Source organism: Nicotiana tabacum, chromosome 6 (assembly GCF_000715075.1).
Source record: "Nicotiana tabacum cultivar K326 chromosome 6, ASM71507v2, whole genome shotgun sequence".
NCBI classification, from domain to species: Eukaryota; Viridiplantae; Streptophyta; class Magnoliopsida; order Solanales; family Solanaceae; genus Nicotiana; species Nicotiana tabacum.
Window position 1 is genome coordinate 97,079,015 of NC_134085.1, and position 72,089 is coordinate 97,151,103.

Here is a 72,089-nt window from a genome sequence, read left to right on the forward strand (position 1 = left end):
AACTATTGTTTGAAATTTGTAACTTATTTAAATTTTTAAATAATATTTTTGAGTTTGTATACTTGCATTGTTTTATTTTTTAAAGTAATTCTTAATATAAATATCCACACATGATCTCTAATTTATTTATACTATTTTTTATTTAAATTGTTTTATCTATAGACTTTAGTTATGTGGCCTTATCCACATGCATACTATTTCTTATTATACTTCAGTAAAATTTTCTTATCTCAAATTTAAATAAGTTTTATCCCTTTTCTTTTGTATGATGAAATTTTTTATTTTTTTCTCTATTTGTTCCTCAATTTTTCTATTATATTATTCAATACTTGATATTATTATATTGTCATGTGGCTCAATTTCTTATCATATTTCTTTATAGACAAAATCTTATCTCAAATGTTTACAACAATGATTCTGCTATCATTTATTTCTACATAATATTTCTAAAATAAAAAAATCTGAAATGGAAGAAAAGGGATCATGTGGTTAGTAATTCTAAAATAGAAATTCTTATTTTTAGAAAGTTTTGGAATCTATTTACAATGAAAATAGAAGTCAATATTAGTTGATTTATACCTTTAAGTTAAATTTGATCAAATCTGTTTTGCCTTAATTTTTATTAAATTTTGTAAATATTTTTATATTTTGTCCGAGTGGTTAAGATTTGTTCTTCTTAAGTTAAATTTATTTAATTATATAAGAAATATATATTTACTTATAAAATATCCATTTGACCGATTTATCAATATTAATATAACTTTATTATTCTTGTTATTAAAATTATTTTATTGATTATTTAATTTTTTTTACATTACATATAATTTGTATATTTTATGTAAGATCTTATTTTGTTGTTTGATTTTTTTTAAATTTTTAATGTCAATAAATCTTTAATATCTTAAGTAAATTTTAGTTTTATTTTATATTTTAACTTACTCCAAAGTATAAATAGTCCTATGTTATCTCAATTTACATATTTCTATATTTTTTATTTTTTTCTACTATAGTTTTTAAATTAACTTTTTACCTCCATATTTCTAGCTAATATAGAAGAAAATCTATGAGTAGATCATTATATGATCTAAATATAGTAGATATGGATATAAATATACATATAAATAGAAATAGAAATAATAGATTAAATTTGTCTAAGATCTATCTAGATTATGTATAAGATTCATTCAACTACTTCCATTAATTATGTTTCCATTTATACTTTGTAATTATAGATATTGACTTAAGATTGCCAAGTGGCTTCATTTTAGCTTGCCACTTGGCTTAACCACAATGCATACTACTCTCCTTTACAAATATCAAATTAGAATTTGAGTTATTGGAATTACCTTAAAATTTAAAACTTCCAGATAACATGTTTCTTTTTATTTATATTTTTATTTTATATTTGTGACAATCTAACTCCTTGATTTAGTATTTGTATTTTATTTTGTGGTCAATATTAAATAATACTAAATATATCACATTTGTGATATGTCTTGCTTGAGCATATTATTTAACAAAATTCTTACTATCACTTTATGTTTCACCGCAAATTCGAATAAGTTTTATCCTACTACATTTTCACCCAAAACAACTCTCTCTTTAATATTTGCTTATAGTTATTGCATTATCTTTTACTTAATAATGTTATATTCATGTGATATTTTATTAGCTTACCAATTGACTTGATATCTTGCTTATTACCCTTTTGATAAACATATATAAATATAAAAATTTTTATTCCTAAAATTTAATTTAATTTTGTACTTTTATCCTCTTACTTGGAACTCTATTTTCATTTAAATCTTTCAATAGTATTTTTAAGTATTATTTAATTATTTAATATACTTATACTTAATTAATTCAAAGTATAAATATTCTCACACTATCTCTATTTTCCTCTTTATACATCCTCTTCCCTACTATAAATTTTTAATTAGTTTTTTACCTTAATATTTTACCAATAGACAAAATATATAATATCACATTTTATTTTACGTTATAACTTTGAATTAGTTTAAAATATTAATAGATAATTTTTTTATTATTATATTTTAAATCTATAAAGAATTTCCTTATAATTATTTTTTGTATCACGTGTAATTAAATTTTCTTTCTCTTTTAACGTTAGGATACAAATAGACTTTAATTTTCGTTCATAAAATTACCCACACGAGATATTTATTTTGTATTTCCTTAGTTTTAATTTATTATCTATTTTTAGTTTTTTATCTAGTAAAACTTTAATTTTGTAGTCCTATCCATAGTTTGAGCGTTTCACCATAATTTTAATCTAAATCTCAAGTTCAAATCGTCTTTCCTTTCTATTTCTAATATTAAATATTTTTAAATTGTTGATTATTGCTATTAAGTTACCTAATATATAGTGTTTTATTTTCTTATGTGGCTTTCATTAACATGTCTCTTTATTTTATATCATAATCTATTTATATTCTTTAATATTATTATATAAATCGATGTATGATTTTTTAATCTTGAAATAAATATTTATTTTATTTAAAATTAATACCCAAAATTATCAAATTGTTTAAATTTATTAATAATATTTTTAAGCATTATATATTTACTTTATTTTATTTTTTAAACTAATTCTTAGTATAAATAACCTCACATTATCACTAATTTATTAATATTTTGATTTTTTAAAATTTTTTAATCTATTAAACTTCAGTTATGTGACCTTATCCACATCATGGCCATTTTTTATCATACTTAAAAAAAATTATATCAAATTTAAATAAGTTTTATCCTTTTTTATTCTTTATGATAGAAATTTTAATTTTTTTCTCTGTTTGTTTCTCATTTTGCTATTGTATATTCAATACTTAATATTATTAACATTGTCATATGCTTTTTATAGTTTACTTGAATTTAATATCCACTTTTATCACATTCATTTTAATATAATACAAATAATAAATAAAAATTATTTCAATAGTAACTTTGACTCTATTGCTCATATTCTTAAATATGAATTTTCTTATCATATTAAAAAAAAAAGTCCCATCTCAAATTCAAATATATCTTATTCTTCTATTTTCTCCATTGGACCACATTTCCAAAAATTATCTTATACTTTCAAACTTAACCTAGCAATACTCAATTCAAATATTAATCATAAAAACTCTAATTGTTGCAATAATATTTTCACTATTATTTTAAGAAATATTTATTTATGTATAAAATATTTATTGTCCGAATTGTCAACATTAATATAACCTCATTATATATATTACTATTTAATTATATATAAAATTAACGAAATTTTAATTAATTCTTTCTTAAAAAAAGATACTTATCATAATTGAATTATACACAAAATTTAATTAAAGATACCTATAGTAATGTATATTGTTCACAAATAAGGTCAGATACAAAACTTGTACTAAATAAAAAATTATTATTCCAACTTAAAATTAATGTGTAAGATACAAAATAAAAATTTAATTAATTCTTTCTCAAAAAAGATACCTACCATAACTGAATTATACACAAAATTTTAATTAAAGATACCTACAGTAACGTATATTGCACCCAAATAAGGTCAGATACAAAGTTTGTACTAAATAAAGAATTACTATTTCAACTTAAAATTAATGTGTAAGATACAAAATGAAAATTTAATTGATTATTTCTCAAAAAAAGATACCTACCATAATTGAATTATGAATAAAATTTTAATTAAAGATACCTATAGTAATGTATATTGTACCAAAATAAGGTCAGTTACAAAGCCTGATCAATTAATTAAAATTCGTCCCTACCATAATTTATTTCGTCCCTACCATAATTATACCAAAAAAATGTTAACTAAATTATACTACTAATAGAGATTTGTATCATAATTAAAAAATAATTCTGATAGAACTACTACTTCCATTAATTATGCTTCCATTTATAATTCAAATTTTTAATATTGTTTTAAAATTGTCAAGTTATTTTTTTTTTAGCTTGCCACTTGACTTAACCTCATGTTTCACTACTCTCCTTTTAATATAATATAGATATAGATTATTATTATACTATTAAAAAAGTCATCACCAACTACCAAATTTATCGATAACAAGTCAAATTTGATGCATTAATTGTGTGTGTGTGTGAGAGAGATTATGTCTATCATAATTTGTTAGCTGTATGGAATTTAGATGAGGGCAAGGGTAACAATAAAAGCATTCAATTATTGTTACAACTTACAACAAACAGAAGGAGAGTATTGAATAATTTACAAGGATTGTAGTATAGAAGTAGGTAGTTGGGAGAGAAAATCATACCACGTCGTAATAAATAGTAACATAAATTTGCAAGATAATAAATGTTTCATTGTGCAAATCAATTCCTTTTTTTGGAAGATAATGAATGTTGATTGTGCATTTTAATTCCTTTTTTCTCTATCTTGTTAAGTTGTTACGCAAATTGTTGGTATTACTATGTTTAAAATCAGAAAATCAGAGAAGTAAACAAACGTTAGTTCAATAAACAAAACGTAAAATAATTTTGAGCTCACTGAATGCACAGTATGTCCTTAAGGAATTTAATCCCCTCACTGTTGCTCAAAGTATACAGATTAATTCCTCCCAGGATAGAACGGAATAACTATTCTGTGATAGAGGCACTTCAAATCACAGAAGTTCAGCGAACTCATCAAACGGAGCAAATCACACTTGACACTTATATTTATTTGAAAAATAATGCAACAATATAAAAAGAGGGGAGAAGTTTTCAGATTTTCCTTCTATTAAAAATGAGGCCAAGCCTCTCAATTTATAGACAATGAAAGGGTGAGATGAAGAGGTACAACCCAAGCTCTTCCATTTTTCATTCACACCCCTTAATAAAAACGCAACAATCCCCCACATGAATGGGGAATGGACATATGTGAAAAATAAGCATGAAAATATTGTGTGATTCGCAAGTAAGGATTAATCGCATCTAGATAAGTAGGTTTCCCTTTGAAATTTCCGTAGTGAACTTATGTCGAATATACTCGGTCAATCGGTAGATTTGATATCTTTGAATCGTCGAGCTTTGGTGTATACCTAGACAATCATAAGTCACACAATTAATCCTTAACCGTCTTTGGTTCTCACGGTTGTGTTCGTTTCAGCCATGAACACCGCCTGATTTCATGAATGCTTAGAGAATGGACATTTACTTTTATTCCCCTTAAAGCGGCTTACACTTCACACTCACATAGGTGATTTCTAAATGTGTAATCTTATAGACACACTATCTAGTCATATCTTGCCAGATTTAGCAAATCATTAAAAAACTTTAAGCTTTATTGACTCATCAAAAAGCCTTAATGCTTTACCTTGATTTTTGAACATTGTCTTCATTACGAGAATGGGTTGAGTTATTTGACAATGTTAAACCGTCATTCATAACTTTGTTTGATCTCCTTGAACCTAGATCTTGGGATCTCCATTCTGCTAGGTAGAGTTACCGCCATGATGACTTGTCCTAGGCCTTAGCCCCATTCCTTTCGATGATCTTTCAATTGCCTCTCTAGATAGACCTTTTGAAAGTGGATCCGACACGTTATCTCTTGACTTTACATAAGCAATCGTGAAAAAACCACTAAAGAGTAGTTGTCTAACGATATTGTGTCTCCGTCGAATGTGACGAGATTTTCCGTTATACATAACGCTCCATGCCCTGCCTATTACCGCTTGACTATCACAATGTATACATATAGGTGCCAAAGGTTTGGGCCAAAATGGAATATCTTCCAAGAAATTCCGGAGCCATTCAGTTTCTTCACTGGCCTTGTCTATGACTATAAACTCAGCCTCCACTGTATATTGGTCAATGCACATTTGTTTGGACGATTTTCAAGACATCGCTCCTCCACCGACTATTTAGAATCGGTTGAACCGGTGATCTAATTTGCATCACTATACCCCTTTATTATCTCGGAATACTTATTGTAGTGCAAAGCATAATTTGGAGTATATTTCAAATACTTCAAAACTCGTTTCATTGTCATGAAAGTTCAATGCAAACTTCCTTATGTTGTAGACTAATACGTCTCGACTTTCGATTGCATATCAAATTATTGATTATACTTAATATAGTAATAGTATATTATAATAACAGCTGGAATGATTGGCATCAGTTGTGGCCACAACCTTTTAATATATAACACATTTAGCAATCATTCCGTCATTTTCACGTATTTGTATGCTATTTATTCATACGGCTATATGATATGCAAATTATAGCACCTTTATTCTTAAAACAAATCCAACTTAGAATGGATTTTGGTCATGTTCATCGGTTGGTTCACCTCATTATAGACCAATGTATTAATACATTTGTTCATGAACGGTCATGTTTATACAAAACATGTAAACTCACTTTTCATGAAAAGTCACAGCCTTCCAGGTGACACCCTTTTATAAAAGAGCTAAACATATAAATGTTCAAGAAAGAACAAATTATTTCTGGAAAAGCACGTAAACAACTTTCGAATTTGTAGTTTCATCACTAGTCATCACTAAGACTGAACAAGTAATGAATTCACTAACTATCATATCAATATCCACTAAGGATTGGTGGGTTTCAAAAATTATATCATTTAGACATTACGTCTAACATTGGCTTTTGCCATGCAAAAGCTGAAAGCCCCTACATTTTAAATATTTCATCAACATATCATCCACATATAATCAAATAATGACTATATGATTTGAAGTATTCTTAACGTAGACACATTTGTTTACACTCATTAATTTTGAAACCATTTGACAATATTATTGGGTCAAATCTCGCATGTCATTGTTTGAATGTTTGTTTTGATTCGTTAAGTGACTTAGCAAGTCGACACACCTTCTTTTCTTTTCCAGGAACCACGAACCCTTCAGGTTGTTCTATATAAATTTCTTCCTCCAAATCTCCATTTAAGAAGGTTGTCTTTAAGTCCATCTGATGGATTTTAAGGCCATACACGACGGCTAATACTATTAACACCTGAGTAGATGCAATCCTCATTACCGGCGAGTATTTATCAAAATAATCATGACCTTCTCATTGTTTAAATCATTTGACAACTAATCTTTCCTTATATTTGTCAATAGTACCATCAGCTTTCATTTCCCTTATGAAAATCCACTTACAACGCAAAGGTTTATTTCCTGGAAGAAGATCAACCCATTCTCAAGTATGATTACTTAATATGGATTCTATCTCACTATTGACTACCTCTTTGCAATATTGTGCTTCCGAGGAAGACAATGTTTCTTTAAACGTTTGAGGCTAATTTTCCAACAAAATTTTCAGAAAATCTGGTCCAAAGGAAGTAGATATCCTTTGACGTTTACTACATCTTGGATTTTTCTAATACAACGTACTTTCCTTTACTTCTTCTCGAGTTCGCTTAGATATTTCACTAGACGACTCACATTCCTTTTTATACGGATAAATATTCTCAAAGAATTCAGCATTATCTGATTCGATTACCGTATTAATATGAATGTCGAGATTTTTTTATTTATGAATCAGAAAACGATATGCCTTACTATTTGTTACATATCTTATGAAAACGGAATCAACAGTTTTCGATCCGATTTTTATCCTTTTGGGTTTAAGAAATTGCACTTTACCCAAATACCCCCCCACACTTGAAAATATTTCAAGTAGGGTTTTCTTCCTTTCATTCATTTTTCATATGAATGGATTGTGTTTTGCTATGGGGAATGCAATTGAGTATTCAGTTAGCGGTAAGAATAGCTTCTCCCCACAAGATCTGGGGTAAACCAGAACTTACAACAAGGAATTTTATCATCTCCTTTAACGTTTTACTCTTTCTTTCCGCAATTCCATTAGATTGCGCTAAGTAAGGGGCAATTGTTTGGTGAATAATGCCATATTCCAAACATATTCTTCAAACGCCGCCTCTATTACTTTGTAGAGTCAACCACAAGAACTGTTGTTTGTGTCATAACAGAGCCAGAATAAATGGTGAAATTTTTAATCTTCAAACCAATCTGACACAATCAGAATTAATAAACGGTGAAGTTTTTAATCTTCTAACCGAGTAATACCTGATATCGGATCTAATAAATGGTGAAGTTTTTAATCTTCAAACCGAGTATATGTGACACAATCAAATTTAATAAATGATGAAGTTTTTAATCTTCAAATCGAATAATAAATTAGAGTAGAAAATCACTAAGATTTTAATCTCCAAAACGAGTATAAAGTCACTTAGACTTTAATTTCCGACAAATGAGTAGAAAGTCACGAAGACTTTAATCTCAACGAATGAGTAAAAAATCATGCAGATTTTGATCTCGAAGCAGGAGTAGAAAAATCACGAAGATTTTAATTCCCTTTCCAAATGGTTTTTCAACTAAACCATTATAACACTTTAAACATCTTGATCTCTTTCTCTAATCAAACACATATTCATCTTTATATATATTATATTCATGATCCCAAGAATACTTCAAGTATTACTGTAAGACTAATTCATGTCTTACAACCTTGAAAATAACCATCTACATATATTTATGCATGTTATCAAATTCTATATCAACTACTCATAGTTTTTCATATAGTCAAAGGAATAATAAATTACCCGTAAATACATGTTACTCCTACTCATGCATATATTCTAAATATATAATATGAGATCATCACATAATAAGTATCTTACCCTAGCATTTGTAAAACGCATAGGGTATGAAATTAAAAATAAGCAGAGTAAGAAAATAAAACCCCGTTTTGTGCCAACTTATATATACGTTGCGGGCTGCAATCGTTACCCGCATTGACATAAGGGTTGCTAAGTTTATATAGAATCTAATAATTTCATCAAAATGAACTTTGATGATCAGGTGCACCGTTTTGTCAAATTCAAAGAGATAAATTTCTCGCATTTGAACATTGGCTAAATTTCTCCCTGTATAAATGGAATTTGGTGATCCTCATCGTATCGATAGCAACGATTGTGTCGAACACCAAAAGAAAGCCACTTCATTTTTTTTAATTGATCCAAATTTGTCATTCTTGACAGGAAGTATAACAATTTGTCGCCTACCCAATGCCTTCATATAACAATTACTGGAATATTTACACCCAGTAATTCTTTCTTTAAGGCAACTATTTGACATGCCTTCCTTCTAATTGGTAATTTCATTATGCCAAAGCAACACATGGCAGTAAATGACATCGCTATGGTAATCTTCAAACAGAACATTCTAAAGCAAGATCAATTTGCTTTTGACCGGGTGGCTAAGATCATTGCAGTCAAATTTCATGGCCATACAACATTTGATATAACTTTACCACATCATATACCAGCAAAATGCAACAAAAAGGTATACGAGAAACATCAACGCATCAATTCTTTCTTTTCTAAGACATAGGTTGTGCCGTAATTCTCAATTAATCATGCGGCCCAACCCCCACATGTGCCAGGAACTCTCGGCCTTATTTAAAAAATTCTGCTTGTTCATTAATCACAGAAAAAGATTTTCGCTCTAGTTCTCCTCTCTAACAACCATCAAAAAAATAGTTAAATTCCTTAAGATTGTTGGTATTACTGTGTTCAAAATCAGAAAATCGGAGAAGTAAACAAACATTAGTTCAATAAATAAAACGTAAAATAATTCCGAGCCCACTGAATGCACAGTGTGTCCTTAAAGAATTTAATCCCCTCACTGTTGCCCAAGGTATACAGATTAATTCCTCCTAGGATAGAACGGAATAACTATTCTGTGATAGCGGCACTTCAAATCACATAACTTTAGCGAACTCAACAAACAGAGCAAATCACACTTGACACTTATCTTTATTTGGAAAATAATGCAACAATATGAAAAGAGAGGAGAAGTTTTCAGATTTTCCATCTATTAAAAATGAGGCCAAGCCTCTAAATTTATAGACAATAAAAGGGTGAGATGAAGAGGTGCAACCCAAGAGGTACCTCTTCCATTTTCCATTCACACCCATTAATAAAAATGCAACACAAATTGCATAAAATCTAGTTGTGATGTGTTTGCCAATTTTCAAGAAACTTATTGACTTTTTTGTTAATTTATGAGTTCTCTATCTATAGCTTTTGATTTGCAAATTGGACCGTGCATGTGCATGGGCACAATCAATGCTAGTATAAAGTATGTTGTCACTCTTATGCTCTGCTCGGAAAGAGAACAAGAAGAAGAGAGTACAAGATTTTTTTCTTTCTATTGTTTGGTTAAAGAAAGAAAAGAGAACATAAAGTAAGACTGAAAGAGAATAGTTTCCCGCTAATTAAAGCGGATGTACAAAAATTGAATAACAAAACTTGGACAGAGGGGATCAAGAACACGATGTGTTTAATCTTTTTATAACTGACCCAACTTTTGAAATTATGTTTTACAATCTATATATTAAAGCAAGAAAGTTACTATATATAATTGACATTATGGTTAAGCCAAGTGGCAAGCTAATACATGTCAATAGTATATGGTGACTTTATTCTATATTTGACTATTTTAGTTAAATACAAATATAATATATATATATATATATATATATATATATATATATATATATATATATATATATATATATATATATATATATAGATAATTTTGAATTTATATATAAAGTTCTAAAATTCGAATTTAAATTAAAAATAAAATTTATCTTTTTTTATCATGTTATCATATGCAATCATGTTTGGAACTTTTGTTATTTTTTCTAATTATTTAAATACTACTTCGCCTCTAGCAAAAAAACAATTACTCTATATAACTATAAAACTCTTTCACATTTAAAATCCTATAAGTATAGTTCTTTGAAACACTGTAGCTAGATTTGAATAAAACAAAATTCTTTTAAAATAAATTTAATATATAGGGTACACGTCTATGTTTATCTAAATAACAAAAAAGCGTTTACAAAATCAAATAAAAGTTTACTTACATATATAATAAAGTAAACATACATGATGGAGAAAGAAACATCACAAAATCAGTTAACATTAAAAAAAAGTTATTTCTTTTTTTTTTCTTGAAGAATATTTGTTTGAAGAGTCAATTTGCATAAATGGACATCAAACAAATAACAAAACTTTGGCTATACAATTGCTATCATTAATTTCAATTTAGCACATTCAAGGAATTGAAGGGTAGACGCTGAAACCCCTTCATTTAGCTGTAGTCAGGCCAATATTACAAGGATATATTTGACTATTTTCATTAAAGAATATTAGTTTTGAATCATTAGATTATGTGAAAGGTTTTTTTTTCAAACTCAACAAGAGAGAAATTGGTTTCTAATTGATAGTTTCTATAACGACTTTTAAGTGTAACAAAGAGTATATATAAAGAAAAAATTGGTATGCCGTGAATTTCTTTTTTAAATGTAAACAAATTATTTTGAAAAAACTCTTTAATTTTTTTAATTCAAAGATAAGATATTTTTGAACATTAGTAGAGAGTTTTATAAGTATCTATAATAGAAATTATATCATGGATAAACTCAAGAAACCGAAATCTTATGGAATATTTACATAATATCCGGCCATATTTATTATTTACTTTTTATAGCTAATATAAATAGATATATACCGATAACACATGATTATAAATATATTATATATGGATTATACATAAATTATACATCATTCAATTTTTTAATTTAAGTGGTCGGGTAAGCACCTATTTAGGCTGATTAGATAAAGCCAAAAGAAAAATATGAAACAATTTCAACCAAAGAGTAAAAATATAATTAAAGTTCATATGTAGATAATATTTTATTAAAACTCATCCTTTTATAGTGAAATAAATTAATTTTTTGTAACAAAAAATATAATGACATAAAAAATAAGATAAAAGAAAATAAATATTGAAAAAAATGTTAGAAAGATCTAGAAACGAGAAATAAAAGATGACAACAAATTTCTTCTTATGTTTCATCTTTGTTGAATATAAAAAATTTGAAAGTTAATCTCATCGATTTCAAATTTTTTTTTTCCAACTCAAATACATAGATTATAAGATAAGGATATCTTAGAATATTTTTTTTAATTTACATTATATATCGTTTTTAAAAATCACTATTACTAACAAACTGATATGATATTCAAATTTGAATTGGAATGCAATTTGAGTAGTTTGTATTGAGGTTAAGCCAAGTAATGATATCAAAAAATAAACTACTTGACAATTTTAAGACAATATATACAATGTTTTATAATAATAATCAACTACTTTAACATTTAATGATTCAAAGAACAATATTTTTGTATACATAGGGTATTAAAAATTCAAATTTTGGGGCTAGAGATATCGATAAACTTAAAGTGGAGTCATAATGAAATAAATCCGGCCAAAGAATCATTACTAATGATAATATCTTCATTTACATCATTATAAAGATAGTCATTATTATAATATATATGAAGTTTTAGAAATTGAAAATTCAAAACAGAAATATTTTTGAAAGATATAATCATACCAAATAAGAGTTCAAATCATAGTATAAGAGTCACGTCGTAATCAAAGAATCGTTTATATCGTGTCAACCTTTGTGCTTTGCCATAAATATGAGTTATTATTTCACTTTGTGGTTATTTTTAGGTTCCAATGACACCTATGAGAATAGTGCAAAAATAAAATTAGCACTACGACAATTGGGAAAATGATAATCTTTTTTCATGTAGTGTTTCTTAATTAATATCTGACGATTATCTATAATTATTTAGAAGGTTTAAATATTAAGGTTATTTACATATAATTCAAATAACTCAGATATTTAACATGGTCAATGTTAACTATCAAAATGGAGTAAAAAAATTCACTAGCTAAAGAATTATTTATATTTTTAGATAACCAACTAAAATGAGTTTTGAATTAAGAATAATATTTTCAATTACATTATTATAAAAATAATTATTATTGAAAAATAATGTTTTAGTAACTGAAATTTTAAGAAAGAAATATTTTTTAAGAGATATCAACACACCAAATAAGAGTTCAAGTAGTAGTAAAAGAGTTAAGTCTTATCCAAAGAGTCATTCATTGTCTCAATATTTGATTGTTTTGCCATAAATATGAATTATTATTTTACTTCCTGACTATTTTTAGGATCCAATGACACCGGCAAAAATGGTATAAAAAAAATAGAAGAAATGGTTAATTTTTTTTATGTAGTTAATATCCAATGATTATCTATATTTACTGAGAAAGTGTAAATTTTAAGATTACTAAAATACAATCCAAATAGCTTAAATATTTGACATGATTAATGTTCGCGCATCCGCGCGGATAGTAATACTAGTATGTATAAGAGATACAATAAATAGAAATCTTGCCACCCAAGGTAACAAAGTGGCACAAGGTGCACTCGGTAAGGAGTCTATTTCTCCACTTGGGGACGCAAGTTTGAACCTTAGTAGTATGCAATTTTTTGAAACATTTTTAGTATGACAAGTTACACTACATTTTTAGCAATGCTAAATAATTCTATATTTAGTATCTTAACTAACTCACACTGCTAACTTAATTGTAAAACTTTTTAACTTAATCTTTGTTGACTTTTTTTCTTTTACTGGTCTTAGTGTACGTGCGTTGCACGTGTATACAACGCCAGTCAATTAAAACTTGTATACAAGAACAATTGATTATGTAAAATAGCAAATGTCATTAAAATAACAATCATTTAACAACAAAAATAAATGTGATTACATAAATGTAGTAATTAGATTTTTTTGAACTTACAAAAATAAATAATTGAGTTAAGTTAATTATAGATATTTTATTGTATAAGATAATAATATGTTAGTATATTAAAGGATCTAATCTAACTTCTCTTTCATAGGCGATATTGTTGGTCCTAAAAAACCAAATCATTTAAAACAAAAAAATGAATCTCTATCATTTAATCATTGATGCATTTACTTTAGAATAATAATAACAACTTACTAAGTAAAACATTTAATTAAAAAAACCGTGAAAACTATTTCTTAAGTTAATCAACGTATTTAATTATAAAAATCAATTTAAAATTGTAAATAGAACAAAAGATTTAAAAGAGGAAATTTATCGAAAATAAAAAATCTGAATGAAGAACATACTAACTTCAATGAACTATATACAATCAAACTTGTGAACATGTAGGCATATAATGCAAATACTAATAGTATAAAATTCAAGAACAAAATATTAATAGAAAATATAAATAAAAACAATATATACATTTAGTTAATTTCAAACATTAGTTTGAATATTAGAATTTAGAAACATAAGAAAGATCAAACTTTTTTCAGAATTGTCGAACACAGTATGCACGCTTGACAAAGCAAACCTGAAAGACAAAGTTGCATTGTAGCATAACTTACCATAATCATTGGTTTTGAGCCTACAAATAGTGATCCGGGAATAAATATAATTCATAGTCTGAATGCAATAAAGAAAGGACAAAGTTTATCCAACATATCATTAAAATTTTAATTGATTTCTAACTTCTCTATTAGGCAAAGTACAAAACATTTCATATTACAATTTTATTTAGCATGAATTTATGAATGTGAGATTAACAAGAAGAGAGAGGGAGAGATTCCTTTCCATTAACAAAGAGGAGAAATTTCAGTTATCTTTATGAATAATACCTCTTGTACAGTCTCGATTCTTGCCCAAATTCAATTTTCTACCCAAAAGACAAGTTTTTATAAATTGTAAAATTTAAGCTTGAATCTGTTGAAAAAAAGAAGAAGCTTGGATATTAATTTATTTTCTGTGTTTACACGGTACAAACAAAGATCTCAAAAGTTTAATGAAGAAAGATAAATTCCTTTAAAAAGAAAAACAAATCCTAAAAACAGAGAAGGGTATGCCTCTAGGATTCAATCACAATTCTTTTGTATCTCGTAAGTACCAAAAAGAAAAGAATTATGAACAAAAGATGTAAGAAATTACAGTCCTTAATATTATGAATTATACATAAACACATACTCCTAAACTTAAAAGGAGGTACAAGTGCTTGAGAATTTTACCAAAAAAAATTAATTCCTAAACCTAAAAGGAGGTCCAAGTGCACAAAAAGTTTACCTAAAATATTTATAAAGTATTAATAATTTTTTTACCTAACATAATTACAAAGAATTAATCTTTTTCTTATAAAGAATTAATTGGTTAGTTTTTTTTTTTTTTTAAAAAAATATTCCTAAACCTACGTCAAACCCTCAATTTTTAATAACTTATAACGAAAGGAAAAAAACTCTTAAACCTAAAAGAAACTGAAATTACTCAAAACTCTTACCTAGATTACCTAATTTTTTTTAAAGAATTAATTGTTGAAATGTGACAAACAAAAGTATCCCCAAGACGTAAAAGTGCTTCAAAGTTTATGTAAACGACTTTTTTGGAACATTTTACAAAATATTTAGATCTTTCTTTTACAAGTTTATTATGTTACATAGTTTAAATAAGGAAGAATATTATACACAAAATTTAGTTAATCCCGAATTTCTAAATATTTAGAAAAATATTAAATGACTATTACTAATATTAGAGAAATAATCAAATGACTATTTTGTCTAGTGTGAAATCTATTTTTAAATGGTAAAAAAGGCAAACGACATTTCACTAAGGCCTTTGTGCTTTTAATATAGTATAGATAGATATAGATTAATTTTTGTTGGCTTTCCTTTTTTTCCTAAAATATGACATTTTCTGGTCTTCCAAAATTTCTCCTCTTTCTTCGTCAAAATTTTAGAAATCTTCCTCTACTACCTCAGCCTCTCTCCAGTTGTAGCCTCTTATCTTTAATTTTACATGTTGTTTTGATTTAAATAACTAACAAAATACGATGGAAAATACCATGTCGAGTCTTAGTTTCGTGTCAGATACTAATTTAAAAAAGAAATCTTCTTTATGTTAGTAGAAGTTATGCTTGTAAGCTTGAGTTGATGTATGAATGAATATGAATTTTTAATATAATATTTGAAATATTATTTGTCTATTTTCTAGACAGATCAAAAGATGAATAACTCGAATTGAAGCCAAAATTTAATTAAAATGTAAATAGCAACGCGTCTAATTTCAAATATATAGATCGTGAATTCACCCAATAATTATACTTTCCATCCGCCATTGTACAGTTAAGGAAGTACTAAGAGCTATTGAGTACGTTGTGTGTAGCAAAGCTCAAATGAATAGCACGTGAAGCTAGTACATGTGAATTTGTTAGTTAGTTCAATCGGTCAGTTCTCTTTCATAATCAAAAGTGACATGCAAATAAATGTAACCTTTTCCTTTTTATTTTTATTTTTATTTTTATTTTTATTTTTATTTTTGAGTTTTAATTTCTATTTTTAGTTTATTAGACTTTGAATAGTTTAATTGATCTGATCAAGCTCAAATAGAACAAATTGCGATTAGTTACCTTGTCCAGTATTTCACCAAGTTAATTACCAAGCATAACAAAAAAGTCAACTTGCTCCGCTACCAATTATTATCAAAACTCCATAACAAAGAATTATTCTTGAGAAGCTAGCTCCAAATAATTATTACGTACAACTTAAGGAAAGGGTTCTTCCGAAAAACTAAAATTCCAATAAAAGAGAAAAACAAGTAGATATAAAAGAAAAGAGGATGGAAAAGCTGTATATTCGCATATCTATTTGGATTTCAAATAATGTTTTGTAGTAATAATAGTAATTTCCTTTTGACCAAAAGAAGAATAAACAAAACTAAAACTAAGAGGACAAAAGAAGATAAAAGTAAAAGCTACAAATTGCTTGCGTAATGTAATGCCTCCAAGTATAACGTCATTCAATATTTTATTTTTGTCATACCACATTCTTATGTCAATCTTGTATACGGTTAAAATCGGAGAGTCCGATTTTATGATCGCTATGACACCCCGTAGCTCAGAAGGCTCGAGGCACAACTCGAGGACCGACCCCGAGGGTTCCCTATGCTCGATCTTAGAGCAGCATAAATCGATGACTATCATGGACAAATGGAAAATTCCCAAGACGCGTGATCAAAGCTGACAACGCCTGCAAGAATAGTACAACTCCGTACCGGACCTTTAAGTAGTTGTACCAGCTACTTTTTTTGTAATAATTATACATGTACCTTGTTGATATTATATAAGGGGGACCCTTGCTATTTCTTGCACAAATGATATTCAATACAAGAACAAGAACATTCTCTGTTCTCTAACTTAAACATTTTCCCTTGTCTTTCCTTTGATTTGTTGCTTACTGTGAGCACGTGATTTTTGCTTCACGAGACAATCGCTCCAAAAGAAATAAAAAATAACAACAATTGATCCCGTTGTACAATTTTGGGATTTTTACATGGCACTTCGTTAATTGTTTATGACTTTTGCCCATTTTTACTTTATTAAAACAAAATACAAAAAATGTACGTGTCATGCATAATCTGAACCGTAACATGGTTGTTAAATAGAAAAGCATAGACAAGCATCTTTGCCCGTAATTTTGTTTTGTTTGATTTTTACCTGTTTTGAATTATTTTAATGTGTGCAAATAATTGTATTAGGTATTTATTTTAATTTGATTTTACTTAGTTTTGTATTTTTATAATAAAAGAAAAAAAAAGAAAAGAAAAAAAGGCCCTTCCTTTTCCGGACTTGGGCCAATTTGTTAAAATTGGCCCAAACAAACAATGCACAAAACCAGGCCTGCCCGATCCAGTCCAACCTGATACCCAGGGTGTCCAAACGATGCCGTTTTAATCCAGTTTGATCTGGGCCGTTGATCTCAGATTGATCAACGGCCAAGATCACATTTCCCATACCCACGAACAGAACCCGACCCGTTTCCACCCGGACCAACCCAAACCCTTTACCCTTGAAACAACACCGTTTCCTTCGAGCTGAAGGATCCTGGCCCTTCATCGCATCTCATCCAACGGCCAGGATCCACCCACCCACTAACTATATAACCTTCTAACCTTACCCTACCCCCCATCTGACACCCCAGCTCCCGTCTTCACCATCTTCCCCATCAAACCCTAGAGCCGCCCCTGTATCCTTCACCATGAAAACCGGCGGCACGGATGCCGGTGACCTCGCCCTTAACACCATAGAACCCCCGTGCCGTCCTGAATCCAAATCTACCAACCACACACCTCGAATCCTATCCCACCTTCTCGAATCTTCATTTGAAGATTCGAGTCGGAACCTAATCTACACCGATCTGCTTTAAATTCATACCAGACACTCCCCAGACCCCCTCGTGACCAAACCATACTTGGTTTGGTCCGAATCTGATCAGGGAAGCATGAATCCCAGATCTGAGTTTTGGAACTTTGTGATTCTTCGTCACTGGTCCATATCCGTTCAACCGAAGAGATTAAGGTCTAATGGACTTTAATCAAAGTGTTTCTCATCTGAGAAACACTTCGATTAAAGTCCGTTCAGCCTTAAGAAAGGCCTGACCAAGTCCGAGTTAAGGTTTTGATGTTTCGGGATTTGAGGTGAGTTCTCTTCTCTTCTCTTTGTTCTTTAGTCCATGTTTGTTCGAAAGGCTGTTATTGTTGTTGTGTAATGTTTGTGTCCTTGACTTTTATCAACTGTGCCTTGACCACTTTGCCTGAACCTCTGTTGTTTGATTGAGTCTTTCCATTTGTTCTGATAATGTATATGTGAGTGTTGTGCAATTAGCTGATTTTCAAAATTTGGACTGACTAATTGACTCTTCGAGTGCAATTCTGCTTAGTCAATATAATGCGAACCTTGTGTGATACTGTTAAATGTCTGATTTTTGGCTACGATTGTATGTGTTATAACTAATATAGTCGAGTCGACATGTGTCGTCAATTAGTTTCAGTTATCCGAGCAATAACAAATCGATTTGTTTCTGTTGAACATTGCCTGAAATCAATTAAGAACTAAGTTCAGTTTACTTATAATTGCTAATTTGATTTCAGAAATTTAAGGTGTAGGCTGTAATGGTAATCTGAACTGGGGGGGGGGGGGGCATGTGCACAACATGGGCATAAAGGCCCTTTTGAATTAAATAGTTTGACAGCATGTGCTGTCAGACTACCTCATGCTGCCCATATCTGCCTTTAGTTAATAAAATGGGGAAGTTTAAGCCTGCCAAGGGAATGATGTGGTTTAATATTTAAATAGCTAAAGTAGAATTGAAAAGGAGATGGGAACATGAGAGGGGTTTTCTTTTAATCGATTAGGCTGTAAAAGGAGTGAGTTGAAGGCTTATAAAAGAGAGGACCTGGAGATAAAGGAGGGGGGGAAAATACAGATAGAGATATACGAGAGAGACATAAGAGAACAGGGAGATACACAGAGATCTAAGGGAGGAGGATACACATAGATACACAGAAGATAGGAGGAAAGAAAAAAAAGAACCATCTGATATTAGGGAACACAGTAGAGGGGGGTTAAGAGATAGAAAGCATACAGTCAACAATCAGAAACTGCTTCTTCCCATTGCTGTTTGGGTTTTCATTTGTTCAATCTATTCAATCCATTCTGATTCTCTGAAGTTCCAATTGAGTCTATTAGTCAAGTGTTTTCATTGGTTCACTATTGGTTTTGGTCTGCCTGGAATTCTGATTCTACTCCACTGTGTGCTGCTGTCATTTGGCCACTCTTTCTATCGGCTATAGTTGTATTCTTGCACTCGAGCCTGTTCTGCTGTGTTGTTTGATTTGCTGCTGTTGCTTTGTTCCTGTTGCTGCTGATCTTCTCTATCTTCTTCCTTTTCTTTTGTCATATTCAACATCCAGGTACACATTTCATACTGATGTAACCATGAGAGGCATGAATTGAAAGATCTGAAGAATTGTTAAATCATTCTGCTGCTTCACTTATAGCTTTGTGAATATTGTTAAAGTTGCATAAATTATGTCATTTGTAGTCCAATGGAAAACACATTAATAAGTTTGTACTTAATTGAAAATATTCTAGCCTAAAACTGCGACATGTTTGTTGGCAGTACACGTGATGCAGTCATATAATTTATAGAATGTGCTATCATTTTGATAGAATTGTTAATTCAACTCTTCTTCCGGTTATGTTTGAATAGGTAGGGGCAAACGGCTGTAAATCCAGCCAAATATAATACAGTTTTGAATCACCAATTTCGATTTCTTTAGGCAGTTTATAGGACTAGTTTCGAATATCATTGATAGTTTTCTTTAAATAAGGAATTCTATTAACCCTGTTTAAGCAAGTTAATCTAAATTCGACTTAAAGGTGTTTATTCGGATTAAGTGTTGTATTTCGTTAGAATAAACGGATTTCTTTTGTCAAATTAAAGCATTTTTTTTCATTGAAGTACATTTTTTTTACCTTGTAAATAATTAACCGTAAAAATCCGGATTAGGCGAAAGCATATAATTAAATTAGCATGTATTTTTTTAGTTTTAGAGACAAACGTATTAGAAATGTAGCCACCTTAGGATATCCTTTCTAAAATAGAGACAAGCCTCGCCAAATAAAACGCAAAATTGCGGGGCTCTCAATAAATAACCACAATAAATTTTAGGATTCGGGATAGGCCGTTTTAGTGAATTTCATGGCCTTCCACAAAAATAATAACGCGCTAGACTCTTTAGGCGCGGCTTAATAATTTAACCTTCTTAAACACGGGTGCACATTGATGTGACCCAAATCCAAATCTCAACGGAGTCAAAATGTGTCGACGACCACGGGTGCATTGATTGTGACGTGGTTCGAGATGCATTTTCACGATGTTGCAATTCTATAAAAAAATAATAAATAATAATAAAAGCGGTTTAAACTTAATAGAAGCACGCAAGTCATAACATGTATTTAAATCAGATAATTAGCCATTATAACAATTTAAGCGACCGTGCTAGAACCACGGGATTCGAGGGTGCCTAACACCTTCCCTCGGGTCAACAGAATTCCTTACTTAGAATTTCTGGTTCGCAGACTTCACTCGGAAAAGTCGAAAATTTCCTCGATTTGGGATTCAAGATAAACCGGTGACTTGGGACACCAAAAGCCAAACCTTTCCCAAGTGGCGACTCTGAATTAAATAAATAATCCCATTTCGAATATTGTCACTTAAATTGGAAAAAACTCCCCTCGCGCATTTACCCTTCGGGGCCGGGCGCGCAAAAAGGAGGTGTGACAGCTTTGACGACTCTGCTGGGGACTAAAACCCAGAACCACTGGTTCAGGGTTCAAGAATTCGAGCTTAGAATAATTGTTATATTTGGCTTTATTATCTGATATTTATTACATGTTTTGATATAACGTGCTAAATGTTGTCTTTTACCGCTTTGATATTATCTGAACTGTATATAAACTGTGTCGAAACCCTTCTCTTCTTACCTCCGGGGAGAAGCTCGCTGGTCGAGACTCCCTATTCTGTTAGTGTCTATACCTGAAATAAGAAAGAGGTCGGACAAGTTACAAAGCCGGACGATCTCGCGGGTCCCCGGTACGTAGCCCCCTCCTCGACTCGAGTTGTCTGCTCGGGTACACAGTCTAGAACAAATGCCCAGGTTACGAACCTAGAATAACTTGACTTCATGCCGGATCCCTAGTAGGAACGCTTATCTGCATCATGTTGCATTTGACTTAGGGGACTCAACACAGGGGTTGGGTCCGTCTAGGACAGGCAACCTAAATGAAAAGACCACCCTGCTGCATCCTATTTGTTTTGCGCATTTATTTGCTTCGGTTCCGCATGCTGACCGGTTTCTAAAAAAAGAGAGGGAAAATAGCAGCGTAGGGAGATAATTACTTATTTTGAAAAAATAAAACCAATGTCCAAGTAGTGTCAAAACCTCGCCGGAATTTCTCTAAAAAAAAAAGAATAAAAACAAAATTTGTCTTCTTAGTTTGAATTTAAAAAAAATACAAATTTTCTTTTTTATCATTTCCAAAATCAAAAAGAAAAAAAGGTATTTATTTAAAAGTAAAAAAAAACGGAAATTCATAATTCAAAAAAAATGTTGTTTCTTTTGTAGTACCCCTTTTATAAATTCAGACTAATAGTCCAAATATTTCCCAAAAAATAATTAGTAATAAATATTTTCTTTAATCTTTATCTCTTTTCAAAAAAAAAATAATAAAAATACGTATTCTTGATTTTTAGGTTTATTTGGTTTTCTCTATTCACGATAGCCCGAACTACGCCGGTTTGATTCTCACCGAATGTGAGATACGTAGGCAACCCTCGTCGGGTTCAACCCCCCCATTTTTACTAAAATAGCCAAAATCAATAAATAAATAAAAAATGCGTTTCAAACTTAAAAAAAAAGAGTCGTAAATAAATCGGGTGACGCTGTCTTGTCATAAATAGCTGAATGTTCCCGAAAGGGATGCCGGAAGGCTGACTTTGCATAAATATCCACCTTTGGGTCTTGTTTAGCATTTTTATCCAGTAGACCCACACAGCCTTAAAATCTTCGTCCCCGAAGTGTTTAAAAGCCGTGTTCAAAACTTGATCTCCTCTAAAAAAAAAAATTTTGAGTCAGTTCGTTTTGTTAAAATCACCTTAATAAATGTGCAGGATGAGCACGATGCAAAATGAATATTTTTCAATAATGACCAAAATCCCTGTCAAGTTACGGCTATGGTGGAATGATCTAGGTGTTGAAGGACAAAATGAGGTTAAGAAATATCTGAAAGGTCTTGTGGGTTTATTAGAAATCCAGCCTCGGGGAGATATCATAAGAGCTTTGGTTACCTATTGGGACTCGGCGCACAATGTTTTCCATTTCTCTGATTTTGAACTCACCCCGACTTTGGAAGAAATGGCCGGATACATCGGGAATACTGAACTTCCTTTGAAGGAAAAATACTTGGTCGTCCCAAGAGTCGTCACGGTACATCGGTTCCTAGATTCATTGAAGATACCTAGAACAGTCCACAACCCGGATCTGGCAGCCGGATTTTGTACTCCATGCTTCATATATGATAGGTACGGTCATGAGGGGGATTCAATAATCCAATCAACAAACTGTGCAGCAAAGGAGTTTGTCAGAAGTGGGACAAGCACAGACGGGTAGCTTTCATGGTGATGTTCCTAGGCCTTCTGGTATTTCCAAGGAAAGACGGAAACATTGATCTGAAGATATCCGGGGTCGTCAGCACTTTACTCACACAAAGTGACAGTACTCTCGCGCCTATGGTGGTATCCGACATCTTTCGAGCTCTTACAGCTTGTAAAGCTGGGGAAATTTCTTCGAAGGTTGTAACCTGCTCCTACAAATATGGATGACCGAGCACCTCTGCCATCATTCCGAGATTTTGAGCCATGGTTCCCCAGAAAAGACCCGCATAGAAGAATCTTACACGAGAACCAAAGAGATCATTTTGCCCAAAGGAGTCCTGGCATGGACCTCGTTCTTTCAAGCTCTTACTGCCAGCCAAATACAATGGACGTTGGGATGGTTGCCTGTTGATGAGATCTTATATATGTCGGCAGCTAAAACTCATTTCTTGCTGATGGGGCTTAAGAGCATTCAACCTTACGCACCCTGCCGAGTTTTGAGACAGTTCGGAAGATGCCAGACAGTACCTCATGAGGAAGATCTTAGCGCTCAAGCAGTTGAGATAAGTCCTAACGGACAATTCCCAGAAGCAAAGATTCGCCAAATCTGGAGTGAGTGTCAATATTTGAAATCAGATACTCGCGTACGGGATCGAGCCAAAGGAGAGACGACACCAGGTTACCTTGCATGGTATAGAAGGGAATTCGAGCATGAAAGGCCGGCTAAGAGACCCCACATCCGGAATTTTACCGAATCATCACAAAGGCAGTGGGATTGGTTAGCAAAGGAAAGAGGCTATTGCGCCGAAATCAGCAGGTTAAAGCAACAAGTGGAAAGCTTGAAATATGAACACAACGTGCAAGTTGCTACCGATCTAGGAAAGCGGAACAGGTTAATTCAAGAAAATGAAATGCTCAGAGACCAGATCAAACAGATAAGGGTGGATGCGGATAAACAACCAAGGCGTCGATCAGACGAGCAGCTCATAAAAAGGCTAAAAGGTGAAATCAGGGAATGGCAAGATGGTTTGGAGGAATCTGAAAACATCATAGCAGAGCTCAGGGCACAGTGGGATGCAAGAGCAGATGAGCATCGCCGGTACCTGAATCAATTGGAAGGCAACCACGAGAAGACTGTGGCTAAAGTAAAGAGAGAGATGGCTGCACTTGAGATCAAAGCAGCTAGTCAGGACGAGGACTTCCAAATGGAGAGCAGATACTGGTACGACTCAATAGCCCAGATGAAGTTGGAAGTACGGCGACTGAAGCATCAGCATATACAAGATGCTCAAGTATTTAAGACATGCAGCGATCAGATAAAACGCCTACTCGTGGAGAAGAAGCAAACCAGAGATAGAATCAAGGCCATTGCCCATGCCATCACCAGACGATGTCTACGATGTGAGAACATGTCCAGCGTTACCGTCCTCTCAGCAGTAATGGGTTATGTCAAGCAGACTATGCACGAGCTGGAGCAACTTGAGAGGGATCTCACGCCTAGGACCGCGGCAAGGCCGAACGATGCCCCGCGGACACCAATTTTCAAAACCATAATGCATTCATAGGTCAAATCTGTATCTTAGCATCTTCCGCTTGTTTTTCCCATCCGGGTGATTTTTAGTCTATTTTTGAATCTAGGTTTATTTTCAAAGTTCGTTTTTCTTTTGCAAATGTAGTTTGTAATAGAACATTTTCAACAATAAAGAGGTTGTTTCCTTTACGATCATTTGTGTTTTTCGAACTACGTGATGATCTGATTCACGTAGGCATCGTGATACGTAGGCAATCCTCATCGGATCCGGTCGCATTTCTTTTACTGCAAAATAAAAAAATAATAGAATAAAAAAAAGAGAAAAAAAGGGGAAAACTAATAAGAGGAAAAATGCCGGAATGACGCATGCTCTCGTAGCAAACATATAGTAATCCACTTAACTGTATAGGTGCATCATGCCCAACGTGAGATTAACTATCTGTTTATTTGCTACAAATTAACCGTGCGTTTGTCATTGAGTATTTCCAGGTTTTTTTTTGAAAAGACGGTTGGTTTGGTGAAAGTCTGGCCTCGCACTCATATTTCACGAGGTCAAGGAGAGGCGTTCAACTACCTGTTGTTAAGTCTAGAAGCGGTACTCACACTTACTTCACCAGGTCAAAAGGAAGTGTGGAAATGTCTTCAGAAATTCCATTGCAAACGATCCCTGTTTCTGAGGAGAGGTCGATCTCAGCCGTCCTCACACCTGAATCCGCAACTGCAGAGGAAAATAGAATCCTACGGCTCCGCATGTTGGAAATGCTGGACGATTGGAATAATGGGAAAGAGCCGCCAAGTGTCGTCCCCGGATTCCCTGAATTATTCTCCAGGTCAAGTGGGACGTCTAATGTCCCCATAAATTATTCTGCTACCCCATTCGGGTACCCAGCCACCTCAGCTTTCTCTGCTGGATCGCCCTCTGAGCCTCATCCCCGAATGTCAGCCACCGATGCAAGCATGAACATCTTTACTGCATCGCCTTGCCCGATTACGGCATAGCCTACCACATACAAGCCAAGCTTTGACTCATCCTCCTTTACATTCCAAGCACCATCGTTCTCAATGGAACCAACCAGGTTCGCTACCAGCACTAATCCTCTACCGCCTCAGTGCGAGCTTGCACCGGGACAGGATCAGAACCCCAGAATTGCAGAACAAAATGAGATTGCCAAGAGAATGAGAAGCCTTGAACAAAGTTTGAAGAATATGCAAGGATTGAGCGGACAAAAGAGCGTCTCTTACGCCGACCTGTGCATGTTCCCTCACGTGCACCTGCCAACGGGTTTCAAGACCCCCAAGTTCGAGAAATACGATGGGCACGGTGACCCCATTGCACATCTTAAGAAATACTGCAACCAATTGCGGGGAGCCGGCGGAAAAGAAGAACTGCTAATGGCATATTTTGGGGAAAGTCTAGTAGGGATAGCTTCGGAATGGTATATGAATCAGGAAATGTCCCGATGGCATATATGGGATGATCTCGCCAGAGATTTTGTAAAACAATTCCAGTATAACATCGACATTGCGCCAGACCGAAACTCTCTGTCGAATTTAAAGAAGAAGCCTTCGGAAAGCTTTAGAGAGTATGCTATTAAGTGGCGTGAACAGGCGTCGAGAGTGAAACCTCCCATGGATGAAGTGGAAATGGTCACTACCTTTCTCCAGGCTCAAGAGTCTGACTATTTCCAAAACATGATGTCAGCCATGGGTAAGCCATTCGCGGAAGCGATCAAGATTGGAGAGATGGTGGAAAATGGTTTGAAAACAGGTAGGATTCTGAGTCAAGCAGCCATAAGGGCGACCTCCCAGGCCGTCCAAAGCGGGTCCGGAGGAACGACAAGGGGGAAGAAGAAGGAAGAAACGACTATGGCAGCCTCTGAAGCAAGGGAGTATCGTCATCCCAGGCCCCATTTTCCGGAAAGAGCCCCACAACACTACTACCCCCACTCAAATTTGGCATATGCTCATCAACCTTATATGGTCATGAATGCCCAACCTTATAACCATCCACCACAACAAGCCAACCGAGGCCCAGCTCCACCTCCCAGAAATCAGCCTCCTTACCGCAACCACTATAACCCACAACCCCCGCAGAATAACTTTCGCCCTCAGGAGCCACCTCGAAGGCGAACTTTCACGCCCATCGGTGAACAATACTCTACTTTGTTCCCGAAGCTAGTCCAGTTGGGTTTCTTACAACCAATCCCTCAAACGAGGCAAAACCCAACATCACCTTCTTACAAAGCCGGAGTCAGATGCGCCTATCATTCAGGGGCCGAGGGACATGATACAAATGACTGCTGGTCGTTGAAAAGAGTGGTCGAAAATTTGATAGAGCAAGGGAAAATAGTGCTAAGGGACGAGGAAATCCCGAGCGTAACTAACAATCCATTACCTGCTCACAATAATGGGCCGCTGATCGGAATGATTTGTGAAGACAAAGAGTTCGATTCTGCTTTGAAAGCTATAATTGCCATTGTCGACACGGGGAAGAGGCCCGAAAAGGACCAGAAACCAGAAAAGGGGGAAGAGGTCAAGGCTATAAAGAACAAGCCTGAAAAGAAGGTAGATAAGAAAGTGGTACCTGTAAAAATGAAGTTCTTTACATACCACGAGGTCGAGCTGAGAAGGCGCAGAACTTCGGGATCAAAAAGACAAAACCTATGTACGTGCCAAAAGGGGCCTATGTGGTCCGGGGGACGATTCAACCACCTCGACTGAATGAGCCAGTGGTTATCGGACGCGTGCCACAAAAGCCAATGACCAACCCGTCCACAGTGCCGTGGAATTATCAAAAGACTTTGGTAATGTACAAAGGTAAAGAGGTCATGGGAGAACTTCCAGAAAATACTTTCATCAGAAGGTATTCAAATACCCAAGAACTGAACAACGCCACACAAAGGCGCTTCCCGCCAAAGAAGCCCGTGAGTGTTGAAGAAGCGGAAGTGTTCTTCCAACAAATGAAAATGCCGGATTACGAAGTGATAGATCAGCTGCGCAAGTACCCTGAACAAGTATCCATGCTGTCATTATTGATGAGGTCGACCGAGCATCAAAAGATCCTATTGAAAACCCTGAATGAAGCATATGTACCAACTGAAACCTCGGTGGAACAACTAGAGCGAATGACAGAAATATTCTTTGCCGTCAACCAAATCTCTTTCAGCAAGAACGATTTACCCCCGGAAGGAGCGGCACACAACAAGGCTTTGCATTTAACAGTTAAATGCGAGGACTACTATGTCAAGCGGGTAATGTTGGATGGGGGATCAGGTGTTGACATTTGCCTGCTCTCCACGCTACAAAGGATGGAAATTGGGACCGGAAGAATCCGACCCAATAATGTCTGTATAGAGCTTTCGACGACATCAAGAGAGATACCATGGGAGAAATAGACCTGTTGTTGGTCATAGGACCGGTCGAATTTCGAGTAACCTTCTAGGTGATCGACATGGACACATCCTACAATTTTCTCCTTGGCAGACCTTGGATCCATGCGGCAGGAGCCGTGCCTTCCACTCTTCACCAGATGGTGAAGTTCGAGTACGAAGACCAGGAGATCGTGGTTCATGGGGAAGATGGGCATGCCATTTATCGGGACCCATCCATCCCGTACCTTGAACCGACAGAAGGGAGCGAACATACGGTCTATCAAGCTTTTGAGATTGTACGAGCGGAGCGGCACGAAGAGAGAATACCCTGCCCCCAGCCTTTCTTGTCTAACGCCTCGGTCATGGTGGCCAAAGAGATGATCCGGCATGGATTTAGGCCAGGAAAGGGACTTGGACGAACCCTTCAGGGAATAACAGAACCCATTACTTTGCCAGTCATCAAGAAACCTTTTGGACTAGGTTTCAAACCTACTCCAGCAGACGAAGAGTGGGCAAAGAAAAGGAGAAATGAGGGTTGGAAGTTACCTCAACCACTGCCGGATTTATATGCAACTTTCATCAGGCCAAGGTACGTTGAAGAAGATGATGAGGTCTTCACAGCTGAGGAAATCGAGGAGATATGTGGGGCAATGAGGGAAATGCTCTACGAGGTCCACATGGTTCAACCAGGTGAAGGCACAATCACTGCTGAGATGATGTACATGGGGCCAAACGCCAAACTCCAAAACTGGGAGGCCACGCCATTCCCGACTAGACGGAAGTCCGGGTAGACCTGTCCTGCCACCTTTCCTGTGTCACAAGTTATCTCCAGGACATAACTTGAACGTTTTCTTCTTTTTTGTTGTCTTGAATCCCTAGTTGTAAACATTGTTGTCTTCCAACTTTCCAAAGAAAAAAAAATCATCATTGCTTTCCCATTCTTTCTTTTGTTCTAATTTTTGTTATTTTGCCTTTTATCTTTCTTTTCAGTCCTAATAATGCGGCTTTAAATATGACATGCTTGCGGACTTCACGCCCAGATCACAATGAGCTATTTAACTGCGAATTAATGAACCCAGAACCAGAATATGATGCGGAAGAGGCTTTTAGGGAAATAAACCGAGAGTTGGAATATTTCGAGAATAAACCTAAGCCAAATCTGAATGACACTGAACCGGTAAATTTGGGAACCCCGGAAGAAATCCGGGAGACCAAAATAAGCATTCACACGGACAAGAAAACGCGAGAGGCGATAATTCAACTTCTTTTTGAATTTAAAGACGTGTTTGCTTGGTCATATGATGACATGCCCGGTCTAGGTGTTGATCTAGTGGTTTATAAATTGCCGATTCATCCTGATTGTCCTCCAGTTCAACAAAAGCAACGAAAGTTCAAAACTGAGGTCAGTGATAAGATTAAAGAGGAGATCACCAAACAATTGAAAACGGGAGTGATTCGGGTAGTCCAGTATACAACTTGGTTGGCAAATGTGGTTCCAGTACCGAAAAAGGACGGGAAAACTCGGGTATGTGTAGATTACCGAGATCTGAACAGAGCAAGTCCTAAAGATAATTTCCCACTGCCCAACATCCACATCCTCGTTGATAATTGCGCCAAACACGAGATACAGTCTTTTGTAGATTGTTATGCTGGGTATCATCAGGTATTGATGGATGAAGAGGACGCCGAGAAAACTGCCTTCACCACGCCTTGGGGCACCTACTGTTACCGGGTCATGCCATTTGGTTTGAAGAATGCTGGGGCTACTTACATGAGGGCCATGACTGCTATTTTCCATGACATGATGCATCAGGAAATAGAGGTGTACGTGGATGACGTGATAGTCAAGTCCAGGACGGAGGATAATCACATCCAAGACTTGAGGAAATTCTTCGAGAGGCTAAGGAAGTATGACTTGAAGCTAAACCCAGCCAAATGTGCTTTCGGAGTTCCGTCGGGCAAACTTTTGGGCTTCATCGTAAGCAGGAGAGGTATCGAGCTAGATCCAACTAAGATAAAATCCATCAGAGATCTGCCTCCCCAAGAACAAAGAAAGACGTGATGAGTCTTTTGGGCAGGTTGAACTACATCAGTCGGTTTATTGCCCAGCTGACGAGCACGTGTGAGCCCATATTCAAGCTGTTAAGGAAAGATGCGGCGATTAAATGGACAACTGAGTGTCAAGAAGCCTTTGATAAAGTCAAAGAATACCTTTCGAATCCCCCGGTCTTGGTCCCTCCAGAACCGGGAAGGCCACTTTTCTTGTATCTAACAGTCTTGGAGAACTCTTTCGGTTGCGTCCTCGGGCAACACGACGTAACCGGAAAGAAAGAGCAAGCAATCTACTACTTAAGCAAGAAATTCACCGGCTACGAGGCCAAATACACACTGTTGGAAAGGACATGTTGCGCTCTCACATGGGTTGCTCAAAAGCTGAGACATTATCTCCAAGCCCACACTACGTTCCTCATAAGCAGGTTGGATCCTTTGAAGTATATATTTCAGAAACCAATGCCTACTGGGAGACTGGCTAAATGGCAAATCTTGCTTACGGAATTCGACATAGTCTATGTCACTCGCACGACAATGAAAGCCCAGGCGTTAGCAGATCATTTGGCCGAAAATCCGGTCGATGAGGAATACCAACCATTGGATACCTACTTTCCAGATGAAGAAGTAAACACCGCAGAAGTGGTCTCGGAGGAAGCTCATGTTTGGAAGATGTTCTTTGATGGAGCCGTGAACGCCAAGGGTGTAGGGATTGGGGCAATTTTGATCTCGCCTTCTGGTCAACATTATCCCGCCACAGCTAGACTGCGTTTCTTTTGCACAAATAATACAGCTGAGTATGAAGCCTGCATTATGGGCATGCATATGGCAATCGATCAGGATGCCGAAGACTTACTGATTATGGGAGATTCTGACCTGATTATCCGACAAGCTCAAGGTGAATGGGAAACTCGGGATGTCAAACTTATCCCTTACCGACAGCATGTGGAGGACCTCAGCAAGCGCTTTACGTCAATAGAGTTCAGGTATATTCCGAGGTGCCACAATGAACTGGCAGATGCACTTGCTACTTTGGCTTCAATGCTACCCTACCCGGGCAACGCCCACGTCGATCCTTTGGAAATCCAAATCAAGGAAAGACACGGTTACTGCAGTGTAATCGAGGCGGGATCAAATACGCAGCCTTGGTACCATGACATCAAGAAATTCCTGAAGACACAAGAGTACCCCGAGCACGCTACTGGAGATCAGAAGAGGACCATTAGGCGACATGCAAGTGGTTTCTTTCTAAGCGGTGAGTTGTTATATAAAAGGACCCCGGACCTCAATCTCCTAAGATGTGTCGATATCGAGGAATCGAGAAAGATCATGCACGAAGTGCACGCAGGTGTGTGTGGACCTCATATGAACGGGTATGTCTTAGCGAAGAAAATCCTTCGAGCAGGTTATTACTGGATGACCATGGAAAAAGATTGCTTTAGCTTTGTTCGGAAGTGTCATCAGTGTCAGGTGCACGGTGATTTGATTCATGCACCTCCCACGGAGTTGCATCCCATGTCTGCACCTTGGCCATTTGTCGCATGGGGCATGGACGTCATTGGACCAATCGAACCGAAGGCTTCGAATGGACACAGGTTTATACTGGTTGCCATCGATTACTTCACCAAATGGGTAGAAGCTGTCACTCTCAAGTCGGTCACTAAGAAAGCTGTGGTGGATTTTGTACACTCAAATCTTATCTGTCGCTTCGGTATTCCTGCGACTATCATTACAGATAATGCAGCAAACTTGAACAGTCACTTGATGGGAGATGTATGCGAGCAATTCAAGATAACGCATAGGAATTCCACTCCTTATCGGCCAAAAGCCAATGGTGCTGTGGAAGCGGCAAACAAAAACATCAAGAAGATTTTGAGGAAAACGATCCAAAGTTCCCGACAGTGGCATGAGCAGTTACCTTTTGCATTATTGGGGTACCGCACTACGGTACGCACATCGGTAGGAGCGACTCCTTATCTTTTGGTTTATGGGACCGAGGCTGTAATACCGGCAGAGGTAGAAATTCCTTCGCTTCGAATCATTGTCGAAGCAGAAATCGAAGACAGCGAGTGGGTCAAGGCTCGACTGGAGCAATTGACGTTGATTGATGAAAAGCGAATGGCCGCAGTTTGTCACGGACAGTTATACCAACGAAGGATGGCCCGTGCTTACAACAAGAAAGTCCGACCCCGGAATTTCGAAGTAGGTCAGCTGGTACTGAGGCGTATTCTGCCGCATCATGAAGAAGCAAAAGGAAAGTTTGCCCCAAATTGGAAAGGCCCATACATTGTAAGGAAGATATTGCCGAGAGGAGCATTGTATTTAGGTGATATCGAAGGAAATGACCCCGACACAGCAGTAAATGCAGATGCAGTCAAGAGATACTACGTCTAGATCATACTCCAAGTAGTCCTGACACATTTGAAAATGGCGAAGGTTTTATCCCCCACCACTCCCAAACACTACCCAATCCTCTCTACAAAAAAAAAAAAAAAAAAAAAAACAAAACAAAACAAAACATTTATTGAGGCCTGAACTACGTTTGACTTGATTCCGAAAGGATACGTAGGCAGCCTCTCCCTGAGATTCAGTCACGCCAACAATAAAATCCCATTCGCCCTGAAATTGAAACTGGGGCACGTCGAGCAGTTGAGAAGTTAGTGTCGTCTACCTCTCTTTACCAAGCACAAGCTTTCAAATCAGTTACCAAATATGGTGGGAAACCAATAAGCGTCGCAAATGGAGACCAGCACACTCTGAATCGAGAAAGATAAAATGAGAGAGTCTCGTCGGTGAAAACCTTCGGGCACCACGAGGCGACGGGAGTAGAGAAACCAAAATGAGAGAGCTTGTTTTAGTAAAAAACTCACAAAGAGTGCTATCAAGCGATGACAGGAAGAGAAATGAGAGAGGTCAGCCAGCGAAAACCCGCAAAAGGGCGCTGTTGGCCGAAAAAAGAATGACTCTACCCCAAGTCTCGGCAAAGTTCCACCGGTTTGGAATCACAGATCCGTTCTGGTTCAGGGAAACGCAAGTTCATGGAAGGTCAGGCGTCCAGTCCAAAGAGCATGTCATGTCATCTAAAGCCAGCGTTATCTTCCTCAAATAAGTCTTTCTCGTCCCGAAAAGGACACTCCCTTCCTGAAATTTGTTTTCTCCTTTCTTTGTTTCTTTTCGAATCTCTTTTATGTTTTAACCCCAAGTTCAGGATACACCGGAAAGGGCAGGTGGCAGGTTTGTTTTCACGGAGTTCCGTTTCATGAAGGAAAACACCCCATTTCGTTGGTACGTCTGTCCAAACTTGATGAATCATGATGTTTGATGGCGTTCGAAGTAAAGAGGAAAAAGAGAAATTTTCCCCAGCAAGTCCGCCTTCGGACGAATCCCCACAGAGTCTCCCCTTGTACAATCCCCCACAGAGTCTCCCCAATATATATAAAAAAAATCCCCGTTGGAATTTCCCCAGCACATCCCCAGCGAGTCCCTTTGTAAAAATTCCCCAACAAGCTTACCCCAACAAATCCTAGAAAGCCCGCTTCGAAACAAATCCCCAGCATGCCCCATTGTACAAAAATCCACACAAAGAATCCACTTTGTAAATATTCCCCCATAGGGCTTCCTTTTGTACAAATCCCCGCAGAATACCTCCAATAAAATCCCCGTTGAGAACCTCCAAGCAAAACGGGACAAAAAAAAAGAAAAAAAGGGGAAAAGAAAAAAAGGGGAGAGCCTTACGAAGCAAGTCATCACAGAATCTGGAAATACAAGCATGAGCAGTCTAAAGGTTTTCGCCATTCGAATCAAATCAATGGCGGGACTTCGCAACAGAAATAGAGACGCAACAAAGCAATTGGGAACGATCAAGGTCACCGAACCGACCGTCATTTCCGAACTAACAATTGTTCTTTGTCTGAAAAGTTGAAACAGGTATAATCCAAGACAACCGTGCAAGAAGCAGGTGTCGCCCAAAGATGAAGGTACACGGGTACAAGAAACATTTTGACAATAAAGAATTCACTCAAAAGGTAAGTTCCCGCAAAACTCCCTTTTATCTTCTATTAAAACAAGAAAACTCAAAAAAAAATAGATCATGTAGTATTCTCGAACTTTATCCCCAGCCGATCAGCATTAGGGTTTTAAACCCTAAACTGAATTTTTCTTTTAGTCAGCATTAGGGTGTTAAACCCTAAACTGAACTTTTTCTATTCAGCCAGCATTAGGGTTTTAAACCCTAAACTGAGCTTTTCTATGCAATCAGCATTAGGGTTTTAAACCCTAAACTGAACTCTTTTCCTTTCAGCCAGCATTAGGGTTTTAAACCCTAAATTGAGTTTTTCCATGCAATCAGCATTAGGGTTTTAAACCCTAAACTGAATTTTTCCTTTTAGTCAGCATTAGGGTTTTAAACCCTAAACTGAACTTTTTCCATTCAGCCAGCATTAGGGTTTTAAACCCTAAACTGAGCTTTTCCATGTAATCAGCATTAGGGTTTTAAACCCTAAACTGAACTTTTTCCATGTAATCAGCATTAGGGTTTTAAACCTTAAACTGAATTTTCCTTTTAGTCAGCATTAGGGTTTTAAACCCTAAACTGAACTTTTTCCATTCAGCCAGCATTAGGGTTTTAAACCCTAAACTGAGCTTTTCCATGTAATCAGCATTAGGGTTTTAAACCCTAAATTGACTTTTCCTTTTAATCAGCATTAGGGTTTTAAACCCTAAACTAACTTTTCCTTTTAGTCAGCATTAGGGTTTTAAACCCTAAACTGAACTTTTTCCATTCAGCCAACATTAGGGTTTTAAACCCTAAACTGAGCTTTTCCATGTAATCAGCATTAGGGTTTTAAACCCTAAACTGAATCTTCCTTTTAGTCAGCATTAGGGTTTTAAACCCTAAACTGAACTTTTTCCATTCAGCCAGCATTAGAGTTTTAAACCCTAAACTGAGCTTTTCCATGCAATCAGCATTAGGGTTTTAAACCCTAAACTGACTTTTCCTTTTAGTCAGCATTAGGGTTTTAAACCCTAAACTGAACTTTTTCCATTCAGCCAGCATTAGGGTTTTAAACCCTAAACTGAGCTTTTCCATGTAATCAGCATTAGGGTTTTAAACCCTAAACTGAATCTTCCTTTTAGTTAGCATTAGGGTTTTAAACCCTAAACTGAACTTTTTCCATTCAGCCAGCATTAGGGTTTTAAACCCTAAACTGAGCTTTTCCATGCAATCAGCATTAGGGTTTTAAACCCTAAACTGAATCTTCCTTTTAGTCAGCATTAGGGTTTTAAACCCTAAACTGAACTTTTTCCATTCAGCCAGCATTAGGGTTTTAAACCCTAAACTGAGCTTTTCCATGCAATCAGCATTAGGGTTTTAAACCCTAAACTGAATTTTTCCTTTAGTCAGCATTAGGGTTTTAAACACTAAACTGAACTTTTTTCCATTCAGCCAGCATTAGGGTTTTAAACCCTAAACTGAGCTTTTCCATGCAATCAGCATTAGGGTTTTAAACCCTAAACTGAGTTTTTCCATGCAATCAGCATTAGGGTTTTAAACCCTAAACTGAATTTTTCCTTTAGTCAGCATTAGGGTTTTAAACCCTAAACTGAACTTTTCCTTTAATCAGCATTAGGGTTTTAAACCCTAAACTGAATCTTCCTTTTAGTCAGCATTAGGGTTTTAAACCCTAAACTGAACTTTTTCCATTCAGCCAGCATTAGGGTTTTAAACCCTAAACTGAGCTTTTCCATGCAATCAGCATTAGGGTTTTAAACCCTAAACTGAATTTTTCCTTTAGTCAGCATTAGGGTTTTAAACCCTAAACTGAACTTTTTTCCATTCAGCCAGCATTAGGGTTTTAAACCCTAAACTGAGCTTTTCCATGCAATCAACATTAGGGTTTTAAACCCTAAACTGAATTTTCCCTTCAGTCAGCATTAGGGTTTTAAACCCTAAACTGAACTTTTCCTTTAGTCAGCATTAGGGTTTTAAACCCTAAACTGAACTTTTCCTTTAGTCAGCATTAGGGTTTTAAACCCTAAACTGAACTTTTTCCTTTAATCAGCATTAGGGTTTTAAACCCTAAACTGAACTTTTTTCCATTCAGCCAGCATTAGGGTTTTAAACCCTAAACTGAGCTTTTCTATGCAATCAGCATTAGGGTTTTAAACCCTAAACTGAACTCTTTTCCTTTCAGCCAGCATTAGGGTTTTAAGCCCTAAACTGAGTTTTTCCATGCAATCAGCATTAGGGTTTTAAACCCTAAACTGAATTTTTCCTTTAGTCAGCATTAGGGTTTAAACCCTAAACTGAACTTTTTTCCATTCAGCCAGCATTAGGGTTTTAAACCCTAAACTGAGATTTTCCATGCAATCAGCATTAGGGTTTTAAACCCTAAACTGAATTTTTCCTTTAGTCAGCATTAGGGTTTTAAACCCTAAACTGAACTTTTTTCCATTCAGCCAGCATTAGGGTTTTAAACCCTAAACTGAGATTTTCCATGCAATCAGCATTAGGGTTTTAAACCCTAAACTGAATTTTTCCTTTAGTCAGCATTAGGGTTTTAAACCCTAAACTGAACTTTTTTCCATTCAGCCTGCATTAGGGTTTTAAACCCTAAACTGAGCTTTTCCATGCAATCAGCATTAGGGTTTTAAACCCTAAACTGAACTCTTTTGCTTTCAGCCAGCATTGGGGTTTTAAACCCTAAACAGAGCTTTTCCATGCAATCAGCATTAGGGTTTTGAAACCTTAAACTGAATTTTTCCTTTGTTCGGCTTTAGGGTTTTAAACCCCAAGCTTAACCTTTCCCCGGCTAGTCGGTATTAGGGCTCCAACCCTGAACTGAACATTTTTATCTTCCTTCATCAATTTTATGAACTTCCTAGCGAATAATTAACGAAATTTTCCTAGTGAAACTGGGGCTGAAAATTTCGTTCGTTTGTTTGTTTTCTCCCGCAGGTCTAACCTCGAGCCACATGGATCGAAATGACCCACGAGATGAGTCCCGGTTCGGAATCAACGAAGAAAAAGAAGAAAAAAGAGAGAAGATGTCCCGAGATATCGGAGTAAATGGAAGGCAAATTGACTCCAATATTTGGTTAAGGTCCTGAACCCTGCCAATCGCGTCTCACTCAGTATCCCAGAGATTAAACAAGTCGCCGCAACTCGCAAGCATCAAGATTCAGATCGGAGTCTACAAGCAGAATCAGCTAAGACCTAAGATCAAGTCGTAAAAGAATCATAGATAGGAATCTTGTAACTAGCAGTTGACATGCATATAAGTAGTTAGTTCAGTTTCCAATTTTTGTTTGGTTGTAATAAGGCGGTCAGTGACGCAGCAGTGACAACAGCAACAGCAGTAGCAGCAAGCATTGCAATCCCATGGTAGTCCCAGCTACCAAAACTTCTCGAACTACATTGACCTGATTCCTGTTTAGCCCAGGATATGTAGGAAATCTTTGAAGCAAGATTCGGTCAGATCTTTCAAAAAATGTGTTTCACACGGAGTAGTCCAAAGGCAAAAATCGCTCATACACGCTCACTTTATCTTTGCACGGAAACTCTTCGTGTTTCCGAACAAAGAGGGGCAGCTGTGAGCACGTGATTTTTGCTTCACGAGACAATCGCTCCAAAAGAAATAAAAAATAACAACAATTGATCCCGTTGTACAATTTTGGGATTTTTACATGGCACTTCGTTAATTGTTTATGACTTTGGCCCATTTTTACTTTATTAAAACAAAATACAAAAAATGTACGTGTCATGCATAATCTGAACCGTAACATGGTTGTTAAATAGAAAAGCATAGACAGGCATTTTTGCCCGTGATTTTGTTTTATTTGATTTTTACCTGTTTTGAATTATTTTAATGTGTGTGCAAATAATTGTATTAGGTGTTTATTTTAATTTGATTTTACTTAGTTTTGTATTTTTATAATAAAAGAAAAAAAAAGAAAAAAAGGCCCTTCCTTTTCCGGACTTGGGCCAATTTGTTAAAATTGGCCCAAACAAACAATGCACAAAACTAGGCCTGCCCGGTCCAGTCCAACCTGATACCCAGGGTGTCCAAACGACGCCGTTTTAATCCAGTTTGATCTGGGCCGTTGATCTCAGATTGATCAAAGTCCAAGATTACATTTCCCATACCCACGAACAGAACCCGACCCGTTTCCACCCGGACCAACCCAAACCCTTTACCCTTGAAACGACACCGTTTCCTTCGAGCTGAAGGATCCTGGTCCTTCATCGCATCTCATCCAACGGCCAGGATCCACCCACCCACTAACTATATAACCTTCTAACCTTACCCTACCCCCCATCTGACACCCCAGCTCCCGTCTTCACCATCTTCCCCATCAAACCCTAGAGCCGCCCCTGTATCCTTCACCATGAAAATCGGCGGCACGGACGCCGGTGACCTCGCCCTTAACACCATAGAACCCCCGTGCCGTCCTGAATCCAAATCTACCAACCACACACCTCGAATCCTATCCCACCTTCTCGAATCTTCATTTGAAGATTCGAGTCGGAACCTAATCTACACCGATCTGCTTTAAATTCATACCAGACACTCCCCAGACCCCCTCGTGACCAAACCATACTTGGTTTGGTCCGAATCTGATCAGGGAAGCATGAATCCCAGATCTGAGTTTTGGAACTTTGTGATTCTTCGTCACTGGTCCATATCCGTTCAACCGAAGAGATTAAGGTCTAATGGACTTTAATCAAAGTGTTTCTCATCTGAGAAACACTTCTATTAAAGTCCGTTCAGCCTTAAGAAAGGCCTGACCAAGTCCGAGTTAAGGTTTTGATGTTTCGGGATTTGAGGTGAGTTCTCTTCTCTTCTCTTTGTTCTTTAGTCCATGTTTGTTCGAAAGGCTGTTATTGTTGTTGTGTAATGTTGTGTCCTTGACTTTTATCAACTGTGCCTTGACCACTTTGCCTGAACCTCTGTTGTTTGATTGAGTCTTTCCATTTGTTCTGATAATGTGTATGTGAGTGTTGTGCAATTAGCTGATTTTCAAAATTTGGACTGACTAATTGACTCTTCGAGTGCAATTCTGCTTAGTCAATATAATGCGAACCTTGTGTGATACTGTTAAATGTCTGATTTTTGGCTACGATTGTATGTGTTATAACTAATATAGTCGAGTCGACATGTGTCGTCAATTAGTTTCAGTTATCCGAGCAATAACAAATCGATTTGTTTCTGTTGAACATTGCCTGAAATCAATTAAGAACTAAGTTCAGTTTACTTATAATTGCTAATTTGATTTCAGAAATTTAAGGTGTAGGCTGTAATGGTAATCTGAACTGGGGGGGGGGCATGTGCACAACATGGGCATAAAGGCCCTTTTGAATTAAATAGTTTGACAGCATGTGCTGTCAGACTACCTCCTGCTGCCCATATCTGCCTTTAGTTAATAAAATGGGGAAGTTTAAGCCTGCCAAGGGAATGATGGGGTTTAATATTTAAATAGCTAAAGTAGAATTGAAAAGGAGATGGGCACATGGGAGGGGTTTTCTTTTAATCGATTAGGCTGTAAAAGGAGTGAGTTGAAGGCTTATAAAAGAGAGGACCTGGAGATAAAGGAGGGGGGGAAAATACAGATAGAGATATACGAGAGAGACATAAGAGAACAGGGAGATACACAGAGATCTAAGGGAGGAGGATACACATAGATACACAGAAGATAGGAGGAAAGAAAAAAAAGAACCATCTGATATTAGGGAACACAGTAGAGGGGGGTTAAGAGATAGAAAGCATACAGTCAACAATCAGAAACTGCTTCTTCCCATTGCTGTTTGGGTTTTCATTTGTTCAATCTATTCAATCCATTCTGATTCTCTGAAGTTCCAATTGAGTCTATTAGTCAAGTGTTTTCATTGGTTCACTACTGGTTTTGGTCTGCCTGGAATTCTGATTCTACTCCACTGTGTGCTGCTGTCATTTGGCCACTATTTCTATCGGCTATAGTTGTATTCTTGCACTCGAGCCTGTTCTGCTGTGTTGTTTGATTTGCTGATGTTGCTTTGTTCCTGCTGCTGCTGATCTTCTCTATCTTCTTCCTTTTCTTTTGTCATATTCAACATCCAGGTACACATTTCATACTGATGTAACCATGAGAGGCATGAATTGAAAGATCTGAAGAATTGTTAAATCATTCTGCTGCTTCACTTATAGCTTTGTGAATATTGTTAAAGTTGCATAAATTATGTCATTTGTAGTCCAATGGAAAACACATTAATAAGTTTGTACTTAATTGAAAATATTCTAGCCTAAAATTGCGACATCTTTGTTGGCAGTACACGTGATGCAGTCATATAATTTATAGAATGTGCTATCATTTTGATAGAATTGTTAATTCAACTCTTCTTCCGGTTATGTTTGAATAGGTAGGGGCAAACGGCTGTAAATCCAGCCAAATATAATACAGTTTTGAATCACCAATTTCGATTTCTTTAGGCAGTTTATAGGACTAGTTTCGAATATCATCGATAGTTTTCTTTAAATAAGGAATTCTATTAACCCTGTTTAAGCAAGTTAATCTAAATTCGACTTAAAGGTGTTTATTCAGATTAAGTGTTGTATTTCGTTAGAATAAACGAATTTCTTTTGTCAAATTAAAGCATTTTTTTCATTGAAGTACATTTTTTTTACCTTGTAAATAATTAACCGTAAAAATCCGGATTAGGCGAAAGCATATAATTAAATTAGCATGTATTTTTTTAGTTTTAGAGACAAACGTATTAGAAATGTAGCCACCTTAGGATATCCTTTCTAAAATAGAGACAAGCCTCGCCAAATAAAACGCAAAATTGCGGGGCTCTCAATAAATAACCACAATAAATTTTAGGATTCGGGATAGGCCGTTTTAGTGAATTTCATGGCCTTCCACAAAAATAATAACGCGCTAGACTCTTTAGGCGCGGCTTAATAATTTAACCTTCTTAAACACGGGTGCACATTGATGTGACCCAAATCCAAATCTCAACGGAGTCAAAATGTGTCGACGACCACGGGTGCATTGATTGTGACGTGGTTCGAGATGCATTTTCACGACGTTGCAATTCTATAAAAAAATAATAAATAATAATAAAAGCGGTTTAAACTTAATAGAAGCACGCAAGTCATAACATGTATTTAAATCAGATAATTAGCCATTATAACAATTTAAGCGACCGTGCTAGAACCACGGGATTCGAGGGTGCCTAACACCTTCCCTCGGGTCAACATAATTCCTTACTTAGAATTTCTGGTTCGCAGACTTCACTCGGAAAAGTCAAAAATTTCCTCGATTTGGGATTCAAGATAAACCGGTGACTTGGGACACCAAAAGCCAAACCTTTCCCAAGTGGCGACTCTGAATTAAATAAATAATCCCATTTTGAATATTGTCACTTAAATTGGAAAAAACTCCCCTCGCGCATTTACCCTTCGGGGCCGGGCGCGCAAAAAGGAGGTGTGACACTTACATTTATTGTGTTTCATTGATTGTTCTTCATTTATTATTCATCATTGATCATAAAGAACCATTATTGAGGCCCTTGAAACTATTAATCCTTCATCGATCACCCCAGTCAAGCTTATCAGCTCGACCCCGAGGCTCAACTTAGGCCAGTTCGAGGCCCCGATTTACCCCGACTCACGATCGTTCGGTTTGAATAACAATAATGCCTCCCACTCTTATTTCACTTTTCCTAGCTATTGCCTTATTTTCTTAACTCACACTTAGCATCTATTGCCTAACAACTAACATAAAAATAATAGGGTGTTTCAGTGGGCTTAAAAGCTGGTCAAACCAGCTTTTAAGTATTTTTTGGCTTAATTTGGTGTTTGCTTAACATCTAAGTGCTTTTAAGTTAGGGTGCTTTTAAGCCAAAACAAGCTAAAAGCCATAAGTTGGCCTCCCCCAACTTATTATTTTTTAGCTCAACAGCTTTTTTCGCTTGCCAAAAAAAATTACTTTACTATCCCTTAAATTATTTTATAAACCCCAAAATACCCTTCCTCGGTAAAACCCTAACTACGACTCTTTTCTTTTCCCAGTCAGTCTTGATGTTTTCTTTCTGCAGTCTTTCTCTAGAGAACGTAACTTGGTAGACAACGTTGTTGATCAGTTTAAGGTAAGGTCCTCTCTTTTACTTTGGTTTTATTTCGTTTTAAGATCATGATGAGATATTAGTGATTCACTAACAAAAAAATTATGTCCATTCTTTTTTCTTTTGTTAGTTGAAGAAAGTTCAATAAGAATGGTTGAAGCAATTTAACGTTGCATGGATGAATAATTGCAATGCTTATGGTATATCTTTGTTTCTATTATATATCAGCCATAAGATCACTATAGTCTTGAGTATATTGTTGTCATTATTTGATGCAATTTTTTTTCTGTTGCATAGTAGAGAATCCATTATGATAAAATTGAACATATTGGAGAAAGCAGTCAACTTGATAGCATCGTACAGTTCATAAGTAGTAATTGCTCTAATAATAAACAATTTAATATTATGAACACTTTATGAGTTTTTGCATTTACGAGAAAGATAATGCATTGTTTGGCAACAAATAAAGGAAAAGTATAGTTGATCGATCATTCTTTGCAAGGGAAGTTATAGATTGTTTATCTGCAAATTCTTCCGTTAATTAGATTGAGGTGCTAGTGTATTGCTCTATCGTCAATAACTGGTATATAGGAATTTTATTTGAAGTAAGGAAGAATGTGGCAACATGCACTTTAGAAGGATGAAATTATCATTATTTTTGTAGGAAAAGAAAAAAGGAAGTCTTATTATTGGCATCCTGTAGATGCTCTATTTACAGAAAGAACATTAGTCACCCATTACATTTAGCTTCTATTCACAATCTAAGAATTTTAGAAGCTACTATTTTCTATTTCCTTGTATGATGAAATATTTCTATTTATTTACTTCTTAGGTTAGAATATTATTGTATAGAGCTTACGAAGAATTTTTATTTTCTTCAGATTGTTAACATTCAAACATGTCGGAAAATTTTATCGGACGAAATAATGCCAAGTGGGATGATAATCTCCATATTATATTTGTTGAATTATGTGAACAAGAGATAAGAAAAGGAAATAGACCTAATACTTATTTGTCTAAACAAGGATGGAAAAATATGGTTAATAAGTTCAATAAGAAGACCGGAAGAACGTATGATAAAAAATAAATGAAAAATTATTGGGATTATATGAAAACCGAATGGACTCTTTTTAAGCAGCTGATGAAGGGGGAGACAGGTTTAGGATAGGATGAAAACAAAAAAATAATTGTTGCGGATGATGATTGGTGGGAGAAAAAATTAAGGTACAATTCTCACGCCGTTCTATATGTTTTTAAGAGTATTTCATTGTTAATCTTTATTACTGTCTTAAATTAATTAATAATTTTTGTTGCAAGAGAATGTTAAATACAAACAATTTAGGAATAAAGATCTTTCTCTTATATGGTTTCGATATGATGCGATTTTTGTTGATATCGTTGCCATTAGAGAGAGAGCACGAGCAGCAAGCCAAGAACAGATATCAGGGATTGGATTAGATTTAGATGATGAAATAAATAATTTTTATGGTTATGATCAGGGTGATCAATTTGGTAACCTTAATGATGAGAAAAGTGACGATAGCGATGATATCTTACAACATGTACATTCTGTTAGGTTTTCTGAGCCATCACTAAAAAAACGAAAGTCAATTGATGGAGTTGGCACTAGCAGCCAAGGGAAAAAAAAGTAAGGCAAAGTATGATGTTGTACCACTAAAATATGATATACACTCCCTACTTGAGATGGTGTCCAACAAAAGTAGCGCTACATCTCTTGCAACAGAGGCCACCATCGAGAAGTGTATTAACTTATTGGTAACTATTCCTGGCATTTCTGAGGGGAGCAAAATTTTCAACTTCTCTTTAAACCTGCTTGTTAAGAAAGAGATACGAGAGATATTTTTCAAGCTACATACTGATGAAGGTCGAAAATCTTGGTTGGAGTATAACTATCAATCATACTTGAAGAAGCAGCAATAATATGTTATGCATATTGCATTAGTATTTCTAAAACTAGCTATTTGATTGTTTCATTTAGAACTCGAACTATGTACTTTCATGGTTAATTTTCTTACTCTTTCATGTTTAGACTTTATGATTGTTGGTTTAAACACTTTTTTATTGTTATATTTTATTAAATAAATTGTTTCTTTTTATTTCGCTATTGCCCATGGTTACCTTTTTTATTATTTTATTTTCAGTTAAATGAAAAATTGGGACATTAATAGCATGATATCCAATCATCCAAGTGATTGGGACATTAGCAACTTTGTATCCTGTTATCCAAATGATATGCTAGATGATGGAGAGAAAGAAGATGAAATGCAAGAAGAAATAGAGAAACTTCAAAATGAGCAAGACGAAAAGGAATGGGATGCATTATGTGTAATAACAAGTAAGTGTATATTGATGTATTACGAGAAATACATATGCAAGATACCTTGTCGTACATCTAAGCGCACTGGATATATTTTTATTCAAGAGATATTACATAGAAATGAGATGCGTTGCTATGAGAATTTTTGACTGAGAAAGTCAGTATTTATTAATTTATACCAAGATTTAACAGACAACTATGGTCTTCAACCCACACGTGGAATGTCTGTGTACGAGAAGCTAGGCATGTTTCTTATAATTTGTGCACATGGTGCCGGAAATCGATTGATACAGGAGATATTTCAATACTCAGGAGAAACAATTCATAGGCACTTTCATAGTGTTCTAAAGTCCATTAGTGAGCTGGCCAGAGATATTATTAGACCGCACTTAAATTATAATGATGGTGTAGGAGATCATAAGCCATATAATCGACGATATCTCCCTTTCTTTAAAGTAAGTAATAATTTTAAATAACTAGCTTTACATTATAGCTCAAAATTTTAATATTGCAAACTTATATTATATTTTTGTATTTAAATATTTACAGGATTGTATTGGAGCACTTGATAGTACACATGTGAAAGCAAGATTATCGCAGGGCCAAGAGATACCTTATATAGGCCGTAAAAGTTATCCAACTCAAAATATTCTTGTTGTTGTCGACTTTAATATGTGTTTTACATTTGCATGGGCTGGGTGGGAAGGAGCAACTCATGACAGTCGTATATTTGGTGAGGTCCTTCGTAGATCAGAGCTTAACTTTCCACACTCATTGGGAAACAAATATTACCTAGTTGATGCAGGGTATCCACATATGAAGGGATATATGGCTCCATATAAAGGGGCTGATGTGAGATACCACCTAGCAGATTTTCGTCGAGGTGCGACACGATAAGTGCGAGCACCAAGAGGAAGGAAAGAAAAATTTAATTATTTGCATTCTTCATGTAGAAACATTGTGGAGCGTACATTTGGGGTATGGAAAGCGAGGTGGTCTATTTTGCGAGATATGCATTATTACGACATTGATATCCAGAGGGATATCGTCATTGCTACTATGACCATTCATAATTATATTAGAAAGAAATGTAAGGTGGATGATGCATTTCGAGCAGCTGAGGATGAGAGATATATTCCATCTGTTGAGCATGATGTTGGCACATCTCTGGGGGCAAATAGTGTAAATGTAGAAAATATGGAAAATCAAAGTGACAACATTTGGATGGCTACTCGTGATGTGATTGCTGATGATATTTGGCAATATGCTGAACGCCTACATTAGCTATTTCCAATTTTGTTTTGGACATTTTACTAGGTATAGATACAACTCTAGATATTTTGGTTATGGTTCTCTAGCCTCTTTTGAGAATAATGGAGCAATTGAGTGATTTGATTCAATCCAACTGTCTTGATAGGGTAGTGACAATATTGTCATTGTGGATCCCTTTCTTTGTTTGGATTTTATGTAGCAAATTTCAAGTTGTGTTGCTGAGACGACTCTAATTTATTGTATATTTCAAAAATAACCGTAATGCTTTTTAAAAAATACTTTATAAAATAATTTATATTTATTAAAAATAATCGTATCAAAACAATGTATAACCTAACGTTAATTGAGACATAACTTAATTTGTGTTTGAATTAATTTAAAATTTAAAATATTGCAATAACAAGCTTATTTTTCGCTTAATACTTTTAAGGGTATTTCAGTCATCTTAATAGAAAAAGAAATTTTCAGCACTTTTTACCAAACTCAGCTGCTTATTTTCAGCTCCAGCTCTTTTATCCAAACACGTAACTGCTTAATTATAAATTCAGCTCCAACACTTAAAAAGTGCTTTTAAGTACTTAGTGCTTAAAAGCTACTTAAATTTAGCCAACCCAAACGGGCTCTGAATCATATATTTTTAGAACCACAAAATCAAATCTAATTGTAATTATCATTTTCAAGGTAAACAGTTTGGTGCCCACCGTGGGGCTAAATATAATAGTGATTGTTTTGGTGCTGGTTCATTGAAAACACAAGTTATTATTCATACTTTTTCTTGTCCAAGAATCTTTGGTTTCAGGTCAAAATGTCTAACTCAGTGGATGCACCTGAAAACAACGGTCCTGAGGACCGTGGAGAGAATGGTGTAGTTGTTCCAGGCGCCGGTGTACCACAGCGAAACCCTGAGGACGCCCCAGAACCGATCCCCACGGATGTGGGCTCACGCAACGCCCAATACATCGATGTAAGCTCCCACACTAACAGGAGTATACGCCAAGAGAACCAACAAGAAGCTTAGAAAACCCCAGTTCGGAAGGAAAGAGAGGCAAACGGGAGGAACGGAATGGGAAAATCTCAGCACATCGTCCATATGATCATTGGGGGGAATGACGTTCCTCAAGGACCCGCGAACAAGCAGACAAAAGTTTCCGCAGCAAAAGAAGGGCAAATTCGGGGCCGCATGCCCGAGGACATCCTTGCATTCAGTGAAAAAGACTTCGAAACCTTGTCTCATTCACATAACGATGCGCTGGTAATTTCATTTCTCTTGAATAACAATCAAATTAAACGTGTACTCGTGGATCCAGGTAGCTCGGCCAACGTAATCAGTGTCACACCTCCTTTTTATCACCGCCGAAAGGGAGTATAAGAGAGTTTTTTCCAATTTAAGTGACAATCAAAACATAATTATTTTATTTAAAAATCAGAATTGGTATTTGGGATAATTTATGGTGTCCCAAGTCATCGGTTTAAATCCCGAATCGTGAAAAGATTGACTATGTTTTATAGTCCACAAAACACAGAAATCCGGGTAAGGAATTCTGTTAACCCGGGAGAAGGTGTTAGGCATTCCCGGGTTCCGTGGTTTTAGCACGGTCGCTCAACTATTATTATTGGATCATTTATCTGATTTAATTACACATTTTAAACCTATGTGCTCTTTTAACTTTTTAGCCGCTTTTAATATTTCAGAAAATTTTAAGGTTCTTTAAAACACATCGTAAGCCACGCTACATGAAATGCACCCGCGGTCACGACACGTTCTATTTAAACTTGTTGGAAATTAAAAGCCAGGTCACATGAAATGTACACCCGGATTTGAAAATTGTGTATCGCAACTACGTCACGGGAACCGTACCCGTAGTCGTGATAATTTATTATTGATTGCACCTAAAGAAAGCTACAATGTTTCATGAATGTTTAGTTCCTAATTCAGTGATTGTGTGTGGAAAGACATGTGATTATGGAGTACTTTTACTAAATGAGATTTTATGCTCATGTTCAGTTTTATTTCATGTATTTGGCTAAGCCCAATTTCTAAACATGTAAACAATTTAATCACTAAAGAGATTTGGCCTTTCCCATTCCCCGCAACCCTGTTCACCCATTTAATCGAATTGTCCACACTAAATAATGATAAAGAAACGTCAACAAAATAATTATTCAAATGACATATACTCCAGTAACGTGAACGACTAAACCAAGAATACTAAGAAATTAAAAGGTAAAGCAAGTGGATAAAATGATAAGATCTATGAGGCACCTCCCTGGACAAACTAACTTCCTAATTCAATTCAAAGTTCAAATATCAAAGATGTATTTCACTAGTACTACTCAAATGCCACCCACGTCACATGCTTCTCACAAAGAATTTCATGAACATGTTTTAAAGAAAAGCAGAAAAAGATAAACAAATGACTGGCACCATTGACACTTTAATTACACGCAAGCACTTTAAATATAGTAGGCTCATATTATATTTCAACCACAAGGTTCACAAGAAAAATAAAGAAAAGGAAAAGATATGAACCTGTAAATTTGAGCTTCAATTGACTGAAATTTTAAGCAATTACACAGGCAAAATGAACCACTGCTATGGCTGAGATTGAAAGCGTACGGAACTCGAACACAGACTTCGAACAACACCTCAATTCAAACGACCTCAACACAAAATGCGACAATGACTCGGGACTCGGAGGCAGGAAGAGTATCTCAATTTCCGGCTACTTCGTTTTCCCCCTTTTCTATTTGAATTCTTTTGTCCCAAAACTGAACTTTCGCCTTAGTAGAAGAGAGAAATGTCAGCAGTTCGAATGTGGTCGGATATTGTTTAGGGGTGGTAAAGGGGTTGGTGGATTGGTAATGGATTTTGAGTTAAGGAAAAGAGAAGGTTGTTGTCTCATTCATGGAATTGGAAGGCTTGATGTGAATGTATATTTGTGTTTGTGGTTTCGTCCCTTTTTTGATCATAGATCACTGAATACAAAAATCAATTTAAAATTGCTCCACATATAGCATCATACAGGACTCATCTTCACTCAGAACTCACAATGAATCCCACCTACCCCTCTAAGCTTCTTACATTGTTTTTCAAACCAAATAAGTTTAAACTGCTAAATTTCATCATTATTGTACCCACAATCAAGAAGCCGGAAGAAGGTCGCCTTAGCTTTCTCTAGTTGTATGTATCTGTGATTTTTGTGAATGTGCCCAGAAAATTCGAAGAGGTTGAGCTGCCGTTTTTTCTTTCTTTTTGTCTAGGTCTCCTTTTAGGTCCTTGGGTCTTGCATTGTTCTTATAGGGTTTTTTTTAGGTTAAGGGGTATGAGCCTGAGAATTATGGGCTAGATCCAAAAATTAGACCTAAAAATGGGATGTTTGAGTCCAAATGTTATTCTTTCCCCGCGAACGAGACTAAAAATACGATCTCATTTATTAATTAATCTTACTTAAGTAAAATAACTATTAAAATAAGATTGACCATTAAAACAAAACTATAAAAATATTAATGAAACTATTTTTTTGTAATTTCCATTTTCTTGTAATAAAATAAAGTAAAATAGTCAAAATTGGTTGAAATAACGATATTAGGCCTAAATTAAATATTTACATGCTAAAACATAAAAAATCTTGGGGAGGGTCAAAATTCACATGTCTACAGCTGCCCCTCTTTAACTGGAAACGCGAAGAGTTTTCAGACAAAGAACGACAATAGATTTTTTGACCCGACCCTTATTTAAGGAGACCAAAAACTAAGAGGAAGGAGAATGTGACCGAGCCCCGGTATCTGAGCTGCCTACATATCCTTGGCTATAAAGAAATCAAGCCAAGTGTAGTTCAGAAGTGAGTGAGATGATGGAGTGTACCGAGATGGAGAGCCGATTGAGCTGCCGTCGAGGTTCCGGTCTGCGGTCCTATTATTACATCAAAATCAAAAAAGTGAAAAAGACTAACTAAGCCTGTCAACTATGAGTTACAAGATTTCTAGTTCTTCATGCAGACTTTGGATTTGAACCTTGACGCTTGCTAGTTGTAGGTGCTAGTTCATTCTTCTTCAGCTTTTCGGACCAAAACCGGACATACCATGCTTGTGACTTCAGTCATGTCTTGAGCAGCTCACATTTTCATCAACTTCTGCATCTAGATTCACTTCTTGCCTTTCCTTTTTTTTATTCTGGATTGTGACTAACTTCTGTTGATCATCTCGGACTGTTGACTCGCATTCTCACCGCGAGCTTCTTTCATTGCTGACTTGAATTGAATTCTGAAGTGAATTCTCTTATTCTCTAGGTAGGCGCCTGATTGCTAATATTCGAACTGTCTTCCTTTGAATATTGTTGTTTTCCCATTGTTCTCTAGGTGGGCGCCTGATTGCCAATACTTGCACTGTTTTTCCTCAAAACTTGACTTGTTTTTCCTTTGTTTTCCAGGTGGGCGCCTGATTGCTGAACTTGAACCGCCTGATTGCTGAACTTGAACCGCCTTCCTTTGAACATTTTTGCTTTCTCTTTGTTCTCCAGGTGGGCTCTTGATTTCCAACACTTGAATTTCTTTCCCTTTGTTCTCCAGGTGGGCTCCTGATTTCCAACACTTGAACTGCTTTCCTTTTGTTCTCTAGGTGGGCTCCTGATTTCCAACAATTGAACTGCTTTCCCTTTGTTCTCCAGGTGGGTGCCTGATTGCCGAACCTGAATTGTCCTCTTCTTGAAACTACTTTTCCTTTAAACTTGTATCGTCTTCCATTGTTCTCCAGGCGGGCGCCTGATTGCTGAACCTAACTCGCTTTCTCTTGAGACTGCTTTTCCTTTTAATTATCTTCCCTTGTTTCTCCAGGTGGATGCCTGATTACAACAGAATAGACAACACAAAGAAAATTTTCCGCCCCAGTTTGGTAGCTGGGCACATCTGTGAGTGTTAATTGAATCATATTACCCAATATTTCTAAGAATTTGAAAGCTAGATCCCATTATCCAGGAGGGTCCTGAAAATTAAAATCAATCATCATCTTAAGAATGACAACTTTAAAGCTAAATTATATTTCCTAAAGGTAGAACTTATGCTAAATCTCATCATCTAATAGAGGTCTTAAAACTAAGTCCCATTATTCAGGAGGACCCTGATGATTAAAATCACATATTATCTTAAGAACGGAAACTTCAAAGTCAACAGATATTTTCTCAAGGTAGAGCTTATGCTAGATCTTGTTACTCGTAAATGTTTTGAATTTTAATTAGGTCCCATTGTCCAGGAGGGTCCTGAGAACTTCAGATTAAATCCCATTATCCAGGCGGGTCCTAAGAATTTAAATTAAATCCCATTATCCAGGAGGGTCCTAAAAAGCTGAGAATGAACTTACTTGAGCCATGCTTTCTTCCTGGAAGATCTCTGCAGAACGAACAAAATTTCTTGCCCCTGAACCATGCTTTTCCTCATGGAGGGTTCCTGCAGATCGAACAAATTTTCCTTTCCCCTTCTCAAACCGCCTTTGTGCTGACAAAATTTGGGCACACTTGAAAAAAATTCAAACTTCCAAGCTTTGATTTGGACACAATTTTCGTCCTTGTTTCAAACAAAGAAAACTTGAGAGTTTATAAATATGGTGGTTGGTTTGTGGCCTTGACTTTGAAGGCGATTGTTCCTTCACTTCTTATGATAACTTTGATTTCAACTCAAAAGACCTTGCTTGTTTATTGACTAACCACTTTCTCTTTCACCCTTTTCATAGAAAATACCTCTGATCCGTTCAACCCAATACTATTCATCTGTTGCATTGTGCTCATACATTGATATATACTGAACCTTTGTATTTCACATGAATCCCAAAGCACGTCAACTGCCACCCACTCAGTGTGCATACTATTCTTTCCTGACTTAAACCACTGGCTTTGGCCTTGGGGTCTATTGCTCCTTCTCTTGCCATGATAACTTTGATTTTTGCTTGGAAGACCTTACTTGCCATTGGTTAACCACTTTCTCTGTCAACCTTATCACAGAAAATACCTTTGATCCGTTCACCCAACATTATCTATCTATTGCATTGTTCATGAATTGACATATACCAAACCTTTGTATTTCACACGAATCCCCAAAGCACGTTGATTGTTACCAACTCAGTGCGCATGCTGTTCTTTCATGACTTATGCCACTTTGATGTGCTAGCCAGATCCTGTTTTGTGCAATTGGAAAGCTGGTGACAAATTTTGAAGTCGTTTCTCACTTGTTTTGACCAAACAGACTCAGGCAGGGGAAGTAAACAAGACAAAAGGAACAGAGTAAAAGACAATGGAAAGAGAGGATTCCTAATAAAAAACTACAAAGTAGAAACTTATCAGATGGGGATTCCAACTCTAATGACCATGACATGCACCTTTGGATCAAGTGGCCTAATCTGTCAGGCAAGTCTGATGTTCAACTCTTGTTATACCCCTAAACCGTGAAACTGGGCTTTAATGCTCCGATTATCCAATCTGATTCACAATCCTTATTCGACTTGTAGTGCCCGAAGGGTTTTCACTATCAAGCCTCTCTCATTTTGTTCTTTTTTTAACTCACCATCGCCTTATGGTGCCCGCGAAGGTTTTCACCAATAAGACTCTCTCATTTTGTTCTTTTCTTCTTATTTCCTCTGATTCTGCAGATGACAAGGCCTTAACCATGGTAAAAGTATTATATGCTCTTGGCATGGCTAACTCAACACTCTCAAATATTATCTGGGAAATCTTTTTTGGACTGTAATGGGGCTTTTGGACATAGTTAGAAAGAAAGGATATCATAAGGACTCAAAATAACTAAGACAACGGGGTTAATTTATTTACAACTTTTGGAATCCATTCTAAAAACTTTGCCCCAATTTCTAAAACAAGGGAATTTGATTCTTTTTTTTTATGGAATTACAAAGAAAGACTGTCCCACTCTCGACTTCGTGGGATTATGAAATATTTTATTTGGTATGACCGAACCGTAAGGCTGCCTACGTATCTTGTGGGGACAAGAATCAGGTCAAACATAGTTCACAAAAATACGTTTTGTTGTTGCTATTTTTCTTTTTTTCTTTTTTTTTCTTCTTTTTTTTTTCTTTTTTTTCTTTATCTCAATTTTCTTTTTTCTTTTTTTTTTGTTTTTTCTTTTTCCTTTTGGAATGAACTTTCTAAACAAACCTATGAGGACATGAATTTTTTTCCTTTTTCTTTTTATGACGCCGACTTGATTCCAAAAGAGGGGAGGTCAAGAAAATTAGCACAGGCTCAAAAGAGGTACCGAATAGTATAAAGTGTTTGGGTAGCTGAAAGAGGGTCTCCCGATCCCTGAAAATGCCAAGTACAACACGTTCAACTTGAGAATGAAAAGAAGATCATGCACAACATTTCTTTTGCAGCTTCGGCATTGATATTACTGATATGCCTTCCACTTTTCTTTAACGCCTTGTCAAGTACAGAACCCTCGTTAGTGATTCCCTTTTCACAATGGATATCCTCCGTCAATTTGGAGAAAACTTCCTTGACTTTATTTTGTAACTTGAGATGCATTTGAACTCAAAGTTGCTTGCTTCAAATCGTCCGGGATGCACTCTCCTTTAACAAATTAGTGTCATCCTATTAACTTTCCAAATTATCTGCTCCAGTTTCACATAGTTCGGGCTTCAAATGATCTCAAAATGCCTTTATCTGTATTTATTTCCCTCAAATATCCTTGTCATCTTCAAAATTGCTTTATTGCTTCATGACTAAACTAACTTTTGAGACCAGGCCTAGAATTATGTGTGTATGTCATGTCACTAGAGCCAGCATGAAAAGAATTATAAAAGGAGAAGAGAACTAAACAAAAAAATGACTAGAAATAACATAAAACAGAAAATTGCATTAGACAGATAGTGAAAGGATTTGAACAAAAAGACAAGCAAAATAAACTGGGATACAACCCTGGAACAAATCTAGATAACACTAAATGAGTTACTACGACTAAAGGAACTAGGCAAAATAAAAGGATAGAAGGGTTTGAGTCACAAGACAATATCCGGATTACAACTCCGAAATAACCCGGACAATAGAAATGACAGCAAAATGAACCACCAAGACTCCTCCCTGGCTAGCCAAGAAAGGAGCATCTTTCCAATCACCAAGCTCGACATCCTAGCCACTGGGTTCCGCATCAACATTACTAGAACCTTCACAAGTCTTCATCACATTGTCCTTAGCAAATTGCTTTTGGGTCCTTTTGGACGGCTCGTTCTTAGGATCAACTTCCGGAACTAAGAGCGATAGCGCTGAAAGCTTTGCGGCAAGTGGCCCTCCGAGGATCTCAGAAGAGTTCTCATATTCTTTTTCCACACAAATCATGTCCACCATATGCGTCTCATTATGAACATGCAATGGACTTTGTCTAGTATCTGCTGCATTTAGATTTTGCACGGTAATGTCACATGTATCAATAAGCTTCTGGACTGCTCATTTCATATGCTAACACTTTTCTATGTCATGCCCCGGGGCATTAGAGCAATATGCGCACCTTTGAGAAAAATCAAAATTCTTTGGAAGAAGGTTTGGCATTTTTATCTGAATCGGCTTCAACATGTCCAGTTGCCTTAGCCTTTAGAACAGACTGGCATATGATTCTCCAATAGGAGTGAAAGACTTTTTTCTTTGCTGCTGCCTTCTTATTTTGTATTCTGGCCTCGATTGAAACCTTTTGCGGGTAGGTGATTGATATGTTTGAGGAGGCGGGTAAGATATTTGTGGAAATGGTGCAGGCCATCGTAGATCTCGTGGGTGTGGAGCATATGACGGTACATTGTGGATAGGGTACTGGGAAGGTGAGGTATTACTTTGGGGATTTTGTGGAGAGAAGTAGCATCGGGGAGAAATATTTGGAGCACGAGGATATCCATGGGGTCGATATTGAGGTTGAAAGCGTTGAGTGGGAATGCCCACTGGATCTTGTCGTTGGCGGGCTCAACAAAATCTTTTCTATCAATGGGAGGACTGTCCCGAGAAACTTGTTCGTTCCATCTGAACCAAAACTTCCTAAAACCTTCCTCCGGTTTCTTTTCCATATTAGATAAGGAGGAGTGGTCTGGGATAATGCCTATATTGTATTGAAGTGTCGAACAAAATCTTGAGCCATGTAGGCCACTTACTGACATCTTGACGTGTATGCCATTCCAAGGCTGCCCCAGTTAGGCTCTCACTGAAATACGCCATCAGCAACTCGTCTTTCCCGCCAACACTTCTCATTTCACTACAATAACCCCTCAGATGGGATACCGTATCTCCACGCCCCTCATACAAATTAAACTTTGTCACCTTAAGACCCGCAGGCAGATGAACATCAGGGAACATATTAATCTGATTTCCCATCCCTTGCATGCTTCTTAAGGACTGTTCTACATCTTTCAGCTACCTGGATATCTCATCTCGCCCTTCTTTTCCTGTGAACTTTTCATTTTCAACATGAGGCTCATCCCGAGGGCTCTGCTTGTATGAGTCAGGAAACTTGTGGGCAACCTCTGAGGGGTAATATTAGGCATCATGAGCTTTGAGTGGGTGTTCATTGTTGGATCTATGAAGGGAAGATTGTTGAGAAGTTGTGATCATGGGGGTAGTGGATATGACAGGAGGGCAATTTTGGGGAGAGGTAATTGGAGGGTGAGTGATCGAGCTACTAGGGTGGTCGAGCTACTAGGGTGGTCGAGAAAGCTGTGATAAGCGGGTGGATCTGGAGAGTATGGGGAATCATCTAGCACTATAACCGGAGTTTGGGTAAGGGTAGCATCTAAGAAGCTAGGTGGTAGTGGGGGTGGTGCCTTCCCAGTTATTCAAGCTTGACATGTCCGCAATGTGTTGTCTTAACATCCTTACCTCTTCAACCAACTCGTTGCCCTATTCAATCAATTGCTTTTGGGCACCAGTATCACCCGACTCAATTCTGTTGCCGTCTGCCATTGCCTTTCGACCTTATGTTGTAGATAAGAGTTATCACTTTAAGAACCACAAACCAACCACCTTTCTACTATGAAGATGAAGTCATCACGTTAGCATTAGAGCATTTAACATAAGATAATCTCACTTTATGTGTAATGCACTTAGCCACAATTATCGGTTCTAAAATGGTTTCGAGGGTATGAAGATCAGTTGACATCATCCCAATTTGTTCATTTCAATCCTCTCCTTTCTTTTGATTTTCTAGCACTTCCTTGCTCATTTTCCTTCCCTTTTTTTTCTAATTATCACTCTCTTTTTTTCCTCTCATTTCTCCCATCCCATAATTTCATCTCTTTTTTTCTTTCCCTTTTTTTTCTTTTTCTGTTTTTTTTGGTTTCCTTCTTTTTCCTTTTTTTTAATAAAATAAAAAAATGATTCGATCGAACCCTATGTAGGTGCCTACCTATCACGCCGCATGAATTAGATCTTTGCGTAGTTCGAGAAGATCGGGAATAAAGTAAACAACTAACGTTCTCAATTTCTTTTCTTTTTTTATTTTTTTACCTTAATGAATACTCTGATGAGAAATTATTAAGGAAAACCCATTAGAAAAGAAAAATACTTTTTGATTCTTTTTTTTTAGAAAGGAAATCTAAAGGATGAACCAAAAAAAAATATTTTAAATTTTTGTTTGATATCCTGAAAAAAAGATTTCGAACCAAGAAATGAAAAAGATAAAAAAAAATATTTTTGGATTTTAATTTGGTTACCTAAGGGAAAAATTCTGAAAATAAACCAAAGATAAAGTACATTTTTTTCTTCGATGTACAATATCCTAAAATTCTAAAATAAAAAAAATATTTTTTGTTAATTTCCCAAAGAAGAACCTCAAAAAAAAAATCTTTTTGGATTTTTGGAACTAAAATCTTAAAGAAAACTTTTAAAGAGGTACTAAAAGAAAATTGTCTTTTTTTTTGAATTTTTAGTCTTAATGTACTAAAAGGAAATAAAACAGCAATTTTTTATTTTGAGTTCTAGATATTAATTTTCTAAAGGAAAATCACCTTAAAAGAATTAGTATTCTAAAGAAAACTTCTAACAGAAATGTAAAACGTGAAACCTTTTTTTTTTTGGATTTTTGAGTTACAACACACTTTTTCAAATATAAAGTAAAAGTACAATAACAAAAGACTCAACATTACTGTACAAAACTAGAAAATAAAAGACGACATAAAATGAAAAACAGACTCAAAACATAAAAAAAAATAAAAAAAAGCTCCTTAAGCAACTCCTGAATGAGCGATCCTGACTGGATGGTCACAGGGTGTCTGTCATGCTCAAACTTCGCTAAGTAGATCCACACCTGTATGAGAAACTAAAGCCAAATAGAGTTAAGGATTTAGAATACTATGTGAGACAATAACACTCTCTGTTGGACACATGCAAGACATAATTGTACAAAATAGCTTACGTGGCCAAAAGACGGCTAGAAGTGCAAACTCAACAAAGGCAACCACTAAGACATGGAAAATTACTTTTGCAGAAATAACCGATTTTGGAGAAATGGCCAAAAGACGACTAAGCATGCAAATTCAACAGAATGGACCTTAAACAGAGAGAACATCTTGTTGTGGACTTAGAATTCTAAAGCATGGGCTAATTGAACCACTTTTGCGAAAATAACCCCACTTTGCAAAATGGCCTATGTGGCCAAAATCGGCCAGACATGCAAGATTTGGCTACGACCCCGCGAAGCCAAGAACTTAAGACTTACTAGGAAGACTGGACCCTATGTGGATTGCCTATGTATCACGCCCTGAAAGACGAGAATCAGGTATGCGTAGTTGGGGAAGATTGGATACAGGCGAGAATAAAAAAAAATTGATTTGGAGAAAATATATTTTTTGTCTTTTGTTTTGAAAAATGATGAAACATGTAAACTCTTTTTGGATTTTCTTTTCCTCTTTTTTCTGATTTTTTTTGAAAAAATAATGGGAAAGTGCAAAATCTTTTTGGATTTTTTTTCATTTTCATTTTTTGTTTTTTTTTCTTGAAAAAGCGTGAAAGAAAATTACAACTGGGCCCTACTTGCTTAGCACATTTTTTATACTTCAACCTCTTTTCTTTCTCATTTACCCTTAAACCTCATTGGTCCGCCAAATGACCCCTTTTACCCTTGAAGATTGCAACATGAAGCACATTAGGATATATCAGGATGATCTTTTATTTTTTGGGCACACCTGTCCTAGACAAACCAAACCCCTGTGTTGAGTCCTCAAAGTCAGATGCACGTGATGCAAACAAATGTTCCTACTAGGGATCCGACATGAGGTTGTGTTATTCTAAGTTCAAAACCTGGGTATGTTGTTCTAGACTTGTTTACCCGAGCGGACAACTCGAGCCGGGAGTGCTACATACCGGGAACCAAAAGGCCATCCGACTTTGTAACTTGTCCGAGTCTCTTCCTAATTTAAGGTATGACACTAACAGCAGAGGAGTCACGCCAGCGTGCACATCCCCAAAGATGAGAAGTGAAGGGTTTCGTAGCAGTTTATATACAGTTCAAATAATATCAAAGCGGTAAAAAGGGGGATTTAGCACATTAGGCCCAAACATGTAATAAAATCAGATAAAAATAAAGCCAAATATAAAAATTATTCTAAGCTCGAATTCTTGAACCTTGAACCAGAGATTCTGGGTTCTTTATCCCCAGCAGAGTCACCAGAGCTGTCACACCTCCTTTTTATCACCCCTGAAAGGGTGTGTAAGAGAGTTTTTTCCAATTTAAGTGACAATCGAAACGAGATTATTTTATTTAAAAATCAGAGTCGTCACTTGGGATAATTTATGGTATCCCAAGTCACTGGTTTAAATCCCGAATCGAGGAAAGATTAACTTTGTTTTACAGTCCGCGAAACACAAAAATCCGGGTAAGGAATTCTGTTAACCCGGGAGAAAGTGTTAGGCATTCCCGGGTTTCGTGATTTTAGCACGATCGCTCAACTATCTACGTGCCCTTTTAACTTTTTAGCCGCTTTTAATATTTCGGGAAATTTCAAGGTTATTTAAAACACATCGTAAGCCATGCTATATGAAATGCACCCCCGGTTCATGACACGTTCTATTTAACCTTGTTGGAAATTAGAAGCTGGGTCACATGAAATGTACACCCGAATTTGAAAATTGTGTATTGCAACTACGTCACAGGAACCGTACCCGTAGTCGTGATAATTTATTATTGATTGCGCCTAAAGCAAGCTACAATATTTTTCATGAATGTTTAGTTGCTAATTCAATGATTGTGTGTGAAAACACCTGTGATTATGGAGTACTTTTACTAAATGAGATTTCATGCTCATGTTCAATTTTATTTCATGTATTTGGCTAAGCCCAATTTCTAAACATGTAAACAATTTAATCACTAAAGAGATTTGGCCTTTCCCATTCCCCGCAACCCCGTTCACCCATTTAATCGAATTGTTCACACTAAATAATGATAAAGAAATGTCGGAAAAAATAATTATCCAAATGACATATACTACCAGTAACAGGTTGTCGCGCCCCCCTTTTTCTCGTGAAATTGGGTTTATGATATTGACAACTCTTTTAAAGGTTATTAAAAGAGAAGAGTCGCCACCTAATGATTAAAGTGCATTAGGACACTAAGAAAAGTTTGATTTAGAAAACCAGAGATTGGGTAAGGACTTGAAATTATCCCGAAGGGAAGGTGTTAGGCACCCCTCAGGATCCACTAGTGTGGTTCCCGTCCATACTATAATTGTGACCTTAAGTGCAAATAACAAGTAGGCAAGTAAAAAGTTTCCAATATGAGGGGGTTTTCACATAAATGTTGTAAATAGATTAAAGTTTAAAGAAATAAAAGAAGGCTGAATTTTTTTGAGAAAATAGTTTGGAAATTCTGAAAGTAATAAAATAAACAAGTAAAGGGAGGGGGGTCCTAGGTTTACAAATAATATGGATCACTCCACACAACATTCGGTAATCACTCCTCAAAGAGGGGCTACACGAGATGTTATCGCGTGGTCATCATATCCATATCTACCCTTTCCCACCCCGTTAAGGTATTAAAGCGCAGAATGGTTTCGTTACTCATTACATGCTACTACCCGCCCCAATCCTATCAGTCCGGAGGTACTTGGGACTACAAATCCTAAAAGGGAAGGGGTATGAGGTTTCATAGTTTTAAAAGGACAAAATTCTAAGGTGGCAATCAAAACATATATGTAGCAAGTATTGGGAAAACACATAAACATATAGAAAGGCTCAAATAGACCTCCTTAAATCAAAGAAAAACATATAGTTTAGCATGTCTTGCATGTACTGATTAAGGTCTAATCAAACTTAATAAGTTAAAGCATGCTAATTTATCACATATTTTCAGATAAGAAGTCTGAATTTCGCTTGCCCACTGGTTGTAATTAACAAAACCTGGTGCAATTATAGCTTTTATCCTAAGGCTTGCCTAGGTGTTAGACGAAACCTATAGGCATGATATCTACTGGTTTCAGAAATAAAGAAGTAAACTGATTACAGAAAGGTTGCCAGTTTTTAACAGAATAATACAAGTTCTACAGTTGATCATGCGTTACTACTGACAGATTAAACTTAAAACGAGTGAGGCGGTTCAGATTTGGTTGATAGTTCCTATAGGAATGCTTTCTAGGCATTTTTGATTTTAAACATTTTTACAGACGTAGCAAGAGTGCAAAAATCCTATGGGCATGGTATCTAAATGTTGTTAGTTATTTAAATCCTATAGACAGGTTTGTCTAGTGTGACGGATGCATATGCAGGATTTGAATTTCTAGTTAACTACGAGCATGGTATCTATATGAGAGATGCAGAACTTTCTTATAGACATGGTATCTATATAATGCAGAAATGAAGAAAACCTTAAAGACATGGTATCTATATGAATGCATAAATCTATAGACACGGTGTCTATATAATGCAGGAATTCTTATAGCCATGGTGTCTATATGCAAGTGCAGAATTCTGTAAGTAAACCTATAATCAGGATATCTACGCGAATGCAAAAATTAATAAACCTATAGGCATGTTATCTAAAGATGAGAATGCAGAAATAGGCATGGTATCTGCAGAAATTAATAAGCCTATAGGTATGATATCTACCCCCTTTTGCATACAGTCATTCCCATCCCTTTTCACTAGCCACCCCCAATAGTTATTACAAATTATTACAGCCCAAAATGAATAAGAAAAGCAAAATTACATCAGAAATTAACAGTATAACCAAGGGGAGCCTAATCAGACTCCATGTCTGAAATATGTGATGAACCAAATCCAAAAATCAGGATCCAAAGCCTTTCTCTCATTTGGATGTGTCAGAGTTCTCTAAGAGCCTCAGATGGACTCCGGGCAGTGCTCACACCCAAATGTGCAGGATTAAGTCATAGTGTAGTGTGGAAAGGCCAGCCCTCAGGTGTTCAAGTTCAGAGGGAACTCAAGGTCCCAAGGCAAGGCTCACAGGAGGGGGGCAGAATTTAGAAGCTAAGAGTGAGTGTAAGTGCAGAGTTTGAAAAGGGGGAAGAGGAAGTGGTAAAGAAGCAAGGACAGGCTAGTGGGCATACCTAGTAATGAGAAGTGCTGGCACACCCTACAAGCCTATTAAAACACATTATTTTGGGAGTCAGGATCCCCTAAGGGATCAAGTCCAAACATGAACAATAACTTGCATATTGCCCTGTCCTGAACTATAACTCAAAGCACATAGAAGGAAACAAGGGTGCAGGGATTCACAGCAGAAACAGGTAAAAAGAAATTAACATGCCAGTTAAACATTTAACTCCACATAGACAATAAAGTAGACATGGATGTAAAGGCTGTAAGTAAATACATTGGGATGATGCTGAAGCTAAAACTAGAACATACCAGTCTTAAAGAAACAAGTAAGAAGAAAGTAGTAGTCTTGTAAAGCCAAAGTGCAAACAGGCAGTCAGAATATGATGAGTTTAGAAGAGAATTGAGATTGTGGGTGGGAATTCTGAAGTGTAAAAGTGTTGAGTTGAAAGTGTCTTCCTGGTGAGAAAGGGGTCATGCCCTTTAATAGTATAGAAGGCAAACAGAAATAAGGTAAGAGAATAATTTGAAAATCGATTGTCAATCAATTACACAAGTTTTCCCTTTAATTAAGGGATTCAGATTACAAACGGGTATAAACCCATTAAGGAAAGAAATTAATCAAACACTTTGTCCAAAGCAGTATAATAGGGGTAAATACATAAAGTTCTATTTAAGGACAAGGTCTTGACAGTACACGGTTTGTGCAAATAAGGCAAGAGAATCAGTTAACAGCCAAGAAATCAGAAGTCCAAAGATTTGTAGGAATGAACCCAGTCAGAAAAGGTGAAGAAAGGTTTTACTTAAGTAAAATCAGCAATAATCAATTAGACCTATTAAAAGGAATTCTGAGTCAATCACAAGTTGGAAAACCCTTTTGAATAAAGATTCATCACATATAAAAGCAAATAGACACATTAAACATGAGAGAAACTTATCATGCCAATCAGTAGAAGGGTCTAGTGTAGAAGAATTCAAAAAAAAGTTCATAATTGTGTACAAACAAAGAAGTTCAAACTTAGTTCATACACTCAGAGATTAGTTTGAAAGAGTCAAGGGTTCTCAAACAGAACCCTAGTTCAATCACATGACCAAACCTCGGCAGAACCCCCAAATTCTAAGGTTTCTACCTCGAGTCAAGTATAGAGATGAGGAAGCAAGTAGTCAAAATAGGCTTAGAGGTTTCTTTCAGAAACTCATGAGAAAACAAGCAACTTCAGTAGAAAGTTCAAAGCAAACAGAGTAAAGAAATTCGAAGCATAATGAGAGTAGAAGAAACAGTAGAGAAAAACATGCTTAAACGGGTCTTTTAGAAGAAACTTAAAACAAGGTTCAGTAGAAAGCAAACAAAGAAACTTAAGAACTTAGTAGAGAAATACAGTAGAAGAACACAAGAACACCCGAAAAGTATAGCAAAAGAACATATAGGAAAACACAGTGAGATGAACATGTGAGAGCATGGTATAGAAATACAGTAGGAAAACGAAAGATAGAAAGCACAGAAGAACATGTGTGGTAAAAAAGAAACATATAAGCACAGTAGAGACAAATACACACAAAGAAAAGGAAAAGAAAAGTCAGAGAAACATTTTAAGCATTTCAGAAAATCCTAAATCGAAAAAGAAGTGATTTTGAAAGTAATTTGTGAAAGAAAGTTGGGGAAATCGTTTGAAAACTCAAATAGAGCGTAGATACATAACAGATCTAAAAAGATCAGAGAAAACCTCGAAGAGTTAGGGTTTCAGAAGAGCCCTAGAAATGAGAAAGACTTGGAAAAGGTCCGATCTGAGTCGGAGAAGTCAGAACCAGGCTCAAACACCATGGTATGCCGGAGCAAGGCCGGAGATGGCTGTGAAACCTTGAATCAACAGAGGCTTGGGTGAAAACCTTCGAGGTCAGGCCTCGAATCTTCAAGTACCAGGCGTATAAGAGCAAGGAAGGATGAGTGTAGGGCTTCCATGGCCTGAGAAGCCATGGATTCCGGTGGTTTTGAGGTTGAATACGGTAGGAGGCGATTAGGGTTTTGAGAACATTCGAGAGAGTTTGAGGGAGTGGAGCATTTAGAGGCGGTTGATAGAAGAGAAATGGGGGATTAGGGTAGTCGTTTGGATTAAAAAGGCAAGAATGGGTAGGGGCCGTTGATCTCAGAGATCAACGGCCAGGATAAGAGGGGGTCTGGGTTGGGTAGATTTTAGTTCGGTCAGGGGCAGGTTAAATTAAATTGGGCTGGTCCGTTTAAAAAATGAAATTGGGGTTTAATTGGGGGCTGATTTTAGGCCAAAATTGAAATAGTTAGGGCTAGATTTTAAATAGCCACTTTTTACATTTTGATTTTATAAAAAATAGTAAAAATGATTTCTGAAAATAGATTAAAGGTACTAAATTAATTAATAATATATAAATATTAAATTAAAAATACTGGAATCAATTTCATAATTATAAAATGCTATTAAATTTTAAAATAGGCTAAAATTGCAATTATATGCAATTTAGCTTTTAAAAACACTAAATAAAAGAAGTAAAAATTGTATACAAGCACAAACTAATAGTGGATGAACGAGCCAAAATATCATTCTTGGCGCATGATTAGCAAAGTTAGCTAACATACGCCATCGGCCATGGCTAGACAACGGAAGAAGCTCCCATCGCCATTGGGAGAGAAGGATAATGATGCAAGTTTAGTAACACCAACTCAGGTACAAACAGGACGGTGGTTAACTAGTATGGGCAGTGCCCATACAGTGTTTCAAAACCTAGCTCAAGGTGAGAAGATAGTAACGTCAGATACTGGGTTTCAACAGGAATTGAGGCCTATGACGTTTGGAAACTTCCTACCACAAAAATTTCAACCAATCGTGGAGGAAAGTGAGAATGAAAAGGGGGAATCTGCAGTGAAACCTGCTATGAAGGAAAACACTGAAGTACTTCATCGCAGACTGAATTTCTCAGCAACAGGGAATGTGCAACCTACCAGAGAAATTGGGAACAAAGAGGAGGAAGCGGTACCAGCTAGGTATCACAATAGGAGTTCTCAAAAGGGTAAGGCATTGAATTACATACCCCCTATTATTCGCGATGGTACTTTTGTAGTGCAAATTGATGATGAAAAAACAAAAGAACCGGAGAATTACTGGAGTACAACCCTAATTGGCTATGTTTTGGGGGATAATCCATATGAGAAAGCGATGGAAAATTACATTGCAAATGTCTGGGATTTTGCTGACCAACCTCAAATCCTTTATCATGATGAAGGATATTTTGTGTTTAGATTCCATAATATGGTAGATAGGGACCTAGTTCTTCATAATGGTCCATATACATACCACAATAAACCTCTTATTCTGCAGTGTTGGAGTGTGGATTTCAAATTTGACCCAAGCTGTATGAGTAAAATTTCACTATGGGTCAAATTTACAGGTCTACCATTGAGATTCTGGGCCATAGATGTATTGAGCAAATTAGGCAGTGCAGTGGGCAAACCTCTGTACACTGATAAATTTACTGCTGAGTTAGAGAAGATACCATTTGCACGAGTACTTGTTGAAGTTGATATATCCCGACCCCTGCCAGACAGTGTGAATCTCCAAACTTCTAGAGGGATAATCAATCAACAAATTGAGTACGATTGGAAACCAAAGTTTTGCTGTGATTGTGTAAGGTTTGGTCATAACTTTGAAGACTGTTGGTTGAAGAACAAGCAGGAAGGGGGAGAAGAAATTAGGAAGCAACCACAGAAACAGAAGAACAAGAACAAGGAGAACATAAAATGGGTACCAAAGATGAATAGAGGATAACATTATGAGAATGCTGGGATGCAAGTAGAGAAGAATACTCATACCAATCCTGTACCAAATGGAATGGGAACTGAAACACCCAAACAAAATGTAGCTGCTGAGGGCACTCAAGGAGAAATGGGGAATGATGAAGGGACAAAGTATGTTAACAAAGGAAAAGCTATAGAGACATCTATAGTTTTTACTTCTACCAATAGATTTGAGGTCCTACAGATGAATGATCCACAAACACTCTAAGGGGATGCTGGCCCATCCAGCTTCACCCAGAAATGAACCTTTGTACTTGGAATATAAGGGGGCAAAATAAGCCCCACAAATAGAAAGAGCTTAGGCTTTTTCTGAGGAAGTATAAGGTGGATGTAATGGGATGTTTGGAGACCAGAGTAAAAGAGAGAAAATCTGCTAGAATTATTAGTCAAGTAGCAAGGGAATGGAATGTATGCTGCAATTACAATGCACATCCAAATGGTAGGATTTGGCTATTATGGAAAGGAAATGTAAATGTCCAGATTATACAGATTGAGGATCAGTTTATTCACTATGAAGTACAAGAGCCAAATTCTAACTTTAGAACTACAGTAACCATGATATATGCGAGTAATAACAGTAACCAGAGAAGTCAATTGTGGAGGACACTTATTCAGTTAGGGAGTACAATTCAAGATTGTTGGTTATTATGTGGTGATTTTAACAATATTTTGTACACGGATGACAGAATTGGAACCCCAGTTACACAAGGTGAGACACAAGGATTGCAAGATTTACTAAACACATTGCAACTTACCCAATTGAAAAGTTTGGGGTGGTATTATACTTGGTGTAACAAGCAAGAACCTGATAAAAGAGTTTACAGCAGGATTGATTGGGCATTTGGGAATTTCGATTGGCTGCAACAATATGGTCATATTGAAGCTGAGTTCTTAAATCCAGAGGTGTCTGATCACTCTCCTATTTTGATCAAGTGCAGTCAAGGACATCAGATGAGGAGTCTACACCCTAAACCATTCAAATTGTATAGTTCAGTTATGGAGAATGCTGAGTTTAAAAAGATTGTCAACAGAGTTTGGGAGAAAAATATACAGGCAGAACCAATGCATAAAGTTTGGCAAAGATTGAAGATGTTAAAGGGAGACTTGAAGGAATTGAATGCTTATATGGCTTCCTACAAACAATACCTAAACCATGCGAGGCATAAGCTTGAAGTTATACAGACAAAACTTATGGTTCAACACTTGGATCAAGATCTGATAGAGCAGGAAAGAAGGGCCTTGGCAGAGGTTGAAAAATGGAGCAATATAGAGGAACAAGTACTTAAACAGAAGTCCAGAGCTGATTGGATCACATGTGGTGATTCAAACTCAAAGTACTTTCATGCTCAATGGAAGATGAGGACTAGTAGGAATACAATCACAGCTATCTATAGAGAGGATGGAACAAAAGTGACAGATCCTATACAACTGGAGAATGAGTTCATCTCCTTTTTTACTAAACTCATGGGGGAAAGAGGCAGTATTCACAGGTGTCCAAACACAGAAGTTATTCAACAAGGTCTATGCCTCACTTTAAGTAAGAAAGAGAAGCTCATTCAGGAGATTACATTAGTGGAGATCCAAAGTGCAATAAAGGATATGCCTCATGAAAAGGCCCCTGGGGTGGATGGATTTCCAGTTGAGTTTTTTACTAAACATTAGCAGGAAGTGGGTGATGATGTTTGTGATGTTGTCAAACAATTTTTTGCAACTGGGAAGATGCATAAAGGGATTAGTAGTACTGCAGTGACACTAATTCCTAAAGTGCAGAATCCTAGTTATGTCAAGGACTATAGACCAATAGCATGCTGCACAACCTTATACAAGATCATTACAAAGGTCATCACAGCAAGAATAAAGAGAGTAATTGGAGGTCTGGTAGGGGAATCACAATCAGCTTTTATTGAGGGCAGATGTATCACAGATAATATTCTCTTTACACATGAATTGTTCAAAGGCGACAATAGGAAAGGTATCTCTCCAAGATGTGTCCTGAAAGTTGATCTAAGGAAAGCTTATGACACCTTAGAATGGACATTCCTGGAGAGAGTGCTATTGGACTTGGGATTCCCTTATAAATTTACAAGGTGGATTATGGAATGTATCTCTTCAGTAACATATTCTCTAAACATAAATGGGGGTCTGACTAAGCCATTTAAAGGAAGAAGGGGGATAAGACAAGGTGACCCCATGTCACCTTATCTTTTTGTCTTGGCAATGGAATACCTACAAAGGGAATTTGCTCAGATGATGAAGAATAAAGTGTTCAAGTTCCATCCCAGATGCCAAAAACTTGGAGTGGTGCATGTTTGTTTTGTTGACGACCTTCTCATGTTTTGCAGGGCTGACTTACAATCCATCAGATTGTTGAGACAAACTTTTCAAAAGTCTTCTGAAGCTTCCGGTCTTCAAGCAAATGCAGAGAAAAGTGCAGCTTACCTAGCAGGTGTCTCAGTGAACCAGAAACAGGATATACTACAAGAACTGGGGTTCCCTGATGGTACACTTCCATTCAAATATTTGGGGGTACCTTTGGCAGCCAGGAAGCTTACAGTTATTCAATGCTGGCCACTAGTGGAGAGGATTACTCAGAGGATCAACTGTTGGACAGCACGACTCTTATCTTATGCAGGACGAGTTCAACTGATAAAGTCAGTTTTGTTTGGAATACAGTCCTACTGGGCACATACCTTTCTACTACCAAAAAAGGTGATGAAGATGGTAGAAGCTATTTGCAGATCATTTTTATGGACTGGTTCATCAAAATTTTCAAAAAAGGCCTTGGTCTCTTGGGAAAAAGTCTGTTTACCACAAGTAGCAGGGGGTTTAAATGTAATGAACTTGGTATTTTGGAACAGAGCTGCAGTGGCAAAACACCTCTGGGCAGTGGCTAAAAAGAAGAACTGCTTATGGATCAAATGGATCCATACCTTCTACATAAAGCATCACACACTCGAACATATGCCAATACCCAAGAATGCAGCTTGGGTAGTCAGGAAAATTTTGGAGTCAAGGAAGCTCATTGGGGATGTTCAAGGTATTCAAGGAAACCTGTTGAATAGGTTGGATCAATTACAGAATGACAACTCTTTTAGTATTAGGAAACTTTACAAGCTACAATTCCCCCAACTGCCAAAGGTTCCATGGAAAGGCATAGTATTGCAGCCAAGATTGTATCCCAGATTCAAATTCATTCTGTGGTTAGCATTACAGAGAAGATTAGCTATAGTTGACAGGCTACTGAAGTTTGGTGTTCAAATAGATCAACAATGTGCATTCTGTAAGCTAGCCGGTGAAACATTCGACCATTTATTCTTTGAATGCTATGTGACAAAGGAAGTGTGGTCGAGACTCTTGATATGGTTAGGACATTGCAGACCTATTCAAGATTGGCAACGAGAGGTGGAATGGATAAGTCATTATGCCACAAGAAAAAGTGGACAATGGGAAATTGTTACCTGTGTCTTTGGCATGATGGTTTACACTATATGGAGGGATAGGAACAAAGTTCGATTCCAGGGAGGTGCAGTAAATGTGAACAACATATGCAGAGAAATAACAATTCATATACACACGAGAAGGCAGGAAATACAACACTGGCAGGGAGCATTTTCAACACTCAACAGATACCCATAAAGGATAGATAAGTTCTTGATGTATAGTTAGCCTTGATGTATTTCAATTAGCTGTTAGTCTAGTTAGTTACTTAGACTTCAGTGGTGAATTCACTGAATCTATAGATAGAAGACATGTAATGAGGAGTAGATGGTCTGCGTCTACATGATCTGTAAATTTCTTTGGAATGAAATAGAGAAACAACAAGATCTAAAAAAAATACTAAATAAATTTGTAAAAATGCGTAAAAATTACCTTAGCTATATTTTGGTATAAATGTGAGAATAAAAATAAGTTACTCACCAAAATAATAATTTGAGGAACAATTATTGATTTTTGTATTGTTAACATAAGGCAATAAATTGATTTAAAAATCTTTTAAAAATTAGGAAAAATACTAAACCATTTGGACATACTTATATATGCATATATATATATATATATATATATATATATATATATATATATATGTGTGTGTGTGTGTGTGTGTGTGTGTGTGTGTGTGTGTGTGTGTGTGTGTGTGTGTGTGTGTGTGTGTGTGTGTGTGTGTGTAGGAAAAATTGGGTATCAACACAGGTGAACGACTAAACCAAGAATACTAGAAAATTAAAAGGTAAAGCAAGTGGATAAAATGATAAGATCTATGAGGCACCTCCCTGGACAAACTAACTTCCTAATTCAATTCAAAGTTCAAATATCAAAGAGTATTTCACTAGTACTACTCAAATGCCACCCACGTCACATGCTTCTCACAAATAATTCCATGAACATGTTTTAAAGAAAAGCAGAAAAAGATAAACAAATGACTGGCACCATTGACACTTCAATTACACGGAAACAATTTAAAATTATATAGTAGGCTTATATTATATTTCAACCACAAGGTTCACAAGAAAATAAAGAAAAGGAAAAGATATGAACCTGTAAATTAGAGCTTCAATTGACTGAAATTTTAAGCAATTACACGGGAAAGATGAACCAACTACTATGGCTGAGATTGAAAGCAGACGGAACTCGAACATGGACTTCGAACAACACCTCAATTCAAACGACCTCAACACAGAACGCGACAATGACTCGGGACTCGGAGGCAGGAAGAGTATCTCAATTTCCGGCCACTTTGTTTTCCCCCTTTTCTATTTGAATTCTTTTGTCCCAAAACTGAACTTTTGCCTTAGTAGAAAAGAGAAATGTCAGCAGTTCAAATGTGATCGGATGTTGTTATGGGGGTGGTAAAGGGGTTGGTGGGTTGGTAATGGATTTTGAGTTAAGGAAAAGAGAAGGTTGTTGTCTCATTCATGGAATTGGAAGGTTTGATGTGAATGTATATTTGTGTTTGTGTTTCCGTCCCTTTTTTTATCATAGATCACTAAATACAAAAATCAATTTAAAATTGCTCCACATATAGCATCATACAGGACTCATCTTCACTCAGAACTCACGATGAATCCCACTTACCCCTCTAAGTTTCTTACGTTGTTTTTCAAACCAAATAAGTTTAAACTGCTAAATTTCATCGTTATTGTACCCACAATCAAGAAGCCGGAAGAAGGCCGCCTTAGCTTTCTCTAGTTGTAAGTATTTGTGATTTTTGTGAATGTGCCCAGAAAATTCGAAGAGGTTGAGCTGCCGTTTTTTCTTTCTTTTTGTCTAGGTCTACTTTTAGGTCCTTATGTTTTGTATTGTTCTTATAGGGTTTTTTTAGGTCAATCGGTATGGGCCTAGGAATTATGGGCTAGGTCCAAAAATTAGACATAAAAATTGGATGATTGAGCCCAAATGTTATTCTTTCCCTACGAACGAAACTAAAAATACGATCTCATTTATTAATTAATCCTACTTAAGTAAAATAACTATTTAAATAAGACTGACCGTTAAAACAAAACTATTTTTGGTATTTTTTTCAAGATTAAAAATGACTACAAAACATTAATGAAACTATTTTTTTTGTAATTTTCATTTTCTTGTAATAAAATAAAGTAAAAGAGTCAAAATTAGTTGAAATAGCGATATTAGGCCTAAATTAAATATTTACATGCTAAAATATAAAACATATTGGGGAGGGTCAAAAATCACATGTCTACAATCAGGTCAAAGGTGGTAGAACAGCTCGGACTGCTCAATCAAATCATACCTACCTCCCGAGCCCTCGACGGCTTCAACATGGCCGACGAAGCAACGAAGGGGGAGATCACCCTCCCGGTCAACATGTCCGATATAGTTCAGAATACCATATTTCATGTCATCGAAGGTGACATAAGGTAAAATGCACTACTTGGAAGGCCATGAATACACAACATGAGGGCAGTACTGTCAACACTTCCTCAGATGATGAAGTTTCCAACAAAAGACGGTATAAAAAGGGTATATGGAGAACAACATGCGGCAAAGGAGATGTTCGCGATTCACGTGGAGGCACCAACTTCTATACCCTCCACCTCGGAGGAGCCGGAGGGCAAGCAGACCCCCGAGGACGATGAAGAAGATTTCATCGCTCCCCGAACTTTCATTTCCCCCGAAGAATCGGATGTAACAAAATCAACAATTGAAGAACTGGAGCAAGCTGTTCTGATCGAGCATCTCCCAGATCGGAAAATATGACAGGGATCCCGCCGGAAATAACCGCCCATCGACTAAGTGTCGACCTCATGTTACGCCCCGCAATATTACGTTGATGTTATGTTCTGTAGTAATACATTATAATGATGTTACGCTTCGCAGTATTAAGTTACGACAAGTATTGCACCCAGCAGTATTACACTACGGTGATATTATGCTTTGCACACATTAAGTTACGACAGTGTTGCACCCTATAGTATTTTACGTTGAATTTGTCGCAAAGTAATTGACATTAATCCAAGAAAAAGATTATTTGGGGATTATAAGAATTATGTTATTTCACAAGTGATTAGTAAATTCATGAAGGTGAAAGGGGAGCAATTCAAAGAAAAACGAATTTTGTCGAAGTTTGGCATTTTGGGATAAAAATATAGTCCGAGCTAAAATACTCGGTATTTATGGACTAGTGCCATACAAGGTACTACATGACCATGCTAGTAAGGTGTATAAGGTATGTGAAAAGTGAGTAATATTTTAAGTAAGTGAGAATAATTCTCAATTTTATGGGTAATTGATTAATTACCGGGTAAGGGACATTACCTAATTAATTGGAGATATATTTGGATAAGATTAATCCCTCCCCACCCCCAAAAACGTGGCAGCAACCCATCTTATTTAAGGTGACTCATAAGTCTTGCATAAATGTCACATTTTGGTGGATTAAGGTGTCTTAATTATCCACTAAGTGGGCCATCCCCACTAAAAGTTTCCTATAACTAGTGAGATGTTTACTCCTTAGTAACAAATGATTAGAAATGAAGAATTGAATTGAATCACTTATAAAGAGTGGGTTGACCGTGAGTTCTTCATAGAACACAATAATTCCATACCAAAACAATATGAATTCATGTGTATCTCTTATGTAAAGAG

At 36.2% G+C, this 72,089-nt stretch overlaps 1 long non-coding RNA gene and 1 pseudogene across 1 annotated transcript; one reads left to right on the forward strand and one right to left on the reverse strand.

Moving 5' to 3' along the window:
- Positions 1 to 22,210: 22,210 nt before the first annotated feature.
- LOC142181480 (uncharacterized) lies at positions 22,211 to 48,925 on the reverse strand. The gene is made up of 3 exons (XR_012710136.1): positions 48,176 to 48,925; positions 39,702 to 40,077; positions 22,211 to 22,439 (listed from the first exon to the last, which is right to left on the reverse strand). It is a non-coding gene; the product is annotated as an uncharacterized LOC142181480 (long non-coding RNA).
- On the forward strand, positions 42,543 to 43,976 carry LOC107816251 (L10-interacting MYB domain-containing protein-like; annotated as a pseudogene).
- Positions 48,926 to 72,089: the final 23,164 nt, after the last annotated feature.